The 66,087-nt window shown below is 34.5% G+C and overlaps 4 protein-coding genes and 2 pseudogenes across 4 annotated transcripts; 3 read left to right on the top strand and 3 right to left on the bottom strand.

Moving 5' to 3' along the window:
* Nucleotides 1-10,094: 10,094 nt before the first annotated feature.
* LOC134243607 (tripartite motif-containing protein 3-like) lies at nucleotides 10,095-11,243 on the bottom strand. Its single transcript, XM_062725855.1, has one exon. It carries the CDS (start codon nucleotides 11,241-11,243, stop codon nucleotides 10,095-10,097), a length of 1,149 nt encoding a protein of 382 aa, XP_062581839.1.
* An 8,502-nt stretch (nucleotides 11,244-19,745) lies between these two features.
* Nucleotides 19,746-21,437, bottom strand: LOC134243605 (uncharacterized). Its single transcript, XM_062725854.1, has 3 exons — nucleotides 21,392-21,437; nucleotides 20,255-20,800; nucleotides 19,746-20,140 (listed from the first exon to the last, which is right to left on the bottom strand). Exons 1-3 carry the CDS (start codon nucleotides 21,435-21,437, stop codon nucleotides 19,746-19,748), a joined length of 987 nt encoding a protein of 328 aa, XP_062581838.1.
* Nucleotides 21,438-21,571: 134 nt separating this feature from the next.
* Nucleotides 21,572-30,314, top strand: LOC134243604 (elongation factor-like GTPase 1; annotated as a pseudogene).
* Nucleotides 30,315-31,488: 1,174 nt separating this feature from the next.
* Nucleotides 31,489-44,887, top strand: LOC134243603 (elongation factor-like GTPase 1). Its single transcript, XM_062725853.1, is given in 13 exon segments — nucleotides 31,489-31,531; nucleotides 31,757-31,795; nucleotides 31,798-31,872; nucleotides 32,093-32,340; nucleotides 32,623-32,773; nucleotides 32,990-33,125; nucleotides 37,093-37,099; nucleotides 42,746-42,882; nucleotides 43,028-43,373; nucleotides 43,663-43,805; nucleotides 44,073-44,253; nucleotides 44,700-44,856; nucleotides 44,859-44,887. Coding segments are annotated over 13 exon segments (1,692 nt in total).
* A 1,639-nt stretch (nucleotides 44,888-46,526) lies between these two features.
* On the top strand, nucleotides 46,527-56,502 carry LOC134243602 (elongation factor-like GTPase 1; annotated as a pseudogene).
* A 4,356-nt stretch (nucleotides 56,503-60,858) lies between these two features.
* Nucleotides 60,859-61,323, bottom strand: LOC134243608 (uncharacterized). The gene has a single exon (XM_062725856.1). It carries the CDS (start codon nucleotides 61,321-61,323, stop codon nucleotides 60,859-60,861), a length of 465 nt encoding a protein of 154 aa, XP_062581840.1.
* Between the last annotated feature and the right edge of the window lie 4,764 nt (nucleotides 61,324-66,087).

The raw sequence follows: 66,087 nt of genomic DNA, 5'->3' as shown, positions 1-66,087 counted from the left end.
CTCCACATTGTTAAGTTTGTCATACCCAGTGTCTTTGGTGGTGACAGTCTCTGGTTCATCAAGTATGTTTTTGACTGGATTAGAAGGTCCAGCTTCTGGGGATTTCTGTGTTGTCTTCATACTATTGTCATGTTCATCTGGTGTTAAAGAAGTGAATGATAAGGCCCCAAACAGTTTACAAATGTCTTCTTCTTGGAATTTTTCTAAAGTTAATTTAGGTAACGATGGCACAATTACGTTTGGAATATTTCTGTATGAATATAAATTTGATCTGACACTAAAAAGCTCAGATAAGTCATTAGTATCTAAAACAATTTCTAATGTATTGATTTCATCTTTGATGTCAGACATTGTCTTGTTTATTTCATCCAGATGTTTCTGTAGAGTTTGTAACTGTGTGTTTTTCATCTCATCCACTTCAGCTTTGAGTTTTGTCGAAAGTTTGTCAATTTCTCTGTGCCAGTCCTCTCCATTTTTTGTTATGGCTGTTGAGAGATCTCCATATTCCTTTTTTATCTGACTTATTCTGTTTTGTACATCAGACGCAATAGTCCGGTACATGGGATAAATTGTTTGATTTAATTCATTTTGTTCTTGAGTAATGATTTCCTTTCCTTCATTGAAAACTTTCGAGACTTTAGACAATTCATGACCCAAATGTTGATTAGATGCAAGGCAGCTGATGCAGACAGGAATGTCACATTGTTTATAGTACATTTCACATCGTTCTTTGGTATGGGTTTTACATAGAGGGTAAGTGGGAGTAGATTTTCTATCTTTAAAGTCAACAATTATGTGACGTTTGGAAAGATCAGCAGAAAAGTGTTTTCCTACGCAAGGAGTACACAGGTTGACAAGACATGTATCACAGTGCATCTGTTCCCGTGCTACAGGGATCTCACACAGGTCACACCGCATCACATCTTGGGCACTGGTACGGGGGTCCATTTTTAAATATTATCTGAAGCAAAAACAAAATAATAAATTAAATTTTCTTCTCTTAAGTATTTATAATATTTACACGCCAAAGATGCTTTGCAGATAGAGGTAAACTAATAACTTATGCTGAACATATTTATGGATCATATAAAGGTGATTAAAGAAATTTTTAAAATTTGTTCCCGTGGTTGAACCCTAGCTTACTCAAGGATTTTCTTAATCTTTAAAACTTTTAAAAAGTTGTTACTTTCAATATTTCTTACCTACCTTTGGAAATGATTGTCGTCCACCAATGTTGACCGATCTCCAAGTATTATCTGCCTGTGTGTGGTTTATACTTCCTGGTTTTGTAGACATTTAAATATCTTAAAAGCAGGATTGATTTTATAAAGGTAATACGAAGGAAATTTATAAAGATTTTTTGTTCAATTTTCTTGAACCAACAGATTAAAATTTAATTATTTTATCAATTTTAGAATTGAAAAAAAAATATATTCAAGCTTTTATCTAGAAATATATATAAATCATATGATTGGTCAAATGATTAAATCCCATAGAGAAAGACTTTATGGTAGATTTGATCATGTACCAACGTAACCTCGAGCTCTGTAGATAAATAATGAAAATTGATACCTTTAAGTAATTAATCACCTCGACGCTCTGGTAATGCATATATATTGAGGACAATCTTTTGAAAATCTTTCTTCTCCTGAACAATTATTGTTTACAATATTCTCGTGATGTTTAGATTCAAATCAAACGTAGGTTGGAATGGTTCTACAGTATGGGGTAAAAAATGTCCTTCATTTGTCTCATTGTATTGCAATCTGCAGACAATCCTTTAAAGTTTGGCGATAAGACTTTAAAGTATGATGATTCATTACTGAGATTATTTAACTTCAGCTTGATAATAATTTTGGCTTTAAAATGGATTACTTCAGTGTTTTTGATCTAGATAACACATTTGTGGCTCTTTCTTTAGGCATTTATGTGTCTTTATCAATTGTCACTTTACCCAAAACAGACATGGTGAATGAAGCTATTTCAGACCAACGTCAGGTCATCAAGAAAGATAATTGTCTTTATTACCTTAATGAACTTAGTCCCATAAAAATATGTTTTGTAATACGGGTTTATATTTCAACTTTCACATTTATATTAAATAAGCATATATACATGTATACATAGAGCTTCACTCATCAAATTAGATTATGAACAGCATATTCAGAGATCATACATACATTTACATGTACATGCACACACATACATATACACCTTAACATGTGAATTCTGTTTTAATAAAGAAGAAAAAATAGAAAAGAGGCGGTACAAAATTGGAAGCAACTTTAAAAATACAGAGGCTGTATTTTATACTCTTAGAAGGAAATCTACTTTTACGTATTGTTGTTATTTTTTGACAGGTGTTGGATGCTGATCCTTTCTGGGTGCCTAGTACAGAGGAGGAATACGCTCATTTTGGAGAAAAGGCGGACTCGGACAACAGAGCCAGACATTATATGGATCAGGTCCAGAAACGGAAGGGACTCAAAGTGGACGAGAAAATAGTGGAGCATGCTGAAAAACAAAGGACACTCACCAAAATGAAATAAATACTGAATTGTTAAATTATATTTTAATTATGTCTGTACGTGTTGTTTAAAATAAATTGTTAAACTTTTAAATATTAGGCTGTTTCTGTCATTTTGTAATTGAGTGCATTTTATTTTTCTCTACAAACCCCATTCTTTACGAGAAATGTTTACGCAAGTGAGTTAAGGCAAAAAATGGGTCTTTTAAAATATGAAAATGAACTTTAAAAAATGCATAAATTGTATATTTTATGTACAGAGAAAGTTCAGATTGATTTTCTTATACATATTTAGCACCCACAGTGAATTAATGCATATTATGACGTCACATTATGACGTCATATTTCTCTCCCATTCAAGGTATAAAACACATCAACAACACAACGTTGGCGCAAGGGCATATCCTACTTAATTTAATATACATAAAGTATAATATTAAGGAGGATATTATTAGAATTAATAAAGTTGTTGCACAAATCCTATGCTCTTCTTCAACCGATAAAAAATTTGCTAAACTTACACTGAACTGTGCATTTTTACCCTGTTTCAACTTGAAAACTGTACGAATAGTAAATAATTAATTATCAACATTTGTGCAGCAATATCTTAAATCATTGGAACATTCTGCTTCTCTTTTTACATTGTTTCTGTAAAACAAAGTAAGGTATGCCTTTGCACCGAAGCGATCTTGTTGATGTTTCTTATAAACTTGTGTTGTAAAGATCGCTGACGTCATAATATGACGTCATAATGTGAAGTAGCAGTCGAATATCGTGGGTACCAAGAATGTATATGAATACAAGTCTTAACATTTTCTTAGCGGTATGTATATAGCAATTATGGGTCTAAATTAATCATTTTGCATAGAAACCTCCATACGTAGCCTTAACTCACTTGCGTATCTGTTCATTTAATGTCTCCAGAACCAAAAGGCCATATAACTGAATACATGAACAGGATTAACGCAGTACTGTTAAGTACGAAAGCCCAGAAGGCTCATTCGAGATTCGAGATTCGAAATACGAGATTCGAAATACGAGATTCGAAATTCGAGCTTCAAGATCCAAATTAACCAATCAAAAGGCAGGTTCAACTTAGATTACTCCCCTTTATTATGTTTTAATATCAAGAAATCGTTGAATACATTCATATCAAATGTGTCATTTGCTTAAATGATAATGCAAGAAAAAAAGATATATGTATTAAAACGAAATAAAAAGGAATTTTAGGTTACATTTTAGAAAATACATATTTATGAATTCTTACTTTTCCTCATTAAACAAAACAATAGATACGTATATATAATATTATATGGTCTTATTGTTGAATTGCGGAATTCTTAGATCGACATTTTTTAAGAACATTGATGAGGGAGAAAATTATCATTTACATGAAATACTAATGAGGGTACATTTCTTTACATTGTGCCCCCCCCCCATAATTTTATAATTTTGCCGATATATAAAATACTATAGAAATCATAATTACTATATGCTTGTGCTCCCTCAATTTTGTGCCCCCTCAATAAAAACATCTGATGACTTTTTTTGCTTTGTTTTTGTTTGTCAAGAAATTTTGGGTAGTTGAAAACTGAAAATGTATGGCTGTGCCCCCCCCCCCCCCAATGAAATGAGCATTATGGTTTTACTACTATATTTGAGTCTTTGACCAAGTCGGGCGAGACCCGAGCGGTTTCCTTTTAAATATTTTTATTGTATCCATGCATCGCAAGTTTGACAATGAATGTTGATAACAAAAAATTTGTTCCCCCCTCCCATTCCCACTTGGCCGTTCCCGTAATATTTTTCCGATAAAATATACTATAGAAAACAGTAACTTTATGCTTATGTCCATTCAAAATTAACTTCCAATTACCATGATAACCCCTATTTTTCGAGGTTGGGGTGGGGATAGGTTGATTAACAATGATTCCTTTTTAAATTTATTATTCCCAATGGGTCATTATCTTTATTAAGCATTAAACTTGGTTACTGGCCACTTTCTAATACCGTGTCACAAACACTATCCACCTTGAAACCCGTAGTACTAATTATTACAGAGACGAAGCATCGATTTTGAATGTGGGGTGGGGGGAGGGGGGCAGACAAAAATATTATTTCAAACCTGAAAATAAAAACTGACAGAAAAAATTTGTCCAAACCCGAAAATCCTATTTCGGGGCATGAAAGGGGGCGGGGGGGGGATCGAACTTCATTTAGTACTTAATTTCTTTTAATACACTACTACTTAAACTTCTCTGACTGTACTGCACCACTGTACCAAAACGTGGGGGGGGGGCTTGGCAACCGACCTTTCGATGAACATTTACAATAGTAAAAAAATTATGTTTGGAAAAAGGGGGATGTATGTACTCAACAAACCTGTATACAAAGTAGATAACACGAAATATATATATTCTTTAAATAAATCTCTTATGACATTTAAGAAGCTATTATTAATTAATTAAGCATATCTTGCAGACCAAAATTTAATATTTCTTTAAATTTCGTTTTGATAATATATAACACGTTTTCTTGCGTTGTAATTTAATCAAATGACCTCCTTGGTATTAAAATACTCAACGATTTCTTAAATAATAATAAAAAATAATAAAGGGGAGTAATTGAATCTCAAATCGCCTTTTGATTGGTTATTTTGGATCTTGAATCTCGAAACTCGAACTTCGAATCTCGAATTTCGAATCTCGTATTTCGAATCTCGAATCTCAAATGAGCCTTCTGGGCTTTCGTAGTTAAGGCTTCCCGGAGCTAAAAATGCATTTAATACGCAACACTGCATTGCAAAGCTGATTTTGAGTTTTATTTCTAAGTTATGAATTTAAGCACGCTTAATTCATATAGAGAGTTCTCTAGGCTATATATAAACATATTTGTTACGATATCACATGACCTTGTTGATCACGTGACGATCATTTCTTCTTTTTTGGAATGTTTCACATAAATCGCTCCGGTGCAGGTTATTAACACAATTATTATTAACTTTTTGTCACATTAATAAACTCGTTGCATCCTTGTGAAACCAAAATGTGCTTGGGAAAAGTTATATTATTTTTTTGGTACAATTTATTTCACATTAACTTCCACTTACCGACAAATCTGAGGGTATTTTCCATTGAATATCGTCATCTGTTTTAAAACAAAGTCATCATTCATTTTTCCCAAGCAGGATTCAGTTAGAGGGGAAACTCCTCTTACATATTTCCACAAAAGATATTAAATAAAGCCTCATTAATAACCTGCGCCAGGCTCTTTTATACACATATTATGAATTCTGTCCCTGTCCACGGGTATAAAAAAGGGTAAATGTCAAACGTATATTTCCGTACGTAGTTTGAACACGCTGACTCTTAAACAAGAGAAATAACGCAAAATTATCTAAATTATTCGGAAATATTAGATTTTTGAAAAAAAAATGATAAAAACACGTTTATTCTAAACTAGCATTCTGCATCTTTATATGCAGATTGAAATAAGTTGTAAAGTTTATGACACTCTCCCCATCATTACAGCTCAAGCATGCAGTAACTTGACGTCATTTTCAAATATGACGTCATACATTTGTAGTTCATGCACCGAGTACACTACAATAATCTCTGGGAAGCCTTATCGTACCTGCGAAATTGGACGTTCACCTGAGCCAGAGGCCTTTGCGGAATTTTCTCATGAAAGTTTAACTGTCTGCATGCCTTCTTGTTCATAATATATAACTTGTAGCATATTGTAAATTTGCTGGACTGTCAGCAAACACTCGCGACTATAATTATTTTCGACTGTTGTTTAAGTCTTGCTGCCTCTGATAAGTTTGAATTTTGAGAGTCCGACATGATACTATCATCCGAGGTTTGCGAAATGATAGACAACTTCGCGGGATTTATGTTCCTATGAAAGTACATATAATGATGGCGTAGAAAAACGTGCGCTCCATCTAGCGTTAATTCAGGTTATGTCTGTTTTTGCACGCCATCTACATGTAACGTTAATTTAGTGACTAATTGTTGATTTTGCATTGAAATCTGTTGATTTTGCAAACGTGTCTGTTGATTTTGTTTTAAGGTGGTGTATTTTGTATTTCGGTATGTTTTTTGGTTGTTAGTTTTGCATTAAAGTCTTTTTTTTTACCCTTTCCGCCACCCAAACATGTAGAGCTTATAAATAAAGAAATTTACTTCTTTTACCTAGCAAATTTTAAAGACATACTTAAACTTTAAATATAATTGAACAGAACTTACTTTACTTTTCGTAAGTATTGATTGATTGTACATTGTTTAACGTTCCTCTCGAGATTTTTTCACTCAGATGGAGACGTCACTGATTGCCAGTGAAGGGCTTCAAATTTAGACCTATACTCGGTACCAGGGGCCATTGAGCAGTGAGGGTTCCTTATTACACGTGATACGGGAGCTGCGTTTTTAAGGTCATATCCGAAAGACCCTGACTTTCACTTCTAGTGCCGAGAGCTTGGCGAAGGAACATTAACTACCTAAGTTTACATATTAGGTATGACGCGGCGCTGCGAACGAGAATCGAACCCGGGCCTCCCGATCACGAAGCGAAAGCTCTACCACTTTTAAGCTACAGTGACCGGTACTTAAGTAATGATATTTATAATTTATCAGAAAAATCTAGCTGTTCAGTAATTACCATATCTGTTTGTCTGTATGTTTCATTCTACCCGGGGACTCGATGAAAAAAAAATCGCACTAGAGATCTGGTGATATTTTCAAATATCTTTCTTTTGTTTTCATTTGAAGTCTCTAAAGGAGTCATAACAACATCTTAATCAATCTGAACTGTTGTCTGGTGTGCCACAACGTCAACAAACGTCGACGTTTTTCGTGTTCTGCTTACCACTTTCATATTTCAAATGTTCGAGAAACTGCCATAGATTAAGTAAATGCCTCTCAATTTTCAAAAAGATGACACATTATATACTAGCATATAGTTGTTTTTGGTGTGTTTACATTAAATGCATTACTACTCGCTAGCTTTTATAACACTTCAATTTGTCTGAACTGAAAATAAATTGTTGAGGAAACTTAAATTATATTATTTTATGGCATGTATAACGGTCTTATGGAGATTGATTCTTATCATCAAAAGTATTGCTTCAAGCTTAATAAAAAAATTTAAAAGAGAGAGGGGTTCAATGTGCTTCTTTTCGCACAACAGAGAAATTTATATGACCTTTTTGCATTATAATTTAATTTATTTGCACATAAATCAATTTTGAAAAGTTTTTTTTTCCTTTACTTTTTTTTATCAAAATTATTTTTTTGAACAATCACAGTCTTTTTCATTTTAAATAGTCACCTTAAAATTGTGACAACAAAATAGTTTCATTTCTTTGCATTGTAAATTACATGTATTTGACCTTTCTGACCTTTCTACACTCAAAAATGTTATTTTGATCTTAACATGATTAAAAAACATAACAAAACAAACAAACAATAAAAGCATTTGAAAGTAATTACATTTTTTAATTGAAGCAGAGTGATAAAAATTATTTTATTTATTCAGAAAATGAAATAAAAAGTGGGGGTCAGTGATGTTGTTTTAGATATTACTTAAGGGTACTTACCACAAACAAAAAATGGATGCGCGGGTTGATATGTATTTTTTGACTGATTTTGATTTGTATTGATATGAATAATAAATCCCTGAAATATAAAGAAATCGTAGGTTTTCCTTGATGTTTAGATCTGATATTTTATTTTGCCTTCCATATAATTCCATACAAAATTTTGCACAATTTTTTAACTTTATGACAAAATCTTATAAAATTCTCCCACTCTACTTGGTAAACATTATTCAGGTTGTAATTCAAATGTTAATCTATGAGAAATAATGCTGATGTCTGAAAAAAGTTTGTTTGTGTTATTTATCCTTAAATACTACTATTTTAAAGCTTAAATTATACTATTTTTTAAAGGACTTTCACGAAATATATTTGCCAAATATGACAATTCATAGAGTTACTTTAACTTATAGTTTAGGATTAGCAAAGAATATTTTTATTGCACAAAATTACTTTGCGTACAGGCTGCATGTAAAAAAGGACACCACCTTAACAATACTAATTACTTCAAATGAGGACAAATTGATATTCTAAAAACCTCCCGCCACAAAATATAGTTCCTCACTAAATGTTTTCGGTATGGAATTTAATAATGGGGTTTAAATTCATTGTAGTTAAATTAGCATTGTAGAATCCAAATTAATTGTGAGAACTAAAGCATTATCAATCTAATTAAATTAGATGTTAGATCCGCTCGCATACTTCTTACACTAACATCTAACAACATCCCATAGAGGGTCACGTCAAAGGTCAAATTCGGAACAACTCTAGACTTTTTAGCTTTGATTACGTCAAAAAATATCTGATGAATTTGCCAGCGACAATTTGATTGGTTGATAGATTTTGACCTCTGACGTGACCCTTTATGGGATGTTGGTGTAGCAAGTATGCGAGCGGATCTAACATCTAATTTTAATTAGATTGAAGCATTATGTAACTTAAGCATTTTTTGCAATAATCTGCTGAAAAGCAGAGGAGCGAACCTCGTTAACAAATATCGAAGAACAAATACATGTTATCACAAAATAAACAGTTGCAATACATGAAGTCTTAATCTCAAATATATAGCTAGATTGCACTTATAATGCATAATTATTTGCAAACACAGACTGTACATGCTGTACAGTAAATTCATGTCCATACGGCCAACATTATATACATTGTGAAATCATTTGATTCTTGCAAGACGTTCTTTTATTTTACTAATTGCTGCAAAAATGAAAAAGCGACCATTTTGAAATTTTTTTCCAGACATGGTTGGTGTTATAAAAGAGAGGAATCTCTTCGCTGTCAAATTTAAACAACTCAGACAAGCTAAAAATTGACAAATAAAATAAAACTATGCTGCATAAATGTGAACATTTAAACAAATCTAAACAAATCTGCTTCTGAATGATTAGTTAAAAGTTATCCGAATGTTGGAGTCTTCCCTTCGATTGGCTATGTTAATAATTCGAAAGACCTTTTAGTGGAAGGGGTCATACCTCTGATAAGTAAATTATATGTCTCCTTGAAACATGAGAAAGTTGCAATTTTATGTTCCTTGTGTTAGGGCTTCAGCCATCTAAATTATCAACTATAGCAAAATTCTGATTAAGATTTTAGGGGTGAAAAATAAACATTAATTAACGTTGATTATTACTAAAGGTTAATTAAGGTTTACAATCTGTAGAAAAAGTTAACAATTTTGTTTTGGACAAAAGTTGGCTTTTCTATGATTAGCTATAGAGTTTTTTGAAATACATGTAATTGCAATTCTCAGATGATCATTATACATTGTATTTACATTGTTTTCATGCATGTAGCATTATGTTCTTTAATTGAATAGTGTATTTTTATTTCCTTCAGATGTACATGTACATATATGAAAAACAGAATAAAAATATTATCGCAAGATTCGAAAGTGCAGTATACTGATACATCTACATAAAAATGTCAAAATTCTAATACCGAATATACCAACAATGCATGTCACAGTAGATATTTGATTTTCTTCACTTGTTTGTTTACCCATTGAGCAACAAACAGATTGTCATTTGTATCTGTACACAATCCCCGGGGATAACTAAGTTCACATTCTATATATCGGAGGAACTGTCCATCCTGGGCTATGATATGGACACAGCCGTTGTCCCAATCAGAAGTGAGAATGTGACACTGACTGTCTGTGGCGATTCCTTGTGGATTGTATGGCTCATTCTTTGGAGCAGGAGTGTGTCCAGTGTACCTGAATCTCAGTTTCCCGGCCTGATCGACCACCACTACCGCTTTAGCTATATTGTCAGACACACAGATATCCAGGTTCTTGTTCTCACTTATTAATATTTCATTACTATTGGGTGAATAGAGAGGTTTACCTTCATTATCAAACTGTATGGTTTGTTTTTCCGTGGAGCCAAAGTAACGGACAACTTTTGTTTGTTTGTTATCATTACTGTGCATGGTTAACAGGAGATCACCAGAGGAGGTACTACAGACACAACGAGGTCTCCAGTTTTGTAGTCTGATCACCTCTATCGTCTTATTCTTCACAATGTTCACAGTTCTGTCATCATAATCAGTATAAACTAGATCTCCACTTTTTGTCACTGCTATACAAGGTGGCCACTTTCCTGACTTTGTTGTGAATGACTTGAGTAGTGATCCCTGATTGATGATGTGGAGTTTCAAGGTTTTTGGATATCCACTTGTCAAGATCTCTTCATCACTCACACAGGTTACATAGTAACTTTCATACCCAGTGTCTATGGTTTTGATAGTCTTTGGTTGATCAAGCAGCTGTTTGACTGGAGGAGAGGATCCAGCTTCTGGTGATTTTTGTGAAGTCTTCATGCTGTAGCCATGTGTATCGAAAGTAAGATAACTTAGTGATAAGGTTCCAAAATATTTTCTGAGATATTTTCCTTGGATATATCTTGAAGTGAATTGAGGAAAAGATACCTTAATTTTTTGTGGAAGATTTCTATATATTTGGACATTGGATGTGGCACTTAAGAGTTTGGACAAGTCATTACAGTCTATAGCAATTTCCACTGAATCAATTTCATCCTTGATTTTAGACTTTGTCTTGTTTATTTCATCCAGATGTTTCTGTAGAGTTTGTAACTGGAAGTTTTTCATCTCAACAACTTCAGATTTTAGTTTCTTGACAAGTTTGTCAATTTCTCTGTGCAAGTTCTGTTCACGCTTTTTAATTGCTGCTGAGAGATCTCCATATTTCTTTTTTAATTGAGTTATTTTGTTTTGTACATCAGAGGCAATGTACTGGTAGGTTGGGTAGATTGTATCATTTAATTCCTTTTGATCTTTTATAAACGATTCTTTTTTGCCATTGAAAATTTCCAAAAGTTTAGACAACTCATGACCTAAATGTTGATTAGATGCAAGGCAGCTGATGCAGACAGGAATATCACATTGTTTACAGAACATTTCACATTGTTCTTTGGTATGAGATTTACATCTAGGGTAGAGGAGTGTGGATTTTTTATTTTTAATTTCAACAATTTTGTGAGGTTTTGAGAGATCAGCAGAGAAGTGTATTCCTACACAAGCTGTACACAGGTTGACAAGACATGTATCACAGTGCATCTGTACCACAGCGGTCTCACACAGGTCACATCGCATCACATCCTGGCAACTGGTATTGGGGTCCATCTTTAATTTTTTTTCTTAAGAATAAATTTAAAAAGTTACAATTTTTCTCGTGAATATTTACATGAAATTGATTTAAAGACAAAGGGAATCTGGTTTACTGAACCTTTTTTGAAAGAAGATTTGAGAAGATTTAATATTCATTTCCTGATGTGAACAACCTTTGATATGTTGACGTTGAGCCTGTTTTATTTTGATAAATAAATAAATTGATTACCCCACTTTTCTTGACACTCGTTTGCAGTCTAAAGAACAGATTTTGACCCTTTATATGTGAACAATATGGGCAATGAATTTGATATCCATGGCCAATCCCTACTGAATGATTTTCTTATTAAAAAAAAATCAAAAATGTTCAAGTTAAGTCCAATGTTACGTTATGTATAATAATGTATACTTGTAATTGTAATGATAAAATTTGTATAATTATACAAATATAGATATTCTTATCAAATTTTACCTGACTTCAGCAATGGCTGCTTTTCCTGTGTATCAGTTTTCAAGTTCGGTCTATGTAGTCTAATCACGTGACATACCTGTATTATGTACCAGTCAGGTGATTATACTTTCTGGTCTAGAGGTTATTTAAATACCTAAAAAGTAAATTTATTTGTAATAGAGATTTTTTAATATAAGGTTACTAGTATTAAGTGCCAGTGTACTTAGAATATAAAAATCAAATTTGAAGTGCTAGACTTAAACTTTGATGCTGATAAACATGTATGTACAAATACATGTACATATAAGAACAATATTTTCTGCAAAATGATTTTTTTTATTTTACCTCTACAGATTCCCACACAATGACAAACAATTATAGAAATGTCATAAAATCAACATTTGATTTGAAAATACAAATATAGGGTTTATAAGAAGAGTTATTGTACATGTACTTAATCATGAAAATATTATCTTAAAGACCTAAAGAGAATGTTTAAAAAACAATTTTAGAATTTAGAATAAAATTACACAAGATATGTTGATTTTAACAACGTTTAACATGTATATTATCACCGATTATGACGTAATATGTCTTTTTAGTCATGTGACATGTGTCCTGTCTCCCCTTAAATGACATTATTATTGTATTTTTTTCAAATGCGAGAGTACCAATTTCTTTGTTCAATCATTAAAGCTACAGGCAACTACACAAATTCAGTCAATATTTTTAAAAACGGGTTTGGCGCAAGAAGTCACATTACGCACTATGATCCACTTCAGATTGTTCAAGTATCGATTTAAATATCTATTCCCCTTGATTACATAAACGAAACTAAAAGAAGGTTCGGTGCGACTTTTCCGGATTTAGCTAGGGTATCCATAAGCATTTATAAATATTCAATTGTTTCAAATCCATGCTGATTTTAGTGATGCTTAACATACTTTTTAATTAGAAATATACACTAGTATCTAACTATTGCCAATAGAGAACGATTTTGTAATATATTCTAATGTAAAATGGCACATAAAAAGGGCCCATTAAGTATTGCTTAAGTGCACTTGTCCTTTACTGTTCTATTTAAAAAGTACAATCAATTTAAAATTATGCCGACAAATTGACGGTATTTGTACATGTGTGTATGTTTGAATCTAAACGCCAAGAATTATACACCATAATATACAATTATTGCTGGTTTTTGAGGTCAATACAATGAGGAGTACAATATTCAACGAGCCCGAAGGGCGAGGTGAATATTGTACTTCGAAGATGGCTAAATCATTGTATTGACCGAAAAAAACAGCGATAATTGTTTTATTATATGATTCACTGATAAAATGATACAGCTTATTTTTATTAAGTCCTAGCCAAATTCAAGAGAGATGCAGAATTAAAATGTGAATGAACCTTACCAGTCGTATCAATTTGAATTTTTTTTAAAAAAATCAATTTTAGTTGCCATGAAAAAATATATAATGTCAGTCTTTTTTATAGGATAGATTTTGAAAGGAAAGAGTGTTATCAGGGAAAAATGACTGCCAAAAGGTAAAAAAGAAAAAAAAAGTGTAGTAAAAGTGTTGGAAGGGGGTCCCTGCATCCCCTCTTACCATCCTCACCTAAAATTTATTTATTCGCTTATGTTTTGTTCACATGAAAATAAAAATCATAGTCATTTAAATAGTTTTCTTAAACAATTTGTATCAATTTGGAATTTCCCAATCTATCTTTAGATCAATGTAGAGGAAATAAATCCTTGTATTGACCTGGAACATCACGTGCAGGTCAGTACAACGTAATATTTTTCTAACATAGTTGGATCTCAGCCAATCAGAGAGATGGAAATTATTCAATCATATAATAATAATATTTATATTCTGAGTGACTGGGTAGATGGAGTAGTCCATGTTTGAGGAGATTAACATAATTTCATGATTTGAAGAATAATCAGAAATAAAAGGGACCAATGGAGTTTCAGTTTTCAGCTTACTGGTCAAAGACCACTCCTTCCAGTTTAGTCCAATTGCAATTAGTCTTGATATTAAATATTTTGACCAGAATCAATAATTCTCCATGGCAACTGATCCCATATCTCATGTTTTCGAGGTCTGTGTTTGCTCTACTCGTATTTTGTATTGTTTTATGGATTTTGATTTTGAATACTGTTCGTTATTTCCAGATCCTTCATTTTATTGATTGCTAGAACATAGTTGAAAGTCCTTGTGCTCGTTTTTTCCTCTTATGTTTGAATTACAAACAATCTCATTAAAGACCTCTGTTTAGCTTTCCTCGGCCAAAAAATGCCATACAAAGGGAGCTTCTCTGATAATGAGTTTCCAGCAACCGTTTTCTCCAAATAATGCCTCTAAGCTTTAGGTTGTCATAACATTTTAGAAATCAAATTTTACTTAATACATGTAAGAGGGCTGTTCGAAAATTATTGAGAAATTGTGTATATTTTGCTTTCTTATGAACGTCTTTCGGTGAAAATTTGTATATATGTTTGACATACACTTAGAATTAATAAAAGCAAGAAATATTTTACAAATATTAAATGTTTTCTCTGTAAATGTGTCAATAGTAGGGGTGCCAGGAGAAGTCCTGAAATCAGATATTGAAAATATGCAACACCAACGATCAAACTCTTCATGGACCAATAATAAGAGCGAATATAATTCAGTTCATGTGTATAATTTTCCAGCTCTATTTCAAATTCATGTTGTGCAACTTTGGTAGAATTTTAATCAGAGAAACGGAGATCATTAAAAAAAATAAGTGCGGTAGAGAAATCTGCTAACAACGACAAAATGGGTTTTGACTTCAAGGGTGGAGCAGCCAGCATACTTTAAATTTTGTATTGTGCAATGTAGAACTCTTTTCCAGACTGAAAGACCTGCTAAAACAATAACAACGAGAAAATATAATGCGTTAGGGTTTGTTATTGCATTAGCATACATTTTGTTTCACACAATTAATTCAACCAGAGTAAAATTAAAAGCTCTGGACGACCATCAGTTATTACGTACAATATTAAACAATTTATATCCATAAAACGCGTTGCATAAATCGGTACTGCATCATTCTAAGTCATCCTTTCCCATAAATGAAAATTTTACACTACGCAGTACTGTTAAGGCTTCCCGAAGCTTAAAAAAAATGCATTTTAAAAAACGTACCACTGCATATCAAAGATGATTTTGAGTTTTTTTTTAAGTTATGTACTTCAGTACGCCAAATTCATACAGAGAATCCTCTAGGCTATATATAAACATATTTTTTTACGCTGTCACATGACCGTGTTAATCACATGACGGTCATTTCTTCTTTTTTGAAATGTTTCACATAAATCGCTTTGGCGCAGGTTATTAACACAATAATTATTAACGTTTTGTCACATAAATAAACTCGTTGCATCCTTGTGAAACCAAAATGTGCTTGGGAAAAGTTATACTATTTCTTTGGAACAATTTATTTCATATTAACTTCAACTTACCTACAAATCTGAGGGTATTTTCCGCTGAATATCGTCATCTGTTTTGAAACAAAGCCATCATACATTTTTTCCCAAGCAGGATTCAGTTAGAGGGGAAACTCCTCTTACATATTTCCACAAAAGATATTAGATAAACCCTCATTAACAACCTGCGCCAAGCTCTTTTATACACATATTATGAATTCTGCCTCTGTCCACGGGAATAAAAAAGGGTAAATGTCAAACGTATATTTTCGTACGTAGTTTGAACACGCTGACTCTTACATGTAAACAAGAGTAATAAAGCAAAGTTATCTAAATTATTCGGATATATTAGACTTTTGAAAAAATTATAAAAAGGCACGTTTTTTTTTTTACAATAGCTTTTTGAAACTTTATCTGCAGATTGAAATACGGTGTCAAGTTTATGACACTCTCCCCATTATAATAGCTCAAGTTTGCAGTGACGTGACGTCATTTTCAATTATGACGTCATACATTTGTAGTTCAGAGAAGTTCATGCAGAGAGTACACTACAATATTCTCTGGGAAGCCTTATCGTACCTGCGTAGGGTAGCAACAACATACATTTTTAAAGAATATTTCAAGAAAAGAGACTGTTTGATTTTTTTTAATGATATATTTAATAGCAAAGAAGGAAGAGTATTAAACGCTTCACGATTGTTTCACATGCGAAACCATCTCCGCGGCTGACGTGACGTTAAATGACGTAGCGATGCTGCTCTGGGTCGATATACATGTGCATGTTCATTAGTTCACCGAAAATTATCTAATTATCATAGGAATTAGAAATTTTGCACAAGTGTTGTATAAGTTCTTTATAAATTGTTGATGAATTTTCATGAAATTATCTTCGTCTGTTATGGAGTAAATGTTAATCAGCGGATTTCAAATCACCACCCTTGCTGGGCCCGTTTGTGAGGAGCCCTTGAGGGATGTTTGTTTCAGTATTGAGGAATGGAATTATGTTAAGAGTAGTCACTCAATTTCTCTCGATGAGGAAGTTCATAATAGGGAGGTAATTCAAATTAATTCCTGTGATAATCCTACCTTAGTAAGTCAGACTGAATCTGTGTCTGCAGTAAATCAAAGTGAAACTGACAGAGACAAGGATGGTAGCGAGTCTGAGTCTGAGTCTACTGACGGTGAGATTGAGCCGTCTCAACCAAGACAGAAGGAGGGACATAGTCACATGTCAGGTCAGCTGATCTACTGTGTGAAGGAGAGCTGTCGTAAAGCGTTCCAGACCAGACCTCAGAGACTGATTGTAGCCATGTATAAATGTAACATACAAGCTACTGCAGAAGTCTTTGGTAGGTGAAGTATAATCTGGCCATAACGTATTTAAAAAATACAATACAATGCTTTTGGATATTTCTTTAAATGGTAATATAAAGCATGCACATTTCAGACCCTGTTATGTTGAATGAGTTTTCAGTTTGAACTGACTTTGGGTCAGATCATTTCATTTGATTCTTCTGTAACTAATAATTAAATATCTGACTTGGGCATTACATTGTATTTACAAATTGTCAAATTTACAAAATATTAAAAAGGGTGGGATGGGGGTGTGGTCGTGAGGAAAAACCATAGAATGGGGTGAACATATTCACATTATGTAGCTATAGAAGAATGTATAGTGATCGGTGTCCTTTGGAAGCGATTTGGTTTTATTGTGTTAAGATTATATTTATTTGCTGTAGGAAAACTGTGTGGTGTCCTGGGGAAGCGGTTTGGTCGAGATATTGAGGACACGATGATGGAGGGCTCTCAGAACTTTAACATTAAAGCCGTGCTGCCGGTGGTAGAGAGTTTTGGATTTGCTGAGGACGTGAGGAAGAAGACTAGTGGTTTAGCCAGTCCTCAACTAGTGTTCAGCCATTGGGAGGTCAGTATATCAGTGGCTAGGGATGTAATGACTATGTATTTAAGAAATGAATTAAGTACCGTATAAATGGAAATTATAGCGAGACGCAAATTTAGCAATGTGTTCTTAAAAATTCTTATATTATTTTGAGCGAGATGTAATTTTAGCGATTATATAAAGCTAACTTAGGAAGCTATTATTATAATTACAGATCAAGCGCAACTAATTTTTAGTGATTTTCAATTTGAGTGATCTTGGCATCCTTGCTAACAAAGCCAAAATTACATTCTCATTAAAAATTCTGCTTATACGATATTTCTAGAATTTGAAGAAATCTATTGAGGAATTTTGAATAAATGTTAATAATTTTAATGAACTCAGTCCTTCAGAAATCTATTTTTGTTATTTGATATATTTTGACAGGTGTTGGATGTTCACCCTTTCTGGGTGCCCACTACAGAGGAGGAATACGCTCATTTTGGAGAAAAGGCGGACTCTGACAACAGTGCCAGACATTATATGAACCAGGTCCGGAAACGGAAGGGACTCAAAGTAGACGAGAAAATAGTGGAGCATGCTGAAAAACAAAGGACACTCACCAAAATGAAATAAATATGGAATTGTTGATTTGCATTTTATTTATGTCTGTACGTCTTGTTTGGAATAAATTGTTTTTAAAAACTGTATACTTTTTGGCTCCAAAAAAATAATCAATAGTTTCTCAGGCACCGCCGCATCAGTTCAAAAACGGCCTCATTGATAAATTTTATTAACATATAGAAAAGGGAAATAACTCAATTTTTTATTTTTCCAAGTTGAAAAAGTAAATTGAGTTATTCCCCTTTTCGTAAATGCTAAGATAGACGTTTTTATTAGAAAACAATACAATATATTTCTTCTAAATTTACAGGATTTTATGATTTAACTTTTAAATAAATGTTTGGAATAACATTATTGAAAGTTGAATACATATTATAACAGTGAACAAAATTTAGGAATTAGTAGATATTATCATTTTATTATACAAATGGCTTAAAAAAGGTGTAAAACCTGCTTCAAAAAGAAAAAAAAAGCCTGCCTGACGCATTAAATTTTGAATTTTTTGGCCTGAGAAACTATTAATTAATTTTTTTGGCCTTTGTTTGTGTCTTTTTAATACTGAGTGATATATCAAAGTTTCTATATGAATATGTTAGAGTCCCCTTTTTGGAAATGTATACTTGTATAGTATATTAAGATCACATCAGTAAAAATCTTTTGTGAGCTTCATTGTGATCAAAGCTCATCTGCTGTATATACTATATCTTGAGAGTATCTGTCATAGGGACCATTAAGCATTATTCTATATCCCCACGTCGGCCTCAGCGGTAGTGTCAGCGTCCATGTAAAAGTTTTAAGAGCAAGTCCCTTCTGGACCAAACTTGCATGGATGATGCATAAATGGATGGACACTACTGGACTTGCTTCGGAAGCGGGATCTGACCTTTATTTTCTAGATGAGGGACCATGTTAAAGTTTTTGGAGCAGGTCTATTCCTAATTAAGTAACAAAAAGCCCTACCTGGACCATACTTGCATGCATGGATAATGCATCTAGGGATGGGCACTACCAGACTTGCTTTGGACGCTGAATCTGACCTACATTTTCCTTATGAGTTACCAAGCAATGGTTAAAGGAGAATTTTTGCCGGAGCCATGTGACCAGAAGAGTAAATATTTTATGAATGCTTCCAGACAAAGTGCAGATTTTTTTTAAATCAAGGCTCTCAGGGGTAAAATCAATTTAATTAAAACTAGATGTAAGATCCGTTGGCATACTCGCTACAATAACATGTAACAATATCCCATATAAGGTCACGTCAGAGGTCACATTACTGCATTTTAATGAAAATGTTTTTGACAAAAGTTGGCTTTTCTCTTAAATGAGCAAGAAGAAACTGTTTTTATGTCTAATATCGGTTTTAAGTTGTACATTGTTTCCATGCATGTTGAATTTTTCTATGCTTTTATGTTTACAAAGTGTTAATAATTCACTTCCTCCGACCTACATTACAGTAATAATGAAACTCGTGAAAGACAAAAGTTAAAAAGATATTACAAGATCTCACAGTCTAAAAGTGTTACAACAGTAATAATGCATACCTCATATATAATATAGAATATAACACATTCACAGTTATGTATTTTGTAAGTATTTGATTTTTTTTACTTGTTTGTCTCTCTGTAGAGCTACAAACAGATTGTCATTTGTATCTGTACACAGTCCCCATGGTACACTCAGTCCAAAGTCTATGTAACGGAGAAACTGTCCATCCTGGTCTATGATGTGGACACAGTAATTGTCATAATCAGCTGTAAGGATGTGACTCTGACTGTCTGTGGTGATTCCTCGTGGACTGAATGGTTTGCTATTTGGAGCAGGAGTGTGTCCAGTGTACCTGAATCTCAGTTTCTCGGCCTGATTGACCACAACTACTGCTCTAGTTCCATAGTCAGACACACAGATATCCAGGTTCTTGTTCTCAGTTATATATCCATGAAACATAAAACTGAAGGAAAAGAGAGGTTTACCTTTATCATCAAACTGAATGGTTTGTTTCTCTTTGGAGCCAGAGTAACGGACAACTTTTGTTTGTTTCTTATTACTGTCCATGATAACCAGGAGGTCATCCGAGGAGGTATTACAGACTCCTTTAGGTCTCCAGTCCTGTAGTCTGATCACCTCTTCTATCTGCTTACTCTTTACAATATTCACAGTTCCAATATGATAATCAGCATAAACTAGATCTCCACTTTTTTTCACCGCAATGTCCCAAGGAGCATACCTAGACTTGGTTGTGATTAACTTGAGTAGTGATTTCTGATTGCTGCTGTAGAGTTTTATGGTTTTCTTACATCCACTTGTCCAGATTTCTTCATCACTCAGACAGGCCACATGGAAAAGTACTTTATACCCAGACTTTATGGTGGAAACAGTCTCTGGTTCATCAAGCAGCTGTTTGACTGGAGGAGAGGATCCAGCTTCTGGTGATTTCTGTGTTGTCTTCATGCTGTAGCCATGTTTGTCTGAAGTTAACGAACTTGATGATAAGGCTCCAAATTGACTGCAAAGTTTCTCTTTTGATTTTCCTGGACTGAAGTTGGGTAAAGATGGTATAATTTTGTTTGGAAGATTTCTGTAGACATGTACATTTGAAGTGACACTAGATAGTTTTGACAATTCATTGGCACCTACAGCAATTTCCATTGAATTAATTTCATTTTTGATGTCTGACTTTGTCTTGTTTATTTCATTCAGATGTTTCTGTAGAGTTTGTAACTGTGTGTTTTTCATCTTATCAACTTCAGCTTTAAGTTTCTGGACAAGTTTGTCAATTTCTCTGTGCCAGTCCTCTCCATGTTTTGTTATGGCTGTCGAGAGATCTCCATATTCCTTTTCTAACTGACTCATTCTGTTTTGTACATCAGAGGCAATGTCCTGGTAGGTTGGATAAATTGTCTCATTTAATTCATTTTGTTCTTTTTTAATTATTTCCTTTTTGCCATTGAGAACTTCCAACATTTTAGACAATTCATGACCTAAATGTTGATTAGATGCAATGCAGCTGATGCAGACAGGAATGTCACATTATTTACAGAACATTTCACATCGTTCTATGGTATGAGTTTTACATGAAGGGTAAAGTGGAAATGATTTTCTATCTTTGAAGTCGACAATTTTATGAGGTTTTGAGAAATCAGCAGAGAAGTGTTCTCCTACACATGTTGTACACAGGTTGACAAGACATGTATCACAGTGCATCTGTACCGCAGCGGTCTCACACAGGTCACATCGCATCACGTCCTGGGCACTGGTATGGGGGTCCATCTCTAATTTTTTCTGAAGTATAAAATTCCTCCTCATGAAAATTTATATAATTACAAATTTATATTAAAAAAAAATTAAAGACAAGGAAAAAAATACTATCACGTCATAATTCCTATTGAATCATGTCCGAAAAAATGAGAAATACAGGTAAACTACAAGATCTGTTGACATTCTGGATAATATTGATAATCAAGACAGTATTTACTTTTTAAATGAATTGTAGAGACTATGATATTGTATTCTTTGTAATGTCGACCATCCTACTGATCTTGATATTCATTCTTAGTCTAAAGCACATACTTTACCAGTATATGTCAACAATGGTACAATTATTCATGCAAGGTTAAACCCTACAGATTGATTCACTTATTATTTTTTAAATGTTTACAAATTTACTTTATATTTTTTTTTTACCTGACTTTAGTAATGGCGGCTGTCCTGTAGATCGATCTCCAAGTGCAGTCTATCTCTATGCACTCTGATCATATGACACATCTGTGTTATCTACCTGTCAGATGTTCATACTTCCTCTGGTCTAGAAGGGAATTAAAATACCTAAATATTTACACATATATAGGAACAATGATTTCTGTAAAAAGATTTTCTGAATTTTACCTTCATTTTCTCATGCAATAACATTCAATATTTCTCTTTTAAAATGCAAAAACGTTATGATATAACAATTAATATACATGTACTTACACATGTAATCAGTGAAATTAGTTTAAAGAGCTAGGTGTAAGGCTTTAAAGAAATATGAGCTGCATTTTTGATTTTTTTTTTTTTTTTTTTTTTTTTTGTTTTAAATATGTGCCATTATGATTATTATAAATTTATATGCAACTTAAAACATTCATGATCAATTAGAATAAAAAAGTAGAAAAAAGACTTTTACATAAATCCAATATACAGTTTTATATAAAAAAAATCATTTATTGTACAGGACGACAATAATTTAATTTTGATTCAACCGAAGCTTATAAATAGTTCTTCCATCGCAAATATGAACAAAAGAAGTTTATCAACGCTATTTTTTCTGTCATTGAAATAGTTATTTACAATATTGCAACAAAAAATTCCGACATCAAAGTCGCAGCTCATATTGCTTTTAATTTATCGTGTGTACATGTGTATATGTATTTTTCCAAAGGAAAATCATTTTAAATTATGCTGGCAAATTGACGGTATTTTTCAGTTGTGTTTGGACCTTAACACCAAGAAACACCATTATGATGTTTATTTTCACAGTAAAAGAGTATACTGTATACAATACTCCATGGTTAAGGCCTTTACCTGAATTAATTAAACATATATGAAAGAGACCAATGGAGTCTTTAGCTCTACTTGTCAGAGATGACTCCTACAGTTTAAGTCTGATTGCAGTAAGGTTGATTCTCTATAAGGCTATTTTCCGGCCTACGATAAAATCACTTTAAAATGTGATTTTTATATATCTATAATCATTCTAGTTTATGATTTTGATGTTTGTTTTTCAACATCGATCATCTAAGTCACGTGTCGCCCGCGTGGCGCAGTGGTTAGAGCGTCTTCTCTAGAGTCGCGAAGTAAGGAGTCAATCCTTACGTCGCGGGTTCGAATCCCACTGTGGGACGTAGAGACCGGTCCTTCGGATGAGACCGTATAAACGGAGGTCCCGTGTCGCAGTAGGTGCTGGCACGAAATAGATCCCTCCCTGCTCAATGGCCCTGAGTGCCGAGTATAGGACAAAATTTGCAGCTCTCCACCGGAAAGTGGTGGCGTCTCCATATGAATGAAAAATTCTCGAGAGGGACGTTAAACAATATACAATCAATCAATCAATCTAAGTCACGTGATTTAAAAATTAAAAAAATAAATGGCCGTCAGTTAAAGAAAAATTGAGGGTGGTTCTATTCAAATCAAGTTTCTTTGTATGTTTCTGAATGTAAATGATCAAAAATTGTTTATTTATGTCGGAAATACATCAGACATAAGTAATAAATTGAAAGATTTTATAAATTTAAGGTTCAAGATATTTTTTATGACAAGAATTCCGATGCATCCACATTTTGCATATTTTGAACGTAAATTTTTACGAAATTCACACTGTATGATGCTGAAAAAAGTTTGATTAGCATTTTATCAAAAGTATTATATCATATATAATTATATTGTAGTTGTATATCATTTCTATAGATGTGTTACTTGTTTTACGCATAAAATAGCCATTTTAGAAATCAGGTTTCTAAGTTTCTATTGAACTATAAAAGTTATGTATCAAATGTTGAAAGCACTGAGTGGATTTTGATTGTGATAAAATAAAACTGAAGCAGTAATTAAGAAAAGAAATTCAACAATTGCAAAAAATAAAGAATTAACAGTATACATTTATTTAATGACTACGAGTTCGGCCGAGGGCAACAGTTTCCCAGGTCTCCCCCACTACCGAGGGACAACACTTTGACTGTTTCACCGAGTAGTCATTGAATAAGTGTTTTATTACCTAACCTACTATATAATTAATTAAATTGGAATAAAAACACACAAACAATCAATAAAAAGTTTTCACAACTGATTATTCACATACTTGTCTATTAATTAGCCGAACACGTAATTTAAAGATTAAATTAATATTTTTAATTTATAGTAATACTTAATAAATTGATTGTTTGTGTGTTTTATTTAAATTTGATTAACTATAGAGCAGGTAAATAGTGATGTCGTGATCATCAAAACGCTTGAATATCACGATGACGCTTTAAACAGTCAACAGTTCATTCTGTGGCCCGGTCAACAGTTCACTGTTTCATGATCACGCAAAAACATAAAGTAAACCGTGAAACAGTTTAAAATACCTAATTATAATTTATATAGTAGGTTAGGTAATAACATAAAATGTCAATGCAAGTACATGTTGACTATCCATATACATACATCTCCTGAAATGAAATATCGTCGTAAATTGGCTTTGCTTTTGTTCAATTACTCGTGTTGCACGATATCTTTAATCAAAAATGCCATCTAAACTTTATGTATTTACATGTATAAAAGTTGAGACCCCCCCATCCCCCGTTTCTAATGGCACAACATAAAAATGGAGTAGAATTTTAACAGTTCCTTCATCAATGCATATCAGAAGTTTTCGTATATACTAGTATACGGACTTAAGAGTTCTACAACATCCCAGGTACAAAATGGACCCTAAGGGTTTGATGCTCCTTTCACACTCTTGAAGCCTGTAGGTTAAATGCAGTTTCTTTCCCAGTGCAGCGTCAAAATCTTGTTTAACACGGATAGTGACAGTTCCCTACCTAAATCATCATAGCATTTAAAGTAAATGTCATGAGTCTTTAGAATATTATCTTTTAAAAATCCTCAAGTGGAGTAAAGCAACATTCAATTATAAATCACGTATTACTTAATCCCTTTCCTCCTTACCAGTTTATATTCGTAGACAGGACTACTGTTATACTATATAACTATTATCGATGCTATCAAAGAAGTGTGATGAATAGATTGAGTCCTCTCAATTAAGACACATGCATTGAACAAAATATGGATCACATGTTACTCGTACGGAAGTGTCCATATAAAAATTATGTGTGTACCCACAGTTAAAAAGTCTATAAGACAAATAAGAAATACATTTTACCGCTTCAACAAAGATGGCTTTTATCATTTCTAGAACATATACAGTACTCATAAGGAAATACAAAGAATATATGCAATACTCATAACGGAATTCAAAGAAGTATCATATCAAGATAAACTCAACTATCATTATAAATATAAAAGATAACTCATAAAAACCTATGAAAAGTTTTTATTTCTTAATTTTTATCAGACATTTCAAAGAAACGTCTCCACTTGTAGTTTCATGACATCCAGTCTTCTCAGTCCTTTAAATTTAGATATTTTAAGTAAAAATTTCACATTTTTTTAGTAAATATGCATGGCTGATATAAATCTTAGTAAATCAACAGAAAATTCTATTCTAACCAAAAGTTCATAAAAAGAAATAATCTACATAAGCTGATGTCCTTCATTGTGAGAAGTTAGCTTTTTCTGTAAATATCGTAAAATGAAGCGAAAAATTTTTGTTTAGATGTCATAACCACCTTTAATCAAATTCATAATTTGGTGGTCACTTTTTACGTTTATTAGGAATTTACATGCAAATTTTGGTGTTGGTTAAAGGTGGTTATGACATGCGTAGGAGTTATCTAACATAGCCACCCTCTTGAGTTTTCCCATTACTCTAATGCTAATACGGACCGATAGTACCTTACTTTGTGACCCTATATCATTAAAAATACTATTGTATCATTAACCAATCATATTTATCATTAGATTGGAACATAAGCCTAGTGATTCATGCAATTTTTAAGGGAAAATGTACTATCTAAAAAGGATCACTTCATTATAAATAGGGATCTGACCTATAGGACCGGGCTTGGTTTTTTTCTCTACAATAGCTTGTCGATTTCCGTTCCAATTAATGACATTAGGCTGAATACATATAACAATTTGTTTTTCCTAAATCTTTATTTCAGTGAGTAGAGGTAGGAGGTAGAGGTAGGAGGAACCCTAAATGAAATCCAAGGGAGTGCATTTACTGAAATATGTAGCCAAAATCAATGTGGTTAAATTCTAAGGAATATATACAATTGAAAATGCTGCCAAGAATACCTGTATCGAGTAACACAAAGAGAGTTATTCTTGTCCTCGGAGAAAGTGTGCGTTCCGCCTGACAGACAACTGTACATTGGATTGTTACCATTTAATATCTCTTTATTGTTTCTAATATCAAGAATGGGCATGCGTAAAGGATAGATAGTTGAAGGAAAATACACAAGTCTATAAAAAATTAAAATAGTCTTTGGAAAGGCGGAATTTAAAACTTTAAAAGTGTGATACCAGGTGGATTCGAACCCCCGACTTAAAAAAGAAAGTTTCCACTGTTTAAAAATCAGCGCATATATCAACTGAGCTAGACTGACTATAAGAATGAAAGGCATAAATTTAAAGCAGATTATGAAAATCAGGTTTCTTTATTTTTGTAGGTGTTTTTATGAATTTGACCCTAGGGCAGGGGTGCCCCTGAAAAAATCTTATCTTAAATTATTCCTTACATACTAACCTATCAAAATATCACAATTTTATTTAGGGGCAGGCCTGCCCTGAAGGACTTCTAGGTCAAAATTCAGGCAAAAATCCACGCTTTAACGGACAAAATGGTGTTTCGGCCAACTTTGGAGGTTTATTGTAAAGTTGTAAATAATAAATTTTAGGTATAAAATGCAAATTTGAAAAATTTGAACATATATACGGTAGAAAACAACAAATAAAGAGTAATTTTTAAATGTCACTGTCAATTCTTTTGTCAAAGTGAATACATCCTTTGAAGTCATTGTAGGCTGCAAAACGGCCTTATAGAGAATGATCCTTTTGTCACAAAGAGAAACTTGACAAGGAATCATTTTTCCATTCATTGCTATTACACATAGTTTCAATCGCCAGTGTTCCTTTTCTCCTTTAATGTTTCACATACAAGGCAGCAGAGCTACAGTCTTCTCAGAGACTTTTTGTTAGCTTTCCTGAGGCAAAGGGTCAGATGGGCATTTCTGATCAAGAGTTTCCAGAATTGATCCCTCCACCCCCCAAAATATGGCCCCTTTTGCTATCATATGAAATCAAACTTAACTTACGTATATACCTGGGTAATACATGTGTAGAAGGAAAAAGATCATTTCTCCAGAACAGCAAGATTAAGTAAGTCTTTTTGTCACTGCATCCTCATGATGTGAAGGCCCAAAATTGTTCATCTCATGACTGAAATGGTTCCACAATACTGAGTTAGAGACTTCTCATGTATACAGAGAGAGAGAGATATTTTTTTCTGAAGAACAACAGGGTCAAAGTGACTCAAATGACCTTTTGTGGCAATTAATGTCTTGTTTTAATTCCAGGTGACATGCAGAAGTTGGTGGAGGGTCTGAGATTATTGAACCAGGCTGACCCATGTGTTCAGGTTCTGGTTCAGGAGACAGGTGAACACGTGATCATTACAGCAGGAGAGATTCATCTACAGAGATGTGTGGATGACCTCAGAGAAAGGTAAGATAAGTGTGTTTGGAAGGTGTCCTTCAGTTGTCTTAATGTCTGTTGGTCTGTAGACAATGCTTAAAGTTTTGAATATGGTGTTTCATAAATGAGAAGATCATATGTGTATTCCAGCTTGATACTTCTGATGTATGATTATTTGATGTGTAAGAGGTTGTATTGACATAAAATACCGGTACTTGTGCCTCTTTGTTTTAGGTATGCCAAGATAGACATCAATGTATCTTCACCAATTGTCCCATTCAGAGATACAATTGTCCCTCCACCAAAAACAGACATGGTGAATGAAGCCATCTCAGACCAACGTCAGGTCATCAAGAAAGATACTGAAGACGATGAAATCATTGAGCCAGGGTTAGTGGAGGTCAGCATGATCAATGGAAGGTATACCCTCAGGATCAGGGCGGTGCCTCTACCGGACGACGTCACAGGGCTACTGGAGGAGAATCAAAATCTGAGAAAGACAATGTGTCAGATCTCCAAGGCCCACGGTATGGGGAGGGAGGGTCTGGAAGTCCAGCAATCTGTAATAGACTCTATCAGAGAATTCAAATCTCAGCTCAGTAAGATATTCCAGGCTTCTGGAAAGATGTGGAGGGATGCAGAAAATCAGATATGGTCGTTTGGACCTAAGTGAGTTGGACCAAATGTGTTACTCAATCGTGTGAGGGGATATGACAGAGCTAATGTTTGGAACTGTGTGGAACAAAAGCAGTGGGAACTAAAGTTAAGACAGTATGATAACAGCATAATCAGTGGATTTCAAATCGCCACCCTTGATGGGCCCCTTTGTGAGGAGCCCTTGAGGGGTGTGTGTTTCATTATTGAAGAATGGAACTATGTTAGGAGTAGTCACTCAATTTCTCTGGATGAAGAAGTTCATAAAAGGGAGGTAACCCAGATTAATTCCTGTGATAATCCTACCTCAGTGAGTCAGACTGAATCTCTGCCCAATGTAACACAAAGTGAAACTGACAGAGACAAGGATGGTAGCGAGTCTGAGTCTACTGACAGTGAGATTGAGCCGTCTCAGCCGAGACAGAAGGAGGGTCACAGTCACATGTCAGGTCAGCTGATCTATTGTGTGAAGGAGGGCTGTCGTAAGGCATTCCAGACCCGACCTCAGAGACTGATGGTAGCCATGTATAAGTGTAACATACAAGCTACAGCCGAAGTCTTAGGTAGGTGAAGTACAATGTGAGCACAAAGTTATAAATATATTCAAGTGGAAATGTCAATATAAATCATTCATATCTCAGTCTCAAATGTTTTTATTGAATTTTCAGTTAAAAATTTTAATTTTGTGACAGAGCATTTTGTTTGATACCTCTGTAATGAATATTTTTATGAATGAAATTACATGAAATTGTATAATGTTAAAGTAAAGCAATTTGTCTAAGTTCTTGAGTCCTAATTCAGTGATTCATGTTCTTTATTTTTGGTAGGAAAACTTTGTGGTGTCCTTGGGAAGCGCTTTGGTCGAGTTATTGAGGACACAATGATGGAGGGCTCTCAGAACTTTAACATTAAAGCCGTGCTGCCGGTGGTAGAGAGTTTTGGATTTGCTGAGGACGTGAGGAAGAAGACGAGTGGTTTAGCCAGTCCTCAACTAGTGTTCAGTCACTGGGAGGTCAGTATATCACTGGCTAGGGATGTAATGTACTTAATTAATTAATTAGGAAGAAGACAGATGGTTTAGCCAGTCCTCAACTGGTGTTCAGCCACTGGGAGGTCAGTATGTCAGTGGCTAGGGGTGTAATGTATTTAAGGAGTTAATTAATTAGGAAGAAGACGAGTGGTTTGGCCAGTCCTCAACTGGTGTTCAGACACTGGGAGATCAGTATATCACTGGCTAGGGGGTGCAATGTATTTAAGGAGTTAATTAATTAGGAAGAAGACGAGTGGTTTAGCCAGTCCTCAACTGGTGTTCAGTCATTGGGAGGTCAGTAGTGTAAACCAACTTCTATTTGTGACAACTTTATTTCGCGATTTACCATGGGTAGTAAATCAGTGTCTAAAAAGGAAATATATAAATTAATAATTTGAATAATAGCCTTTATTACGTTGATGAACACAGTCCTTTAGAAATCTATTTTTATTAGTGGTGTAAACGAGAACCTGGGTAACTGTCGAATGATTCAAATATTGCTTAGTAAAACAGCTATTCAGTTACATGGAGAAAAATTCATTTTACATGGTAAATTTTGTGAAATCACTAATTTTCATGGGGGTTAGTTTTTGTTGTTTTCGAGGTATGGAGAGACCCACGAATATATGACCATCATGAAGTGTAAAATTACTACCAAACATTTTCAAAACACGAATTCAAATCTCCACAAACCAATATTTTTTCCTCAAACCTAAAAAATTTGACCCCACGAAAATTTTGCAGTAATTAGTAAATAAATATTGATTGTTTATAAACATATATGTACACATACTTTCTGAATTTTTACCATTAAACTTGATTGAGTGATTCACAAATAATACAGATTTTCTTTGATTAGTTTTCACAGTTTTTCACTCCGGTGATCGAAGCTATCAATTAATTGCCATTCATTCATTTATTTTGTTATTTTTGACAGGTATTAGGATGTTGACCCTTTCTGGGTGCCCACTACAGAGGAGGAATACGCTCATTTTGGAGAAAAGGCGGACTCTGACAACAGAGCCAGACATTATATGAACCAGGTCCGGAAACGGAAGGGACTCAAAGTGGACGAGAAAATAGTGGAGCATGCTGAAAAACAAAGGACTCTCACCAAAATGAAATAAATACTGAATCGTTAAATTGAATTTTAATTATATCTGTGTTGTTCGAAATAAATTTTATGTAAAAATGTTTTAATTTAGTTTTTGTCATTTTCATACTAAGAGTTATATCAAAGTCTCAATATGAATTTTTTTTCTTCGAAATGTATACTCTTGCAGTATATGAAAATCACACAGGCAAGAATTTTTCATGATTTTTTTTTCTGATCAAAGCTCATCTGCTATATTAATATATTATTATATATTTATGTAATTTGGCTGAATTGTAACATTTTGAATTTAAAGATATAGAGGGATTTTTTAACTTTACGAAGAATTTAGGGAACATTTTCAGCCAAGCTTGAAGTGAAGAAGGAATAAATTTAAGAAAAGTATTGAAAAGGACTGTGGAAAATAAAAAAAAACCCTGATGAATAAAGATACAAAATACATATGACACAACTTAAATGAATATTAGTAAAAAGTGTATCACTACTTTTGAATGTTTGATGCTCTGATTAATTGTAAGTCAGCATCCAGGTTATCAATACATTTTTAAAATATCTGACAAAATGTATTACAAAAAGATTTGTAACATTATTGGATTAAATTCAAGAATCTGCTCTGTGTAGTAGTCCCTAGGAGGAGCTTTTGAACTGTGTTTGATTCAATATTTTTCAAAAGGTATAATTATACAAAATATGTTTTGGATTGATTGATTGTTAGTTTACTTCAAACATGTACAATATTTTTCAGTTTTAATAAAATAGTTCTATTTTAACACAATTAAAGCATCTTATGTATTTCCTTAAATTAATGCACTTTAAAAACAATTTAAAGTATTTATTTGAGAATTTCCAGGAGTCATTGTACATAGCTTTCCTCCCCATTTACTTTATTAGAAGAAAGGATAAAAAAAGGAATCGTTTTCCCAGGTGAGGAAGTTTGATCTTTATTTTAATCATATTCACCTGTAAAAAAAAAATAATGTGTCTTTTAAAAAGGCAATAATAGGTGCAATTTAAATATTTTCACAAAATGAGTATGTTGACAAATGACAATATTCTGTATTATATAAGTACATGGCTCAGGTTATTTATTTATTTTTTTTACTTTTTTTGAAGAAAATCTTTTCTTCACAGCTTTCATTAACCACTCTGCGTCTGAAGAATCTCCTGTGATTGTATTTGTCTCCAAGATGATACCAGTCGACAAGAAAGTGCTCCCGCAAAACAACAAAGGTACAGTGTATATATATTTTTAGTTGAGAATGATTATTGTCAATGCTACTTTAAAGTATATATCATTTTTTCAACGATTTTTATTGTTGTTACTTGCAAGAACTGGGAACTTTTTCTTTGCAAAAACATGTTTGGAATTCGACAGTTCTGTATAATTTGCTGCATATTTAAAAAGAGTCTATTTAGGTTTTACATTTTCTGTGCATTTGGACAGACCTTTAACAGAAGCTGAAATTGCAGAAAGACGAGGAAAAGCAAAGAGAAAATGGCAGAAAGAGCAGCAACAAAGAATCAAGGGCAGACAACTGAGACAGTCACTCAGGAAGGAGGGACTACTAAAGGTTGTACAAAATTTTGAGACATGAATAGATTTGAAAGGTTCTAGTGGGTCCAGTTAATTTATAATATACAGTGTATGTATTATCAAATGAACAGTAAGTAATGTACAAGTACGACCCCAACTGCTGGTCCAGGAACAGATAAAATAGACTGTTTAAAAAAGACTTTTGCCCGATGAAGTTATATGACCCTAAATTGGGTTATCTTTTTTATTTGGCAAAGGAATAAAACAAAACAGTTGTTTACAGGAATCTCGAAAAACAATTGACCAGTTGGACCGGAGTGCAAACTGCTGCCCGCGGCCTACAGCCTTGGGCAACAGCTTGCACTCCTGTCCAACAGATCTAGATCACCTGTTGCCCTCTACCCCAGTCAACAACTGTACAATGTTACAATACTATTTAACAGCCCATAGCGCCCTTCCTGAGGTTGACCCAGAGAGTAAAGAGAAGGAGACAGGCTTTGTGTTTGTAGCATTTGCATTTAGTGTTTAGTGGCACCATCAGAAAGGGACAAAAGCTGTATGTAGTGGGGCCCAAACATGATCCAGCCATGATATCTAAAAAGGTAGACCGACTACATAATTACATAACAACTGTCCATGTAATATACATAATCTATGAAGTTATTAGCCCAAGTTATTAAGACCCTAGCCATCGAACATCTGAAATGCTTATCAAGGTAATTTTATTATTTAAATGTTATAAATGTATACTATTCTACCAACACTCTTTTTCATGATATACACGTAGATACACAGTGTTGAGGAAATAAAAGAAGTGATTTGCATTCAGGAGTTGTCACATGATGATCATGTGACCTGTGTCACAATCAAGGAATTGTTTGTATTCATGGGGAGGGAGTTGGAAGGGATAGACCACATTCCAGCAGGGAACATACTGGGTTTGTACCATACAAAATAAAAAATATATTTCTATGTAGGTCAATTTCTGTGTAAACCATGAAAATATTGGGGGAATTTTTAATTATTTTGCATTTTTCTAAATTTTAGATTTGATTCAATGCACTAAAGACATTATATTTTTTAATAAGAAGTGAGGACCTTTTTTGATGAATTAAAATACATAAGGCATACGTTTTTCCTATACTTTATTCCAGGAATTGGAGGTTTGGAGGACCACATCCTGAAATCAGCTACAGTGTCCAGTACCCTGATGTGTCCAGCTTTCTGTGATCTCTACTTTGATGCTGCTCCTATTGTCAGGGTGGCCATAGAACCAAGTCATACTCGTGAGTATCTGTCATAGAGATCATAGAACCAAGTCATACTCGTGAGTATCTGTCATAGAGATCATAGAACCAAGTCATACTCGTGAGTATCTGTCATAGAGATCATAGAACCAAGTCATACTTGTGAGTATCTGTCATAGAGATCATAGAGCCAAGTCACACTCGTGAGTATCTGTCATAGAGATCAAAGAACCAAGTCATATTTGTGAGTATCTGTCATAGAGTCCATAGAACCCAGTCATACTCGTGAGTATCTGTCAGAGATCATAGAACCAAGTCATACTTGTGAATATCTGTCATAGAGACCAACTAGCCAAGTCATTCTCGTGAGTATCTGTCATAGAGACCATAGAACCAAGTCATACTCATGAGTATCTGTCATAGAGACCATTGACCATAGTCATACTCGTGAGTATCTGTCATAGAAGTCGTAGAACAAAGTCAAACTCGTGAGTATCTGTCATAGAGACCATAGAACCAAGTCACACTTGTGAGTATCTGTCATAGAGATGTCATAGAACCAAGTCATTCTCGTGAGTTCATAGAACCAAGTCATTCTTGTGAGTATCTGTCATAGAGATCATAGAATCAAGTCATACTCGTGATTATCTGTCATAGAGATCATTGAATATAGTCATGAGGCATGAGTCTCATTAAGTAGCAAAATTTAATTTTATGTTTCATGCATTTTAGGCTTGAGGCCTAAAGACAGTGTCCATATATATGTATGTTCAGACCCATAGAATTAGCAATTACAGCAAAATATGCAAAAAATTTTATTTCAAAGATAAGATTATGTATTGTATTCATGACAAGTAATTAACTTTTGTTATTAGCTCTTCTGAGCCAAAGGCTCAAAGGGCTAATGCTATGGCCATTTGTGCGGTGTGCGTCTAGTGGTGTGCGGTGTGCATTAACTTTTTAGAATATGGGCAATAACTGAAGAACCCCTTGGCCAATCATTTTCAAATTTGTCACAGGGTATCCTTGGCCCAAGGGCTACCATTTATACTGAAACTAGGGGTGGGACCCTAAAACAAGGGGAGACAATCAATAAAATAAAATAAAAAGTACTGGTTGCTAAAAAATCTTCTTCTCCAGAACCACCAGGCAGATTTTCACCAAACTTACAGGTAATGGTTTGGATATGTTGAAGATTACAAATTATTCAAGGCATGACCCTGGGGCGAAGGGCGTGGTCTCAAGGCCACTTCAAATTTGACCAAAATTTACTTATTAAAAACATTGATATTTTGCTTACTATAAAGACTAGGATCATCAAATCTTATAAGTTGATGCATCTCAGGACTTCACATCATGTAACACATAAGTAGGTCATGGTGACCTACTTTTAAAATTTTACGGGCTTTTGTTTTTAAATTGATTTGGATGCATATTTTGAATACTTTAAGGCCTATGATCATAGAACTTTGTCAGTTGATGCATCTTGGGTCCTTGAACAATGTCAACTGAAAAGTAGGTCACCGTGACCTATTTTTTGAACTTTATGTCTAATCTTTTCTAAAATATTTAATCCCATTATTTCAGACACCGAGAGGTTAAGAATCACCAAATCTTGTAAGTTGATGCATCTTGGGGCCTTAAAACAAATTTATTTAAAAGTAGGTCACTGTGACCTACTTTTTGAACTCTGCAGGCATTTATTTTCAAATTGTTTGAAAGGCATATTTTAAATACCTTTAGATCTATGATCATCAAATTTTGTCAGTTGATGCATCTTTGGTCTTCAGAAAATGTCGACCAAAAAGTAGGTCACGGTGACGTACTTTCGACATTTTATGGGTATATTTAAATATCTCAGGTACTTATTGGCTTAGAATCATCAAACTTTGTCAGTTGATGCATCTTGGGTTTTCGGAGATTGAGGGTCAAAAAGTAGGTCACGGTGACCTACTTTTGTACATCTCAGATACTGATTGACTAAGAATCATCAAACTTTGTAATTCGATGCATCTTGCGTTTTCGGAGCATGTCGACCAAAAAGTAGGTCACGGTGACCTATTTTTGACATGTTATGGCTACATTTATGTATCTCAGGTACTTATTGGCATAGAATCACCAAACTTTCTCAGTAGATGCATCTTGGGTTTTCAGAGATCTTCAACCAAAAAATAAGTCAACTTGACCTACTTTTTGACATTTTATGGCTATATTTAGGTATTTCAGGTACTTATTGGCGTAGAATTATCAAACTTTGATAGTTGATGCATCTTGGGTTTTCGGTGATTCACAACTAAAAAGTAGGTTACGGTGACCTAATTTTGACATTTTATGGCTATATTTAAGTATCTCAGGTATTTATTGGCTTAGAATCATCAAACTTTCTCATTTGATGCATCTTAAATTGTCAGAGAATGATGATCAAAAAGTAGGTCATGTTGACCTACTTGTGACATTTATGGCTATATTAAAGTATTCTAGGGTACTTATTGGCTAAGAATTGTCAAACTTTGTTAGTTGATGCACCTTGGGTTTTTGGAGAATGTTGACCAATAAGTAGATCACTGTGACCCATTTTTGAATATCTCAAGTACTTATTGGCTTAGAATCATCAATATTTGTCAATTAATGCATCTTGTATCCTCAGAAAATTTCAATCAAATAGTAGGTCACCATGACCTACTTATAGTATTTTACAGTTACATTTAAATTAAATATCTTCAGCCCTAACTTGCTAAGAATATCAAACTTTGTCAGTTGATGCACTTTGGGTCTTGGGATAGATTATATAATTTTTCAGAAGAGCGATTCAAGGCCCTTGGGCCTCTTGTTAGCGGGGCCACAAGATTTATGGTCTGTAGAAAAAAGGTCACATTTTATTGTTTTGGATATGTTAAATAAACATGTAATAATGGAACGTTACAAAAAAATTTGTGACAAATGTTGAATAAACTTTTTTAACCCCCTTCCCCGCAGTCACACATTTTAACGCATATACCATTCCCTATTTCTAACGCAAAATCACGCATATACCGTTTCCCGGCAATCACTCATTTTCACGCACTTTAAAAAGTTCATTTAATATTTAAATTAATGCCAATTTCCTTCTGTTTTATGCTTGCAAAAATTTCATGGAATAAGAAAAGATGTTTTTGTCTTAAAGTATAACATCAAAATATTATTTACGCTAAACATTAAAGAAACGTGTTCCACGGTATTAGGTGCTTGCAGGGAAATGGTATATTTCTATTTCTATGATGTTAACATAAAGTGCATGTTGCAAAATAGTTCAGTAAGTTGTAAAGAGTTAATATCTTATATCAGTTTGAAAATATACATTGTTTTTATGCATGCAGCTTTTTTTTGTTTTCATGTTTACATATATAATGTTTATAATTTCCTTCAGATATGCATGATAATGAACTTCATGTTTGAGACGAAAAAAAAAATATTACAAGGTTTCATAGTTTTACTGTAGCAATGTGATGTATTTCACTGCAAATATTTGATTTTCTTCACTTTTTGTTTTTTCAATTGAGCAACAAACAGATTGTCTTTCGTATCTGTACACAGTCCCCATGGTTTACTCAGTCCACATTCTATGTAACGGAGGAACTGTCCATCCTGGTCTATGATGTGGACACACTCATTGTCACGATCAGCTGTAAGGATGTGACTCTGACTGTCTGTGGTGATTCCCCTTGGATCATATGGTTGGTTCTGTGGAGTAGGAGTATGTCCAGTGTACCTGAATCTCAGTTTCCCGGCCTGATTGACCACCACTACTGCTTTAGTTTCCCTGTCAGACACACAGATATCCAGGTTCCTGTTCTCAGTTATGTAGTATGTGATATAACCACCAGATAAATAGAGATGTTTACCTTTATCATCAAACTGAATGGTTTGTTTCTCTGCGGAGCAAGAATAACGGACAACTTTTGTTTGTGTGTAATCATCACTGTCCATGATAACCAGGAGGTCACCAGAGGAGGTACTACAGACACCTTTAGGTTTCCAGTTCTGTAGTCTGATCACCTCCTCTATCTTCTCATTCTTCACAATGTTCACAGTTCTATCACTGTAATCAGTATAAACTAGATCTCCACTTTTTGTCACTGCTGTATCCCATGGCATGTTCCCTGACTTGGTTCTGATTGACTTGTACAGTGATTCCTGATTGATGCTGTAGAGTTTCATGGTGCTGTCACCACCACTTGTCCAGATTTCTTCATCACTCAGACAGGCCACATTGTAAAGGTAGTCATACCCAGTGTCTATGGTGGTGACAGTCTCTGGTTGATCAAGCAGCTGTTTGACTGGAGGAGAGGATTCAGCTTCTGGTGATTTCTGTGTTGTCTTCATGCTGTAGCCATGTTTATCTGATGTTGAAGAACTTGATGATAAGGCTCCAAATAGTTTATAAAGTTCTTCATGTTGTATTTTTTCTGAAACGAATTTGGGTAAAGATAGTACTAATTTGTTTGGAAGATTTCTGTATATGTGTACATTGAACATGGCACTCAATGGTTTTGACAAGTCATTGGTGTCTATTGCAGTTTGCATTAAATTAATTTCTTCCTTGATGTCAGATACTGACTTGTTTATTTCATCCAGATGTTTCTGTAGAGTTTGTAACTGTGTGTTTTTCATCTCAACAACTTCAGCTTTAAGTTTCTGGACAAGTTTGTCAATTTCTCTGTGCCAGTCCTCTCCATGTTTTGTTATGGCTGTCGAGAGATCTCCATATTCCTTTTCTAATTGACTCATTCTGTTTTGTACATTAGAGGCAATGTTCTGGTAGGTTGGATAAATTGTATCATTTAATTCATTTTGTTCTTGTTTAATCACTTCCTTTTTGCCACTGAGAACGTCCAAGAGTTTACATAATTCATGACCTAAATGTTTCTTAGATGCAAGGCAGTTATTGCAGACAGGAATGTCACATTGTTTGCAGAACATTTCACATCTTTCAATGGGATGAGTTTTACACTTAGGGTATAGGGGAGTGGATTTTCTGTCTTTGAAGTCCACAATTTTATGAGGTTTCAAGAGATCAGCAGAAAAGTGTTCTCCTACACAGGCCTTACACAGGTTGACAAGACATGTATCACAGTGCATCTGTACCACAGCGGTCTCACACAGGTCACATCGCATCACGTCTTGGGCACTGGTATGGGGGTCCATCTCTAATTTTTCCTGAAGCACAAAATTCCTTCTCATGAATATTTATACATGTATATATTTTAAAAAATCAAATACAAAGAAAAAAGAATTAAGGTTCATAAACCCTCTGCTCACTCGTATGAAAATTTTCTTTAACTTTTATGATTTTCTGAAGCAAATATATATATATATACTGGATAAAATACAAACAATTATAGCATGGCTTGCGGGGCAAAATTCGACAAAAAAGGCACTTAAACTTGACAAATTTATAAATGAATAATAGACAATTGTGTCATAAAGAGTTATCTCTCTTATCAGAGTATCAATGTACCTTAAGTGGATTTGCTGACAGAGATAGATAAGTCAAATTTTTTAGTGGATCTTTGCATGAAAGAAAGTTTGAGAAATACAGGTACAATTCCAGATGTTGACATCCTTGATAATGTTGACATTCCAGACAGTATTTACTGTATGAATTACTTGTAGAAAGTTGGAGACATCATACTTTGTAATGTTGACTACCCAACTGATCTTGATATTCATTCCTAAAGTCTAGCGCACAAACTTTACCCAATATATGTCAACAATGAGGCAATGAATTTTGTTACTCATGGTTAAACCCTGCAGAAAAACTTTCTAATCTTTAAAAAAAATAAATATTAATCAGAAATGCAAGTTACCTGACTTTAGTAATGGCGGCTGTCCTGTTGATCGATCTCCAAGTAAGTCTATCTTTGTGTACTCTGATCACGTGACACACCAGTGTTATCTTCCTGTCAGGTGTCTTTACTTCCTGGTTTAGGAGGCTTTTAAATACCTTTAAAGCATTTGCCCTTTGCAATGCAGGATTAGATTTTATTAAGGTTTTTGTCTGTCAGTAAGGGCTAACTAAGAATTAAAAAAATATCCATTTTAGTTTGATGTGCCAGAATAAAACTCTATTTCTTATGTACTTGTATGTACAAATATATAATAAAGAATATTATATTCTGCAAAAAGAATTATGGGGTCATTTGAACAATTGAATCACTAAAATCACTGGGGTCTTTATCACTTCTACTGCTTTAGTCTGATTGCAATTTATTTTGACAGATATAGAAACTTGACCAGGCATCATAAGTCTATTTATTGCATTTACATAGTTAACATTCCAAGTGCTCCTCTTCTCCTCTAACATTTCATGTACAAACCAGTAGAGCTAGTCTCATCAGACACTTTATGTGAGCTTCCCTGAGCTAAAGGTTCAGGTGAGCTTTTCTGATCAGGATTTCCAGCATCCATTTTTAACTCACCTGAGGCGAAGGCTCAAGTGAGCTTTTCTGATCACGTTTTGTCCGGCGTCTTTCTGTCGAGCTGTCCGTCTGTCTGTAAACTTTTCACATTTTCGACTTCTTCTCAATAACCACTGAGCCAATTTTAACCAAACTTGGTACAAAGCATCCTTGGGTGAAGTGGATTAAAGTTTGTTCAAATGTCATTCAAGGGGAGATAACTGGGAATTAGTGAAAATTTGGTGGCATGCTTTAAAAATCTTCTTCTCAAGAACAACTGTGCTAGGAAAGATGAAACTTATGGGGAAGTATCCTCAGGTAGTGTAGATTCAAGTTTTTTTCAAATCCTGACCCTGGGGGTAGGGCAGGGCCACAATGGCCGATCAAAGTTTTTCATAAAAATATATAGCAAAATTCTTTAAAAATAAGAATAACAAAGCCATGTCTGTCTATATTTATATGGATGCATCCTTAGGTAGTATAGATTCAAATTTGTTCAAATCATGACCCCCCGGGGGTAGGGCAGGGCCAAAATTGAAATATATATAGGAAAATTCTTTGAAAAATCTTTTTCTCAAGAATAGCTTTTTTTTTTTTTAGAAGTTTTACATAGATTTATATTGGAAAAACTTTTTAAAAAATTTCTTCTCAGGAGGTACTGGGCCAGAAAAGCTGAAACTTATGTAGAAACATCCTGGGGTAGTGTATATTCTAAATTGTTCAGATCATGACCCCGGGGGTAAGGCGAGGCCACATCAGGAAACATAAGTTTTATATTTGAAATATATACTAGGAAAATACTTTTAAAATCTTCTTCAAAGGAACGACTGGGCCAGAAAAGCAGTAACTTATGTGGAAGCATCAGTGTGTAGTGTAGATTTTAAATTGTCCAAAATATAACCCAAGTGGTCATGGTGGTAGGTTTGGGTCATAATATATATTAAAAGGGGAAAATATGGTAAAGAGCAATCATGGTCAAAGCTACTCAGGTGAGCGACAGTGGCCCATGGGCCTCTTGTTTCTTTTAAAGCATCTCTGATCAAACAGTTTTATCTGCATTGAAGAACTGTTGGTCAGTATTTAGCATTTGTCTTTTGATGGTCAGCCTTTTATTTTCAAAATTAATTTGGTATAGATTAAGTTGTTAAGACCAATTTGATATTGGCTGGTATGATGGGCATTTGACAAGGGCTAACACAACCAGTATAAAAATCTATCAATGATGTAATTTTTAGGTCACCTAAGTAAACTCAGGTGACCTATTGCTATCCGTTTTCGTTCATCGTCGTGCGTCGTGTGTTAACATTTGAACATTTTCAGATTCTTCTCTGAAACCACTGCACCAATTTCAACCAATTTTGGCATATAGCATCTATGGGTGAAGGGAAACAAAAATTGTTAATTTCATGGTCCCTGCCCCCCTAGGGCCTGGGGATGGGGTCAAAACCACTAAAATTAGTGCAATCTTTAAAAATTGTCTTCTTTACTCCTGGACATAAAGCAGCCAAACTGTTGATATGATTGTAACCAGCATTGTGTTCTTTACCAAAATTGTGAAATTCATGGCCCCAGGGTCAGGGGTTCTAGTAGTAGGGCGGGGCTAAATGGGTTTTATAGTGAAAATGCCTTATTTCTTTGAAATTCTGGACATCAAATAAACTAACCAAGTGCATAGTTTAGTTGAAAAAGACTGCCTCTTCCAAAATTGTGAATTTCATGGCCCAAGGGTCAGGGGTTCTAGTGGCATGGTGGGGCTATATAGATTAAATAGTGAAAATGCATAAATTCTTTGAAATTCTTTTTATCTGTTGATGGGCATTAAATAAACCAACCAAGTGCATAGTTATGTTGAATAAGGCTGCCTCTTCCAAAATTGTGGATTTCATGGCCCCAGGGTCAGGGGTTCTAGTGCAAGGGTAGGGTTATTAAGATTATATAGTGAAAATGAATTATTTTTTTTAAAAAATCTTCTCTGCTCCTGAGTATTAAAAACTTACCAAGTACATAGTTATGTTGAATAAAGCTGCCTCTTTCAAAATTGTGAATTTCATGGCCCCTGGGTTGGGGGTTCTGGTGTTAGGGTGGAGCTCTATTGATTATATAGTGAAAATGGATAAATTCTTTAAAAATGTTCTTTTCTGCGCCTGGGAATTAAACCAATGAACTACATGTATGTACATAGTTCTGAGGAGAAGGATGCCTCTGTGAGATTTGTAAATTTCAGGGCCCCTGGGTTAGGCCTTCTTGTGTTAGGGCAGGGCTCTAATCATGTTTATATAGTGAAAATGCATGAATTCTTTGAAATTTTTTTCCTTTGCTCCTGGGTATTATGCCAATGATCTTAGTACATATTTATGATGAAGAAAGCTTCTTCTATTTCCGGACCCCTGGGACAGAGGTACAGAACTTGGGAGGGGGTGGGGGTGAGTGGGAGCGTAAATAGTCTGAAAGTAATTTAATGCGAGATCTGCATTTTGGTATAAATGAACAACATAATGAATTAAACTTTATAAAATTTCCAAAATTTTGAAAAATGTTGTCCCAGGGTCAGTGATTCCTGTGGGATAGGGTGCACAACTGATTAAGTAATGAAAGTAAGCATGCTAATTGTACAGTTATGATATGCAATGGGACCTCTTTCAAAGTTGTGAATTTCATGGCCTCTTGTTTAAAACATGAATCGAATTTTAAAATTGTTGGAAAGTTGTTACATGATACATGTACTCAGGTGACCTATAACGCCCATGGGCCTCTTTTTGTTATTACTAACATCTATACCACAGGGTTGGATAAATATTTTAAGGTATGGAAAAACCATGGAATTAATCTTAGAATCAAAGTTGACATGATTTTCTTGAAATCTATACTGTTTATGATAATTGTAATGTTTGAAAGGCATATCATGCTGTGGCATTGTACATTATTTTTTGATTTATGTCCTTAAGGTTAAGGTTGTGCCAACACATGAAATTAAATTTAACATAAATATGTACATGTATAGAAGTTAAACACCATTTTCTCCCAATGTTTGTCCTTTTGATGTCACTACATCTTCATGATGTGTAGGTTCAAAATTGTTCATCTCATAACTGAAGTAGTTACACAAAATGAGTTTAAACACGTCTCATGCATACCAAGAGAGATAACATCTTTTTCTGAAGAACAGCAAGGGTATAGAGATTCAAATGACCATCTGTGACCCATGTATTTCTTGTGTGACATGCAGAAATTGGTGGAGGGTCTGAGATTGTTGAACCAGGCTGATCCGTGTGTTCAGGTTCTGGTTCAGGAGACAGGTGAACACGTGATCATCACAGCAGGAGAGGTTCATCTACAGAGATGTGTGGACGACCTCAGAGAAAGGTTAGATAACTGTGTTGGCAAGAAGTCCATCTGTCTTAATGTTTGCTTGTCTGTCTGTAAACATTTTTTAAAGTCTGGATAGGGTGGAATATCACTTAGGAAACTTTGAATTGATGGACTGTACAGTTGCGCCTCTTTCTTTTAGGTATGCTAAGATAGACATTAATGTGTTTTCACCAATTGTCCCATTCAGAGAAACAATCGTCCCTCCACCAAAAACAGACATGGTGAACGAAGCCATCTCAGACCAACGTCAGGTCATCAAGAAAGATACAGAAGACGATGAGATCATTGAGCCAGGCTTAGTGGAAGTCAGCACGATCAATGGGAGGTGTACCCTCAGAATCAGGGCGGTGCCTCTACCGGAGGATGTCACAGGGCTACTGGAGGAGAATCAAAATCTGATAAAGACAATGTGTCAGATCTCCAAGGCTCATGGTAAGGGGAGGGAAGGTCTGGAAGTCAAGCAATCTGTGATAGTCATAAGTACAGTATGATAACAGCATAATCAGTGGATTTCAGTGTGGGGAGCCCTTGAGGGGTGTGTGTTTCATAATTGAGGAATGGAACTATGTTAGGAGTAGTCACTTAATTTCTCTTGATGAAGAAGTTCAAAAAAGGGAGTTAACTCAAATTAATTCCTGTGATAATCCTACCTCAGAAAGTCAGACTGAATCTGTGTCCAAGGTAACACAAAGTGAAACTGACAGAGACAAGGATGGCAGCGAGTCTGAGACCGAGTCTACTGACAGTGAGATTGAGCAATCTCAACCGAGATAGAAGGAGGGGCACAGTCACATGTCAGGTCAGCTGATCTACTGTGTGAAGGAGGGCTGTCGTAAAGCGTTCCAGACCAGACCTCAGAGACTGATGGTAGCCATGTATAAGTGTAACATACAAGCTACAGCCGAAGTCTTAGGTAGGTGAAGTACAATGTGAGCATAAAGTTATAAAAATATTCAAGGGGAAATGTCAATATAAATCATTCATATTTCAGTCTCAAATGTTTTTAATGAATTTTAAGTTAAAAATTTTTAATTTTGTGACAGAGCATTTTGTTTGCTACCTCGGTAATGAACAATTTTATGAATGAAATTACATGACTTTGTATAATGTTAAAGTAAAGCAATTTGGCTAAGTTGTTGAGTTCTTATTCAGTAGTTCGTGTTCTTTATTTTTATTATTAAAAAACTTTGTGGTGTCCTGGGTAAGTGGTTTGGTCGAGTTGTTGAGGACACAGTGATGGAGGGCTCTCAGAACTTTAACATTAAGGCCGTGCTGCCCGTGGTAGAGAGTTTTGGATTTGCTGAGGATGTGAGGAAGAAGACAAGTGGTTTGGCCAGTCCTCAACTGGTGTTCAGCCATTGGGAGGTCAGTACTCTGATAAAAATACATTCTACATAGTAAATACTGTGAAATCACTAATTTTCGTGGGGGGAGGGGGGGGTAGTCTTTGTTGTTTTCGAGGTATGAAGACACCCTTCGACTAATGACCACCATGAAATGTAAAATGTCATATGAATTACTACCAAACATTTTCAAAACACGTATTTAAATCCCCACAAACCAATATTTTTGTCCTCAAACCCAAAAAATTTGACCCCAAGAAAATTTTACAGTAATAAGTAAATAAAAATTGATTGTTTATAAACATATATATGTACACATACTTCCTGAAATTTCTTATCATTAAACTTGATTGAGTGATTCACAAATAATACAGATTTTGTTTGATTAATTTTCACAGTTTTTTCACTCCGGTGATCGAAGTTATCAATTAATTGCCATTTATTCATTTATTTTGTTATTTTTTGCAGGTATTGGATGTTGACCCTTTCTGGGTGCCCACTACAGAGGAGGAATACACTCATTTTGGAGAAAAGGCGGACTCTGACAACAGAGCCAGACATTATAAGAACCAGGTCCAGAAACGGAAGGGACTCAAAGTGGACGAGAAAATAGTGGAGCATGCTGAAGACAAAGGACACTAACCAAAATGAAATAAATACTGAATTGTTAAATTGAATTTTGATTATGTCTGTATTGTTTGTAATAAATTGTTTTAAAAGCTGTTTTAATTTTGTTTTTGTCATTTTTAAATGAGTGTTATATCAAAGTCTCAATATGAATCTTTCTCTGGTTTTGGAAATGTATATTAAGACAGGATCCTATATACTGTAAACCAACTTGTATCCTTGACGACTTTATGTCGCGATCTACCAGGGATAAACTAGTTCGCGAAAATAAATATTCGCGATCAAGCTTTTTTGGATCAATGTTATAGGACACATACATTTTAAGAACTGTTTGACACGATATACATGTATATTGGAGATGACAAGGCTCTCGCTAACTTCGTGGAAATTTCTCTCACGTGAATAAAAAAACTTGTATCCTTGACGACTTTATGTCGCGATCTACCAGGGATAAACTAGTTCGCGAAAATAAATATTCGCGATCAAGCTTTTTTGGATCAATGTTATAGGACACATACATTTTAAGAACTGTTTGACACGATATACATGTATATTGGAGATGACAAGGCTCTCGCTAACTTCGTGGAAATTTCTCTCACGTGAATAAAAGTTGGTTTACAGTAATTAAGATCATATATTAAAGCAAGAATCTTGCTTTAATCAAAGCTTTTCTGATGTAAATACATATTGGTAAAATATATTTTGATGTTATTTGGCGCAATTGTAACATTTGGAAAGATATAAAGGGATGTTTTTTTTTCAGTATAACTTCACGAAGAATTCAGGGAATATTTTCAGCCAAGCTTCAAGTGAAGAAGGAATATAGGGAAGAAAAAGTATTGAAAAGGAATGTGGAAAGTTAAAATGATTGATGAATATAGATATTGTGGTGTCATTTAAATCTCTACCTCTCTGCTGATTAATATGGAAATATGCCATTTTATAATATGCAGTAGATTTCTATGTTTAATTTTCCTGCATGAAAACACAATGAATATAATTAAAATATATAACACAACTTAGATAAATATGAATTAAAAGTGTATCACTTTTTTAAATATTTCATGCTAGGATTAATTGTGAGTCAGCATCTAGGTTATCAATACATTTTATCAATATCTGGTAAATGTTTTCCAATCAGGTTTGATATAATATACATTAATCACAAGAACCTTATGAGGATCTTTTGATTTGTGTTTGAATCAATATTATTGTATAAAAAAGTTATATTTTAACACATTTAAAGCATCTTATACATTTACTTTAATTAATGCTCTATATAAATAATGTAGAAATGATTTATTTGAAAATTTTCAGGAGTCATTGTCGATAACTTCACTCACCACTTTCTCTATTAGAAGAAAGAATAAAAAGCAATCGTTTCTCCAGCTGGTGAGGAAGTTTGACTCAGGGTATTAAATAAGTGCTTCAGATGTTTAACAGTATTTGACTATAAATTCATCATATTTACCCCACGAAAAAAATAATGTGTCTATAAGTAAGGCAATAATAGGTGCATTTTAAATATTTTCACCAAATGAATGTGTTGACAAGTGACAATAATGTGTTTATTGTAAGTAACAGGGCGCAAGTTAATTTTTACTTTTTTCACAGCTTTCATAAACTGCTCTGCATCAGAAGAATCTCCTGTGATTGTACCTTTCCATAATGTTGCAAAATGACAAGAAAATGCTTCCCCAAAACAAAGGTAGATATTTATAGCTAAGCTAGAATGATTATAGTCAATACTAATTTATAGTATACATTATTTTCCCCCAGGATATTGATTGATGTTACTTGCAAGAACTGGGAAATTTTTCTGTACAAATAATGTATGATATTTGACTGTACTGAATAATTTGCTGCATATTAAAAAAGGGTGTAGGATTTTACATTTTCTGTGCATTTGGGCAAACCTTAAACAGAAGCTGAGGAAGAAAACTCAAAGAAAAAGGCAGAAAGGGCAGCAGCTAGGAGTCAAGGGCAGACAACTGAGACAGTATCTCAGGAAGGGGAGACTACTGAAGGTTGTACAAGAATTTGAGACATTAATAATCTAAAAGTTCTAGTGTGTCTGGTTCATTTATAATTTACAGTTTTCATTTTATTAAAATGAACAATAAGTAATGTACAAATACGACTTATTTGATTTGACTGTCAGGTCAGAATGTACATTTTTTCAATATTACAATAACATTTTACAGCCCTTAACCCCCTTCCTGAGGATGACCCAGAGAGTAAAGAGAAGGAGACAGGCTTTGTGTTTGTTGCGTTTGCGCGGGTATTTAGTGGCACCATCAGAAAGGGACAGAAGCTGTATGTACTGGGGTCCAAACATGATCCAGCCCTGATAGCTAAAAAGGTACAATGTAGACCCACTGAGGATTACGGTAAACCAACTTTTATTCATCTGAGAGCAATATTAATGAGTTTTGCGAGCTACTTTAATTCACTACTTTATACTTTAAATACTTTAAATATTTATCACGGTGAACCATTTATTTTGCTTTATATTGGCAGAGAATGATTTTTTAGTAGCATAAATTAATATGACATTGCTATGCATGTATGCTATTTTTACCAAAACTTTTTTCATATTACAGATACATAGTGGTGAGAAAATAAAAGAAGTGAATAGCATTCAGGAGTTGTCACATGATGATCCTGTGACCTGTGTCACTATCAATTGTTCGAATTCATGGAGAGGGATTTGGAAGGGATGGACCACATTCCAGCAGGGAACATACTGAGCTTGTACCAAACAAAATACAAAACAAATGTATTTCCATTAAAAAAAACTTTAAATTATGAAAATATTAGGTGAATTTGTATAATGTTGCATTTTCCTAATTTTAGATCTTATTTACATACACAATAAAAGTACGTCATTACATAGAAAATATATGAAAATAAATTATAAGATTGTTTTATAGTTAATTATAACAATCATAAAAAGGAAAACGGATCAAAAATCTTATTGACAAACAGAAGTTGAGATCTTGACATTCTCAATGTCGTGAAGTCACCTTTGAAAAAAATAATTTTATTCGTTTATATCTAACTATGAAAAACAAACCCGAGTATTCTTTTTTTTCATTAGTCGAAGCCCAAGTCATAATATATCTTTTTTTTTAAATTAAAGAAATTAATTGAATGTAATCCACAGTAATTCTTATATTAATATGCACATTTAAAAGAATAAAGGAAAATCAGATATTTTAAAGATTTCTTTTTTAGATGAAGTACAGTGACGAAGTCTAAAATATTGTTCATGTACAGGTACTTTGTTCTGAAGAAAATTGCTCAGGTTTGGTCTTCATAATTAGATATATAAGCGATAAATTTAATTTTTCAAAGGCAATTTCATGCCATTGCAAAGCAATATCGTCATAGGATTATTTTTTGTGTGACCCAACAAAAACTATTTTTTTCTAACTTTTGAATTTTGGTATCTTTTGGAGGATATAATTTTACAAAAGTTGATACAATTTATGGACAGTTATTTTTCAAGAAGAAAAAGAACATATTTTTTTCGCGATTAGAATCGGACTAAGCGGCTTTAAAAAAAAAGATTTTGTATTTCTTAACAAAATTTGAGAACTTTTTTTTAGTTTTTTTATGATTCAGTTGACCTATTTCTATCTGTTATATCTTTGTTCAGTGTATGGCTTCATCCTTCGTTGGTCGTAAATGTTTGAACATTTTTAGATTCTTCTCTGGAACCACTGAACCAATATCAACCAATTCTGGCACTAATCATCTATGGCTAAAGGGGAACAAAGATTTTGAATTCCATAGTCCCTGTCCCCTTGGGTCCCGAGGGATGGAGCGAAAGCCATTAAAACTAATGCAATCTTTAAAAATCTTCTTTACTCCTGGACATCAAACAGTCAAACTGTTGACATAATTGTAATAATCAAACTGTTGACATGATTGTAATAAGCATTCAATCCTTTACAAAAATTGTGAAATGCATGACCCAAAAGTCTGGTTTCTGGTGCTAGGTTGGGGCTATAAATTATGTAGTGAAAAAATGCATTAATTCTTTCAATTGAAAATCTTCTTCTCTGCTCTTGGGTCTTAAACAAACTAACTACATACATAGCTACACATGTATGATGAGCAAAGAAGCCTTTTCCAAAATTATGAATTTTATGGCCCCAGGCTCACGTGAACCCTAGAGGAGTGGGGCTCTAATGATTACATACTGAAAATGGATTTATGCTTTGAAATCTGCTCCTTGGTATTGAACAAACATTTATGATTAGCAAGGGTGCCTTTTACAAAATAGTATTATGCCCCAGGGTCAGGGGTTCCTATTGGGTGGAGTCACTATTGATTACATGTAATGCTGATTTTTACTGATTAGTTAAAATGAATTTCTTTCCTCCCCTTCTTTGTTGATGGTATTAGGTAACCAATCCATATGTATAGTTATGATGGTCAATGATGAATCTTTCAAAAGTTTGAATGAAAATCGTGACCTCTGGTTTAAAACACAAATTCAATTGTGGGAAAGTTGTTACATATGAATTAAACAAAATAAGGAATAATCAAGTTTTTTCTGCTCTTTAATTTATCCAGGAATTGGAGGTTTGGAGGACCACATCCTGAAATCAGCCACTGTGTCCAGTACCCTGATGTGCCCAGCTTTCTGTGATCTCTACTTTGATGCTGCTCCTATTGTCAGAGTGGCCATTGAGCCAAGTCACACTCGTAAGTATCTCTCATAGAGACCATTTGAGTGTGAAAAAAGTGAATCTGCAAATCATGGCCCTCAGGGGTAAGATGGGTCAGAATGGGGGTAATATTTTACATGGGAGGCATGACTCTGGTCTTAGCTTCTTCTAAAGTTCGAACATTGTGTACCTCATGTTTAGGACTAAAGGTCTAAGGATAGTCTTTTATATGTTCAGGCCAATTAAATTAGAAATAGCAAAATATTCTTAAGATTTAACTTCAAATAAAAGATCATGTAATTTACTTTGGTAAATACTAGAGCCTCAATATTTCTTGGTCTGTAGAAAAAGATCACATTTTTGTTTTGAAAATGTTTATAATAATACTGCAACTTTACAGAAATGTTTGTGACAAAAGTTGGCTTTTCTCTTCAGTGAGCATGAAGAAACCGTTATAATGTCTAATATCAGTTTAAAAATATACATTGTTCCCATGCTTGTTGAATTTTTCTTTGCTTATATGTTTACAGTGTTTATAATTCCCTTTTGATGTGCATTATGATAATAATGAAACTCATGTGTAAGACAAAAGTTGTAAATTACAAATTTATAATCTTAAGATCTCATAGTCTTAAATTTTTGCTTTTGCGAATTTGGGTCAAAATAGAACGTTTCAACTGTTTACATTTTCATTGGTGATTTATTTTTAAGAAATAATGCATCTACAGCACCCTCTCTCATATAGAATATAACACACTCACAGTGATGTATTTCACTGCAAATATTTGATTTTCTTAACTTGTTTGTTCATTAATTGTGCAGTAAATAGATTGTCCTTTGTATCAGTACACACTCCCCAGGGAAAACTCAGTCCACATTCTATGTAACGGAGGAACTGTCCATCCTGGTCTATAATGTGGACACAGTCATTGTTATAATCAGCTATAAGGATGTGACTCTGACTGTCTGTGGTGATTCCTCGTGGATCGAATGGTTTGTTCTTTGGAGCAGGAGTATGTCCAGTGTACCTGAATCTCAGTTTCCCTGCCTGATTGACCACCACTACTGCTTTAGCTCCCCAGTCAGACACACAGATATCCAAGTTCTTGTTCTCAGTTATGTCTCTATAATAATAACCAGGTGAATAGAGAGGTTTACCTTTATCATCAAACTGAATGGTTTGTTTCTCTATGTATATGGATGAGTAACGGACAACTTTTGTTTGATTTTTATCATTACTTTCCATGATAACCAGGAGGTCACCAGAGGAGGTACTACAGACACCTTTAGGATTCCAGTTCTGTAGTCTGATCACCTCCTCTATCTTCTCATTCTTCACAATCTTCACAATGATCACAGTTTTATCATTGTAATCAGTATAAACTAGATCTCCACTTTTTGTCACTGCTATGTTCAGATGGCCAGTTCCCTGACTTGGTTGACTTGATTGACTTTGAGTAGTGATCCCTGATTGATGCTGTAGAGTTTCATGGTTTTGCCTCCACTTGTCCAGATTTCTTCATCACTCAGACAGGCCACACTAATAAGATTATATTTAAACCCAGTGTCTATGATGGTGACAGTCTCTGGTTCATCAAGCAGCTGTTTGACTGGAGGAGAGGATCCAGCTTCTGGTGATTTCTGTGTTGTCTTCATGCTGTAGCCATGTTTATCTGAAGTCAAAGAACTTGATTTTAAGGCTCCAAACAGCTTATTAAGTTCTTCTTTTTGTATTTTTCTGAAACGAATTTGGGTAAAAATGGTACTAATTTGTTTGGAGGGTTTTTGTATGTGTGTACATTGGATGTGACACTAAACAGTTTTGACAAGTCATTGGTGTCTATTGCAGTTTCCATTGAATTGATTTCAACCTTAATGTCAGATATTGTCTTGTTTATTTCATCCAGATGTTTCTGTAGAGTTTGTATCTGTGTGTTTTTCATCTCATCAACTTCAGCTTTAAGTTTCTTGACAAGTTTGTCAATTTCTCTGTGCCAGTCCTCTCCATGTTTTGTTATGGCTGTTGAGAGATCTCCATATTCCTTTTCTAACTGACTCATTCTGTTTTGTACATCAGAGGCAATGTCCTGGTAGGTTGGATAAATTGTATCATTTAATTCATTTTGTTCTTGTTTAAGCAATTCTTTTTTGCCATTGAGAAAGTCCAAGAGTTTATATAATTCATGACCTAAATGTGTCTTAGATGCAATACAACTAATGCAGACAGGAATGTCACATTGTTTACAGTACATTTCACATCTTTCTTTGACATGAGTTTTACACCCAGGGTAGAGTGGGGTAGATTTTCTATCCTTGAAGTCCACAATTTTATGAGGTTTTGAGAGATTAGCTGAAGCATGTTCTCCCACACAGGCCTTACACAGGTTGACAAGGCATGTATCACAGTGCATCTGTACCACAGCGGTCTCACACAGGTCACATCGCATCACATCCTGGGCACTGGTATTAGGGTCCATCTTTAAAATTTTTCTGAAGCATAAAAAGTAAAAATTCCTTCTCATGGCTATTTTTATATTTAAAAAAATAAAAGGAAGATTATTAATTTGCTGATAGAAATAGACAAGTCATATCTTTCATTGAATCTTTCTATAGAAGCTAGAAAATTTGTTAAATTTAGGTAGACTTTGACAACCTGGCTAATGTTAACCTTCTCAACAGTATTTTCTTATTAATAATGACTTGTAAAATCTCAGATATTTTGTCCTACGTAATGTCGACAATCCCACTTATCTAGACTTTTATTCACAGTCTAATGCACAAACATGACCCCGTATATGTCAACAATGGTATTGAATTCTCATTCAGGGTTAAACCCTAAAGAATGATTTTCCTATTTTTAAAAAAAAAAATATTTTAAAATACTAAATTTACCTCCTATGTTTCTTACCTGACTTCAAAAATGGCCGCTGTCCCTGATTGATCCCAAACTGCAGTCTATCCCTATGTACTCTGATCATGTGACACACCTATTATCTACCTGTCAGGTGTTTATACTACCTGGTTAGAGGGGGATTTAAATACCTAAATTTTTATTATTTGTATGAGAACAATGATATCTACAAAAAGAGTTTCTGATCCCCCCAACATTTCTATAAAACTATAAAATTTGATATTTCACCTGTGTTATTTTCTTTTCTGATGTTTATAATTCCTGCCGTTCCATACATGAATTTCTACACAGGCATAAGAACAATGATTTCTGCAGAAAGAGTTTCTCATTTTTCACCTACATTTTCTCATACATCAAAATTCAATATTTCTCTTTGAAAATGCAAAAGAAAGGTTTTAAGACGTAATGTGGTGACATTATCATTAATATTAAATTAATGTACTTTAATCAGTGATAATTAGTTGAAAGAGCTAGGTATAAGGCTTTAAATTTATTGTGTACATGTATATCTATTTTTCCAAAGGGAAATCATTTTGAATTATGCCGGCAAATTGACAGTATTTTTTAGGTGTGTTTGGACCTTAACATCAAGAAATACACCATAATGATGTTTATTTTCAAAGTACTTGTATCAGAGTAGATAGAATTCTCCATGGTTGAGGCCTTTATGTGAATTAATCAAACATATATGAAAGAGACCAATGGAGTATTTAGCTCTTTCGGTCAGAGATGACTCATAAGTTTAAGACTGATTGCAGTAAATTTTGTCACAAAGAGAAAATTGACAAGGAATCATTTTTCCATTCATTGCTATTTCACATGGTTTCAATCTCCAGTGTTCCTTTTCTCCTTTAATGTTTCACATACAAGGCAGTAGAGCTACAGTCTTCTCAGAGACTTCTTGTAAGCGTTCCTGGGGCAAAGGGTAAGATGGGCATTTCTGATCAAGAGTTTCCAGAATTGATCCCTCCACCCCACCCTTCCCCAAAAATATGGCCCATTTTGCTATTATGTGAAATCAAATTTAACTTATGTATACATATAGTACATGTGTAGAAGGAAAAAGATCATTATATCCAGAACAGCAAGCTAAAGTAAGTATTTTTGTCACTGCACTCTCATGATGTGTAGGCCCAAAATTGTTCATCTCATGACTGAAATGGTTCCACAATAATGAGTTAAAGACTTTGTATACAGAGAGAGATAAAATCTTTTTCTGAAGAACAACAGGGTCAAAGTGACTCAAATGACCTTTTGTGGCAATTAATCACTTGTTTTAATTCCAAGCAACATGCAGAAGTTGGTGGAGGGTCTGAGATTGTTGAACCAGGCTGACCCATGTGTTCAGGTTCTGGTTCAGGAGACGGGTGAACACGTGATCATTACAGCAGGAGAGGTTCATCTACAGAGATGTGTGGATGACCTCAGAGAAAGGTAAGATAAGTGTGTTTGGGAGGTATCCTTCAGTGTCTTAATGTCTGTTGGTCTGTAAACAATACTTAAAATTTTGAATATGTTGTTTCATAAATGAGAAGATCATATGTGTATTCCAGCTTGATACTTCTGATGTAATCATTTGATGAAAACTTTGAATTGACAGACTATACAGTTGTGCCTCTTTGTTTTAGGTATGCCAAGATAGACATCAATGTGTCTTCACCAATTGTCCCATTCAGAGAAACAATTGTCCCTCCACCCAAAACAGACATGGTGAACGAAGCCATCTCAGACCAACGTCAGGTCATCAAGAAAGATACTGAAGATGATGAAATCATTGAGCCAGGGTTAGTGGAGGTCAGCACGATCAATGGGAGGTGTACCCTCAGGATCAGGGCGGTGCCTCTTCCGGAGGACGTCACACGGCTACTGGAGGAGAACCAGAATCTGATAAAGACAATGTGTCAGATCTCCAAGGCTCACGGTAAGGGGAGGGAGGGACTGGAAGTCCAGCAATCTGTGATAGACTCTATCAGAGAATTCAAATCTCAACTCAGTAAGGTTTTCCAGGCTTCTGGAAAAATATGGAGGGATGCAGAAAATCAGATATGGTCGTTTGGACCTAAAAGAGATGGACCAAATGTGTTACTCAATCGTGTGAGTGGATATGATAGAGCTAATGTGTGGAACTGTGTTGAACAGAAGCAGTGGGAACTAAAGCTAAGACAGTATGATAACAGCATAATCAGTGGATTTCAAATCGCCACCCTTGCTGGGCCCCTTTGTGAGGAGCCCTTAAGGGGTGTGTGTTTCATTATTGAGGAATGGAACTATGTTAGGAGTAGTCACTCAATTTCTCTTGATGAAGAAGTTCATAAAAGGGAGGTAACTCAAATTAATTCCTGTGATAATCCTACCTCAGTGAGTCAGACTGAATCTGTGTCCGCAATAAATCAAAGTGAAACTGACAGAGACAAGGATGGCAGCGAGTCTGAGACTGAGTCTACTGACAGTGAGATTGAGCCGTCTCAGCCGAGACAGAAGGAGGGACACAGTCACATGTCAGGTCAGCTGATCTACTGTGTGAAAGAGGGCTGTCGTAAAGCTTTCCAGACCAGACCTCAGAGACTGATGGTAGCCATGTATAAGTGTAACATACAAGCTACTGCCGAAGTCCTAGGTAGGTGAAATGTCATCTGACCATAAAGTTATAAAAATATTCAAGGGGTATTGATCAGAATTGTGGATATAAATCATTCATATTTCAGTCTCTATAGTTGTTTTCAATGAATTTTCAGTGAAAAATTTTAATTTTGTTACAGAGCATTTTGTTTGCTACCTCGGTAATGAATAATTTTATGAATGAAATTACATGACTTTGTATAATGTTAAAGTTAAGCAATTTGGCTAAGTTGTTGAGTTCTTATTCAGTAGTTCAATGTTCTTTATTTTTGGTAGGAAAACTTTGTGGTGTCCTGGGTAAGCGGTTTGGTCGAGTTATTGAGGACACAATGATGGAGGGCTCTCAGAACTTTAACATTAAGGCCGTGCTGCCCGTGGTAGAGAGTTTTGGATTTGCTGAGGACGTGAGGAAGAAGACGAGTGGCTTGGCCAGTCCTCAACTGGTTTTCAGCCACTGGGAGGTCAGTATTACACAGGCTAGGGATGTAATGTATTAAAGGAGTTAATTAATGAGGAAGAAGACAAGTGGTTTGGCCAGTCCTCAACTGGTGTTCAGCCATTGGGAGGTGAGTACTGTAAACCAACTTTTATTTGCGACAACTTTTTTTCGCTATTTACCATGGGTAGTATATCAGTGTCTAGAAAGAAAATGTATGAATTAATAATTTGAATAGTAGCTTTTATTAAGTTGATGAACACAGTCCTTTAGAAATCAATTTTTATAAGTGGTGTCAACGAGAACCTGTGTAACTGTTGAATGATTCAAGTATTGCTTAGTAAAACTGCTATTCAGTTACACGGAATAAATACTGTGAAATCACTAATTTTCATGGGGGTTTAGTTTTCGTTGTTTTCGAGGTATGGAGAGACGCACGAATATATGACCACCACGAAATGTAAAATTCCATATGCATTACTACCAAACATTTTCAAAACATGAATTCAAATCCCCACAAACCAATATTTTTTCCTCAAACCTAAAAAATTCCACCCCACGAAAATTTTACAGTAATTAGTAAATAAATATTGATTGTTTATAAACATATATGTACACATACTTCCTGAATTTTCTTTACCATTAAACTTGATCGAGTGATTCACAAATAATACTGATTTTCTTTGATTAGTTTTCACAGTTTTTCACTCCGGTATTCAAAGCTATCAATTGCCATTCATTCATTTATTTTGTTATTTTTGACAGGTGTTGGATGTTGACCCTTTCTGGGTGCCCACTACAGAGGAGGAATACGCTCATTTTGGAGAAAAGGCGGACTCTGACAACAGAGCCAGACATTATATGAACCAGGTCCGGAAACGGAAGGGACTCAAAGTGGATGAGAAAATAGTGGAGCATGCTGAAAAACAAAGGACTCTCACCAAAATGAAATAAATAGTGAATTGTTAAATTTAATTTTATTTATGTCTGTACGTGTTGTTTGAAATAAATTGTTAAACTTTTTGAATCTTTTTTTTTGCCGTTTTGTTATGGTGATTGCAGTTTCATTTATTTTTTTTGTACAAACCTCACCATTAACTGAAAATGACTATATATATATACATTACACCACTATCATAATTTAGACATTTTGAAATCTACACTACCCCATGCCATGTGCACATTATATACTTTTCTGGCCCAGTGGTTCTTGAGAAGAAGATTTTCAAAGATATTTCCTATATATTTCTATGTAAAAGTTTGATTCCCCATTTGCCTTTTTGAAAATTTTAGAATCTACACTTTTATATCTTCCACATGAGTTTATTTTTACTTGCCTACTTGTACAAGATTTTCAAAGATTTTTCCTATATGTTTTTATGTAAAACTTTGATTCCCCATTGTGGCCCCGCCCTTCCCCCAGGGGTAATGATTTTTACAATTAAAAAGCTACACTACCCCAGGATGCTTCCACATAAGTTTCAGCTTTTCTGGCACAGTGGTTCTTGAGAAGAAGATTTTCAAAGATTTTTCATATTTATTTCTATGTAAAAATTTGATTCCCCATTGTGGCCCCGCCCTTCCCCCGGGGGTCATGATTTTTACAAATTAGAATCTACACTACCCTAGGATGCTTCCAATAAGTTTAAGCTTTTCTGGCCCAGTGGTTCTTGAGTAGAAGATTTTTTAATGACCCCACCCTATTTTTGTCTTTTCTTGATTATCTCCCCTTGTGATTGGTCATGGCCCTTTATTTTAACAATTAAAATTTCCCTTCAACCAAGGATGCTTTGTACCAAATTTGATCAAAATTGGCCCAGTGGCCTTGACAAAACTTAAAAGTTTACAGAAATTTTATGTGATCAGAAAAGCTCACTAGCCTTCGATATGTTTTGATTCCCCATTGTGGCCCCACACTTCCCCCGGGGGTCATGATTTGAACAATTTAGAATCTATATTACCACTTCCACATAAGTTTCCGTTTACTGGCCCAGTGGTTCAGATTTTTTTAACACAACAATTTTTGTCTTTTCTTGATTATCTCCCCTTGTGAGGGGATATGTCCCTTCATTTTAACATTTAAATTTCCCTTCACCCAAGGATGCTTTGTACCAAGTTTGGTCAAAATTGGCCCAGTGGTTCTTGAGAAGATGTCGATGTGAAAAGTTTACAGACAGACGGTAAATGCAGAAAAGCTCACTTAAATTGGGCCTTCGGCTCAGGTGAGCTAAAAATGACTTTATATCTATACATTTAATGTTGACGAGAATCAGAGGGCTATGAAGCTACAATGTATATGCAGGGACAAATTTTTTGGTCACTTGAACTACCTGGTAGATGCCTTTTTAAAAAAAAATTCTTATCAATGTTTATATCCGTCTTATTAATACTTGCCAACTTGTACATAATATATTACATGCAATATATTAATTAGAATTTTGTTGGGCTGTTAGCATATTTATTTCAGACTGCTTGGCATTTTCTAATCTTCTTCATTGTGATATATGATTTATGTAAAAACTAATATCAGGTACCATAAATTTTCATTAAAAAACAAAACCTCTGGCATTGTCAAAACTAAAAACAGATATTTACTTAGACACTACTGATATGTTTACTCATTAGCAAACTCTACCAGCTAAATTAACTTTATATTAACCAGCCTTAAAATGGATAACGAAACAAGCTGATCTGTAAAATAATGTCAGTGTCACAACCTTTACCTGGATAGCTCTTATGGTGACCTGTAAACGCATATACCTGAGTATATATTTCATAAGTACAATCGAACTTCGGTATCTGGAAAACTGATCAATATCTTGAACAACATGGATTTTATTTCAAAGCGGATTTGAAGTAGCAACCACTTTTACCGCGGATATCGCGAATATTCAGTTGGTAGTTCAAAAAATTCATATGGTTGCGCTAAGAAGTGCGAAATATATTTCAATGATAAACATTGTACAGTATGAACAGTATCAATAATTTCTCTACAGACTTATCTGCATGTTTATGCACCCGGGACGTATATTGTTTTTGTCCTGTCTGTTAATTTGTCTGCAAACTTTAACCTTCATCATAACTTTTGAACCGTGGAAGATGAAAACTATATATTTGGTAACCACTAATTTAGCCTCTTTAAAATGGCAAAAATGAGATAGAGACTGTACAAGAAATATGCAGTCTCTATTTTATGGTTCAAAGGGTATGGTGAAGGTATGAAAAATCTATTTTTTGCAGGTAAATCACAGTCAAGGTCTCATGATTTCTGTGTCATTTTAAAGGACTTTATTTGTGGAGTATGCATGCCAAATACGAAGTCTCTATCTCTCATGGTATAAAATTGAGCATGGTGAAGGTTTATAAAAGCTATTTTTAGCAAATTTGTCACAGTCAAGATCAACAGGTCATTGACCTTGATGTCATTTGAAAGAGCTATATTAGTGGAATATGTATACCAAATATGAAGTCTCTGTCTTTCATGGTTCAAAAGGTATAGCAAAGGTTAAAGTTTGCAGACAAAAAATCTATTTTTAGCATATAGGTCAAAGTCAATCACAAGGTCATTGACCTTGGTGTTATTTGAAAGAGCTCAATTAGTGGAGTATGTTTACTAAATATGAAGTCTCTTTTTTTGATGTTCAAAAGTATGGCGAAGGTAAAAGTTTGCAGACAAACAAACAGACAGGCAGGACAAAAATCATTATTATACTTCTGTTAAAATGTTTCCTATATAAAGTTCAGAAGGTAAAATAACTATTCTTCATAGTGTGAAAATTTCCCCGCATAGAAAGTTATACCCCGGGCGTTTTTGCTACCCAAAAATTTTCATGCAATGTATATTTTGATTTCCAGAGTCAAAACCATAGAATAATGATGTCATAAGGACTTCAGTAGCATTGTGACGTCATCACGATTTTTGTACAACTCCAAAGAAAATTCAAACTTTAGAAATATATTTACATCAGTATAATAAACTTTCTTTGGTTGCTTTTCATCAAACCCTTGACAGGAGCAAGCCCTCGGGGAATAGTTCCCTGTCGCGGGTTTGATAAAAGATACTAACATGGGATAAGTGTAACACCCCAATCTAGTTTAAAGGAACTATATATTGTTCATATATTAAACACTCCTAGTATATTGCTTTCTTTGGTTGCTTTGGTTGCTTCGAGGAGCAACTGGATTAATGTTAACAGGTTCATTTAAAATAGGCTTAGCTGCATATATGACACATCAAAGGTGATGTTTTACTAGGATAACTTCAAATGCTAGTTCTGGTTGTACATGTAGCTATAGGCTGTAGAAAATGAAGAATACATTTTTTGCTTTGGACATGTTTATAAATATGTATTCAAATGTACATGTATGTCATGAATGTTAGTTTTTCTATCAAAATGTAGAACTAATGACAAAAGTAAGATGATCATGGCTATTAAGGCAACTTGCATTCTTTAAACTGGTGCTAATTCTTTGTGTTAATGTTATTATCTCTAACATTATTTGGTAAAAATACACATTGTTTTCATGCATGAGGAATTTTCCTTTGCAGTTTCTACTTCGCATTCCATCATTTACACAGTGTTTATAATTTTTGTCAGGGATATATTGTATTTTGATGAATTATAAGATGAAATATTGAAATATTTTTGCAAGGTTCTATCATGCAGCACTCAGATAACCTTTTTCATATTATATATGTAATCCAATATCGTGATGCATTTACTGCAGATATTTGATTTTCATCACTTGACTGTCTTCCAGTTGAGCAACAAACAGATTGTCATTTGTATCCGTACACAATCCCCATGGATTCATTAGTCCACAGTCTATGTAACGGAGGAACTGTCCATCCTGGTCTATGATGTGGACACAGTCATTGTTAAAATCAGCTGTAAGGATGTGACTCTGACTGTCTGTGGTGATTCCTCGTGGATTAAAAAGCTGGCTTATTAGAAAAGTATTATGTCCAGTGTACCTGAATCTCACTTTCCCGGCCTGATTGACCACCACTACTGCATTAGCTCCACAGTCAGACACACAGATATCCATGTTCCTGTTCTCAGTTATATATTTGTCACTACTGCCCTGTGAATAGAGAGGTTTACCTTTATCATCAACGACAACAGTTTGTCTCTTTTTGGAGCCAGAGTAACGGACAACTTTTGTTGGTTTGCCATAATTACAGTACATGATAACCAGGAGGTCCCCAGAGGAGGTACTGCAGACACCGCTAGGTCTCCAGTTGTATAATCTGATCATCTCCTTTATGTTTCTTTTCTTCACAATGTTCACTGTTCTTTTATAGCTGTCAGTATAAACTAGATCTCCACCTTTGTTCACTGTTATGTTAGAGGGCTAGTTTCCTGACTTGGTTGTGATTGACTTAAGTAGTGATCCCTGATTGATGCTGTAGAGTTTTATTGTGTTGTCATATTGTCCTCTTGTCCAGATTTCTTCATCACCCAGACACTCCACATTGTTAAGTTTGTCATACCCAGTGTCTTTGGTGGTGACAGTCTCTGGTTCATCAAGTATGTTTTTGACTGGAGTAGAGGATCCAGCTTCTGGTGATTTCTGTGTTGTTTTCATGCTATTGTCATGTTCATCTGGTGTTAAAGAAGTGAATGATAAGGCCCCAAACAGTCTACAAATGTCTTCCTCTGGGAACTTTTCTAAAATTAATTTTGGTAACGATGGCACAATTACGTTTGGAATATTTCTGTATGAATATAAATTTGATCTGACACTAAAAAGCTCAGATAAGTCATTAGTATCTAAAACAATTTCTAATGTATTGATTTCATCTTTGATGTCAGACATTGTCTTGTTTATTTCATCCAGATGTTTCTGTAGAGTTTGTAACTGTGTGTTTTTCATCTCATCAACTTCAGTTTTTAGTTTCTTGACAAGTTTGTCAATTTCTCTGTGCCAGTCCTCTCCATGTTTTGTTATGGCTGTTGAGAGATCTCCATATTCCTTTTTTAACTGACTTATTCTGTTTTGTACATCAGACGCAATAGTCCGGTACATGGGATAAATTGTTTTATTTAATTCATCTTGTTCAAGGGTAATTATTTCCTTTCTTTCATTGAGAACTTCCAAGACTTTAGACAATTCATGACCCAAATGTTCATTAGATGTAAGGCAGCTGATGCAGACAGGAATGTCACATTGTTTACAGTACATTTCACATCGTTCTTTGGCATGAGTTTTACATGGAGGGAGTAGATTTTCTATCTTTAAAGTCAACAATTATGTGACGTTTGGAAAGATCAACAGAAAAGTGTTTTCCAACGCAAACGGTACACAGGTTGACAAGACATGTATCACAGTGCATCTGTACATGTACCAGAGGAATCTCACACAGGTCACACCTCATCACATCTTGGGCACTGGTACGGGGGTCCATATTAATCTATTATCTGAAGCAAAAAAAAATAATAAATTAAATTTTCTTCTCTTAAGTATTTATAATATTTACATTTCGCCCAAAGATGCTTTGCAAATAGAGATAAACAAGTAACTTATGCTGAAAATATTTATGGATCATATTAAGGGGATTTAAGAAAATTGTAAAATTTGTTCCCATGGCTGAACCCTTACTCAAAGATTTTCTTTAGCTTTAAAACGTTTTAAAAACTTGTTACTTCCAATATTTCTTACCTAACTTTGGAAGGGGTTGTCGTCCACCAATGTTGACCGATCTCCAAGTATTACTCTGATCACTGTGTGTGGTATTATACTGTCAGTGGTTTTGAAGACATTTATATATCTGAAAAGCAAGATTGATTTAATAAAGGCAATTTATAAAAAAAAAATTGTTTCATTTTCTTGAACCAACAGACTAAAACTCAATTATTTTATCAATTTTAGAAATGAAAAAAATATTTCAATGAACCAAAGAATAAAGAGAAGAAGACAGACTTTGTGTTTGTGGCGTGTGCATGGGTATTTAGTGGCATCATCAGGAATGGACAAAAGCTGTATGTACTGAGGACCAAACATGATCCAGCTCTGATATCCAAAAAAGGTTATCAAAAGGCCCACACCCCCCTTTATATTTTGAAATACTTTAACTCCAATGATAACTTATTAAATTACTTCTCTGTTTAATCTTGTCACACTTGAAAACTTTTTTCTAATACCAATATATTCGTAAATTAATTTGATTAAATCATCTTTCTCTTCCTGAATTATTCATGGAAGTATAATTTAGCTAAGCGTTTGCTTGAGAAAAGAGATGTAGCGTGATTTCTTTTAAAAGAAAATGACTGAAACATTTCGTAAAATCCATGAGCTTCCGGGGGCTTCGCCCCCTGGCCCATCACCAGGGCTTCGCCCTGGACCCACTGGAGGCCTCAGGGCGGCCCCCAGTCCCCCGACCATTTTCTGCGTACACTTCATTTCATTGCTGGCTACGCGTCTGGTTATCCACGAATGATTAGTCACTTGGAATTTTTGCACGACATGTTTATATTACCGCTATCCTGCCAAGTATTCCTGGAGAGTTGGTGGCTCTAAACCAAAGTACATACCCGTCTTGCTTCCGTATAAGCATGTGTGACAATTAGTGAGAATGGACGCCACTAAAAAATACTTTCCAACTGGCTGCAAGTATAACTTCTGGTTTTTCTTTTAATCAAGAAAAGGAAAACAAGCAAGAATTTTCCCGAATGCCCATTTAACGCACGTACGAGCCGCTGACATTTTTTTGTTGAATAAGGCTTGTTGTGCGGATATCATACGTCCATGGTATGGTGTTATGATGAAAGTGGACAGTGGATACGCTGGGTCCCCATATAGCACATATGCATCACCAGCTGGAGTTGTCATATGCCTCTCTAACTGGTCATACAAGCAACTTTCTCTTAGTAATTCGGCATCATGTCGCCTCCCTTCAATGGGTCCAAACATGTTCGCTATAATACCGTTTGGCAAAACTATGCTTTGGTATTTCAGTGCGTGGACTCTTTTATGTCCATTGAAAACTATCCTCTGATTTCTAGATGGTCGGCAAATAGGTCGAACAATTCCATCAATAAATCCCCAACAATTTGACAAAGGAGCACCTGCCATTTGAACAGCATGAGATAATTCTTCCAAACTCTGATTTGACAGCCATGAGCGGTTAAGGTCAGCGCTAAGAGATGAGAGTGATTGGAGAAAACTATTTCTACATGTTGTTAATGATAAAGGACAGAGCTGAATCTGGTCTTTCTAATATTTTGCCGTTGTCGGAAAGTCTATTACGATAAGCAAGTTTTCTCAGCAAAATACACAGCCCTTCGAGTCCAGAACAAATTATCCCGTTAGGACAAATAACTTTATCGTGAATTCGTAATGCATGGAATACAATGTGTATATCGGCTTTTTCAAACCTGAAAAGTAATTTGCACTCCTCTTCTGTTAACCTTTCAAGATCAAACTTCTTTTCAAACGTTCTTGTCTGAATCGATAATAGAAAGAAGGAGAATCTCTTCTTCCATCACTCTATCAGTAGCAGCCAGCAGGCGTAAATCTTCCATTTTGCAAACGATTACTTTGATTTGATAAAATTTAACCTATGACATCTTTTGTTACGTCACACGAACGCGTACACGTTTGAGAAAATATTACATAAAAGTCAAGTTTACGTGTACGTGTACTTGTACGTGTAACTTACACGTACAAGTACACGTACACGATGTCTTTCAAAACCTCTCTATTGATGAGAGCTATGCAACTGCATCAAGATTTTTTATCTTGAACTTGACCTCACTTTTCTTAAATTAGTGTTTATCTAAGAATTAAAGAGACCATTCAAGATAGTGTTATCAAACTTCATATACTGATACATATTGAAGAGAGCTATTTAACTGCATCGCCATTTTTGACCATGACCTTTTTTTCACCTTGACCACATTTTTATTAAATTGTTTTAAAATCAGTTGTAAAGAAACCATTTATAATATTTTTTCAACTTCATATGCTGATACATATTAATAAGAGCTTTTCAACTGCATCAACATTTTTTGACCTTGTCATTTCCTTTGACCTTGACCCCACTATAGAGAAATTAGTGTCAAACTTCATATGCTGATACATACTGATGTAAGCAATTCAACTGCATCACTATTCAACATATTCTGATCAAATTTCATAAACAAGTACAACTTTTCATGTTGCATTACTAATATTTACATTTGTAAATGTTTTCCTTTATGTAACACTACTGAAAGCAATGCGTATCTATAACTGAATAAATACCGGTACGGGGTCAAGAGGTCATAGATGTGCCTATGAATAATCGTTCGACGTAATTTCTCAGTGACGTCATAAATGGCCGACGCGCGTTCAGTGGATATCGAACATGCCGTTGGGTTTAAAAAATAATGCATCTCACACGTTAAAAGTCACAATCAGGCAAATATAAAGTATGGATAAATCACAAATGTAGATATAAGTAATAAAGTATCATTTTAAAATATCTATCAGGCTATAAATACGGGTTGGTACGAGATTAAATTCATCATAAAGCAGGGCTTTATGGAATTTAATCTCGTGACCAACCCGTATTTATATCCCGTATTTATATCCTGTTTAAAAATGATACCTTATTTCTTAAATATACCTTCCGCGGGGCATTCATGTCCTATGGACATATTTCTAGTTTTATCATTATATTGTTGTAAATGTATATTACTTTACCCACACTTTACCCACACTTTTTATTGGCTCTACTGGTCAGAGACCAGAAGAGCTTATGCCATAGTAAGGTGTCCGTCGTCTGTCCGTCAAAACGCTACTCTTCCTACAGATTTGGTCTGATTTTTATATAACTTGGCACAAAAGTAAACTACACTAAGATACATAAAATAGTGCATCGGATTTTGATATCGATGAACGGTGTTGACATGGTTACTAAAAATAGAATTTTCTGTGACATTTCTTTAAACGCTACTCCTCCCACAGTTTCGGTCTGATTTCAATATTACTTCGCACACAAGTAGACTACTCTAAGATACATAAAATAGTGCATCGGATTTTGATTTCGATGAACGGTGTTGCCATGGCTACTAAAAATAGAATTTTCTATGAAAATATCCTTTAAAACGCTATTTCTTCTACAGTTTTGTTGTGATTTCAATTTAACTTGGCACAAAAGTAGACTACACTAAGATACATAGAATAGTGCATCGGTTTTTGATTTCAATGAACAGTGTTGCTTTTGTTACTAAAAATAGAATTGTCTGTGAAATTCCTTTAGCTACTCCTTCTACAGTTTTGGTCTGATGGCAATGGCTACTTTTCTCATCCTTAAGAAGTACAAACAAGTAGAGCTACAGTCTCGACAGAGACTTCTGGTTATGATTTAGATTCATGGTGGTGAGGAAATAAAAGAAGTGAATAGCATTCAAGATTTGTCACGTGATGATCATGTGACCTGTGTCACTATCAAGGAATTGTTTGTATTCATGGGGAGGGAGTTGGAAGGGATAGACCACATTCCAGCAGGTAACATACTGGGTTTGTGTCATACAAAATTCAAATGTATTTCTGTGTTGGTAAATTTCTGTGTAAATCATGAAAATATTTGGGGAATTT

This window comes from Saccostrea cucullata, unplaced genomic scaffold (assembly GCF_032062105.1).
Source record: "Saccostrea cucullata isolate Sc308-1 unplaced genomic scaffold, CSIRO_AGI_Scuc_v1 ctg4201, whole genome shotgun sequence".
Lineage (NCBI taxonomy): Eukaryota > Metazoa > Mollusca > Bivalvia > Ostreida > Ostreidae > Saccostrea > Saccostrea cuccullata.
The sequence above is the reverse complement of the archived record's forward strand: the minus strand, read 5'-3'. Positions and strand labels throughout refer to the sequence as shown.

Excerpts from the sequence above, each read along its gene's own strand:
- LOC134243607 (XM_062725855.1), bottom strand. The coding sequence starts at position 11,243 with ATGAAAAACTTCCAGTTACAAACTCTACAGAAACATCTGGATGAAATA.
- LOC134243608 (XM_062725856.1), bottom strand. The coding sequence starts at position 61,323 with ATGTCTGACATCAAAGATGAAATCAATACATTAGAAATTGTTTTAGAT.
- LOC134243605 (XM_062725854.1), bottom strand. The coding sequence starts at position 21,437 with ATGGACCCCCATACCAGTGCCCAGGACGTGATGCGATGTGACCTGT. Across the intron at positions 20,801-21,391 it reads CGTGATGCGATGTGACCTGT|GTGCCAATGAATTGTCAAAA; the intron begins GTGAGACCGCTG and ends AAATTGCTGTAG. Across the intron at positions 20,141-20,254 it reads CTGGAGACCTAAAGGAGTCT|GTAAACCTCTCTTTTCCTTC; the intron begins GTAATACCTCCT and ends TTGATGATAAAG.